At 45.9% G+C, this 71,075-nt stretch overlaps 2 protein-coding genes and 1 pseudogene across 2 annotated transcripts; all 3 read left to right on the top strand.

Annotated features, from left to right (window-relative positions):
- Positions 1 to 12,757: 12,757 nt before the first annotated feature.
- Positions 12,758 to 33,085, top strand: LOC130477550 (zinc finger protein 501-like; annotated as a pseudogene).
- A 4,853-nt stretch (positions 33,086 to 37,938) lies between these two features.
- LOC130477467 (zinc finger protein ZFP2-like) lies at positions 37,939 to 53,711 on the top strand. The gene is made up of 7 exons (XM_056849473.1): positions 37,939 to 38,196; positions 40,274 to 40,322; positions 42,852 to 42,931; positions 44,846 to 44,941; positions 46,390 to 47,329; positions 47,498 to 47,833; positions 53,686 to 53,711. Exons 1-7 carry the CDS (start codon positions 37,939 to 37,941, stop codon positions 53,709 to 53,711), a joined length of 1,785 nt encoding a protein of 594 aa, XP_056705451.1.
- Positions 53,712 to 54,568: 857 nt separating this feature from the next.
- On the top strand, positions 54,569 to 61,889 carry LOC130477379 (zinc finger protein 664-like). The gene is made up of 3 exons (XM_056849351.1): positions 54,569 to 54,641; positions 59,866 to 60,843; positions 61,600 to 61,889. Exons 1-3 carry the CDS (start codon positions 54,569 to 54,571, stop codon positions 61,887 to 61,889), a joined length of 1,341 nt encoding a protein of 446 aa, XP_056705329.1.
- Positions 61,890 to 71,075: the final 9,186 nt, after the last annotated feature.

Below are 71,075 nucleotides of genomic sequence, written 5' to 3'. Positions count from 1 at the left end.
ATTGGTCTGTAAGCTTGAGGGAGATATTGATCTGCAGCTTCTTTTGGAATCAGAGAAATATGTGCTTCCTGCCAAGACAGAGGGATCTTGCCATGTTCGATGACCTCGTTATATAGAGAGAGTAGAACCGGAGTAAGTTGTTGTTCAAACAACTTGTAGAATTGTGGTGTTATACCATCCGGGCCGGGTGCCTTGTCTGATTTCAAATTGTTAATGGCATCTACAATTTCTTGAGTTGTTATCTTCTGGTTAAGACTCTCTTGTTCTTCTAATGATAACTTGGGTAGTTGTGCATCTGCTAGATAAGTTGATAGTCCATATTCTTGCAGATCATCTTTCCGATAAAGTTGCTTATAGTACTCCACAAATATTTCTTCTATTTCCTCTTGTTTGTTATAAGTTATCCCGTTAGCTTTGGCACCTATTATCTTCCTTTTCTTCTCTTGTTGTCTAAGTTGGTTGGCTAAAAAGCGACCTGGTTTGTTTGCTCTTTCAAAAAACCTTTGCTTGGCATATCTGACTTTTATTTTAATTTCTTCTGTTTCTATCAACTCAATTTGGTGTTTGATCATCTTAATATCGTGTAAAATAGTTTTATCTGGCTTGGTTTGGACTTTCTTTTCCAATTTTCTTAGTTGATCTTGTAATTCTTTAAGTTTCTTCTGTTTATCTTTTTTCTTTTTGGAATTCAGGGCTATCATTTTCCCTCTTATAAAAGCTTTGCTGGCGTCCCATATAACAAAGTCAGACATGTCTTCAGTCTTATTTAAAATAAAAAACTCTTTCAGATCATGCTTGGATTGTTCAAGTGTTTGCTTATTTCGCAGTATTTGATCATTCAGCCGCCATCTTCTGATCCCTATTTTACCTCTTAGCAGAGTCAGTTCAATTGGGTTATGGTCTGACAGTATTCTAGGTGCGATGTGTATCTTCTCCACACTTGTTATCATTGATCTGGAGGCCCAGCACATACCAATTCTTGAGTGTGATCCATGACGATTTGAATAGAAGGTGAAATCTTTTGTTCTTGGATTTTTCATTCTCCATATATCAATCAAATTAAATTCTTTCATTAATTTAAAAACATTCTTCGGCAGCTTTCCGGATGTACTGCTGTGGGTCTTATCAATCGTGGGATTCACAACTGCGTTGAAATCTCCTAAAATTATAATTTCTCCTTGATGGCATTCTGCAAGATTCTTGAACAGTGTTTCATAAAAGGTTTCTTTGGCAGCATTCGGAGCATAGATATGTGCTATTGTGAAACAAATTCCTTCTGATCCAAAAAGGATTAAAATCTGATAGCGTCCATCTGGGTCTGCTATATGAGTTTTTACTGTCAGAACTTTCTCATTAATATAAGTAGCTAGGCCTCTCTTCTTCACTTGGGCCGATGCGAGATAGGGAGTTCCAAGATGATTTATGTGTAGGATTTTTTCGTGATTTTTTTTAATATGGGTTTCTTGAAGGCAGACAATGTCTTTCTTTTGCTTTTTTAAACTGTGGAAAACTCTCTTTCTTTTATTGGGGGAATTAAGACCATTGATATTCAGTGATATTATCTGTAGATGATTCATGATGGAATTAAGATTCAAATCTACAATGCAGCTGCTTGATCTAATTTGTCTCCTTCAGAAGTCTTCTTGTGTTTTCTGAGTTCTCGCTTCTCAAGCGGTTGTTTTTTTCCCTTCTGAGTCGGTTGAGATTTACTGGGGCCTTCTTCTGGGGTGTCTTCGGAATCTTTTAAGGCGATGTCTTCCAAAGTTTTTATTTCTTCAAGTAAATCTTTTGCTTGAAGTTGATTATGAATTGTTCTTTTCCCTTGCGGCAGTGAAATCTCTAAGGAATATGGAATAAGCCAACGAAACCTAATTTGTCGCTTAGCCAATTCTTGCTTCAAGTCGTTGTACTCTTTTCTTTTAGTTAAAATGCTTCTCGGAAGGTCAGATAGGATCTGTATTGAATTCCCTTCCCAAATCAGTGGATCGTCTCTTTGTGTCTTAAGCAGCAAGTCTCTGGTTCTTTTGTGGACAAATCTCACCAGTATAACTCTTGGTTTTTTATACTTGGTGGCGTAGAATGAGTTTATTCTGTAACAGAATTCCAAAAGAGTATCGTCGTCTTCAAAATCGTAATTGTCATGAAGTAGTGTCCTGATATCTGACTCTAGGCTCTCTTTCCCGAAATGTTCAGGAATCCCGCGAAATTTAATATTTTTATCCCTGAGCTTCACTTCATGTGCATCAGCTTTGGTTGAAAGATCTTGAATTATTTTCGATTGTTCCAGAAGCTCTGTAGTATGTTGTGTTACTGAAGTCTCTATTTCGTCTTGCTTCTGTTTAATTTTAACAATTTCTTGTGAGTTGAGTTCAAGTTTCTCTTCAACCTTAGAAATACTTTGAAGCACCTTTTGCTCTGAGTCTTGTATTGATTTCTGTAGAGAAGTTTTCATATCCAATATCATCTCCTGTGTACGCAGAAAAAAATCCTGACTTTCTTTGGCCATGACCGAACTTTTATTCTTTTCGTCCTGTGGAGTCTCTAATGTAGGCTTAAATTTTGCAACGTTAACCTCTTGTTCTTCTTCTTCGGAGACTACAAATTCTTCTAAATTTTTTTGTTGTTGTTTGCCTTTCAGCTTCTGAGATTGTCGATGTGCAAAGCTTGTAAATCTCTTCCTCATAGTAATTAAAAAGAACCTGAGAGAATGTCAGTTCAAATTGCACACACTAAAAATTATGATTATTCTTTCCACTCTCCCTCCCACAAAACATAAAAAGCAAATATATTTAAATCTGACAATTAATTACTTTACTATGCACTCAATATACTAGATCAAATCACATTATTAATTTATATGGTTTCAAAAATAAAATTGATTAAATTATATATCAACAGTGAAATTAGTCAGTATATTTTAAAAAGGAGGTTATGTGAATTGCGTATGAGAAAAGTCAATAATAATTCATTTTTTATCTCCCTTGAAGTTCAGACTATGATTGTCAGTAATATATTATTTTAAAAGTTGATGTCATTGTGTAAAAAAAACAGAGTCTCAGTCTAGTATAAGGATGGAGATAGATGAGGGAAATTAACTGCAGTTGATCCAAAAACCACAGGAGGGCAGCAAAGCGTTCATTGAGTCTTTCAGAAGGAGAAACGAAAGTTAACTTTAACAACCAGACTCCATTTTTTTCCCTTTGCACCGTTCCAAGTCCACTTCAAATCAAAAGCCTTACAGCAGAAAAGTAAAAAAAAAGAGAAAAATAATGCTGGGGGCGCGGAGCTAAATCCCATACGAACGTTGCGATTCTTGGGGGGGGGGTCGAGGAGAAGGCAGGGAGGAAGCCGAAGTCTCTAGCCGGAACCGCCGCTGTGCCGCCGCGCCGCCGCCGCCACCTCTTTGCCCGGTCTCCTACAGCCCGCCCTGCCCCTATCCGCCCGCCCGCACCCGGGTGGGCCAACAGGACCAGGGCAGCCGCACAGAGACCCGCGATAGATTCCCGGCACGGACACCCAGCAGGAAAGTCTCAGCCGCTTCCAGCTTGAAATATATAGCCACAGGAAGAATTCCCCCCCCCTCCAGAGATGTGCTGTATTATTGTAATGGTGATATTCGATAATTTTAATATGGCTGGAACTGTTTTAACTATTGCTGGTCTTTGACCGTAAATAAACTTGACTGTTACACCAGTGTAGACTTAAGTATGGCCCCAGATTCAGTAAAATGAAGTGGCAGAGCCCTGAGGTAACCAATAACTAATAAAAAAACAGGATTTCAGCAGGTGAAATTTGGCTTTATGTCCTGATGAGCTTCACTTGCTGAATTCCTGCCTCTGAGGCTTCTCTGGAATTCAGTTCAGCAGGTGCACTTTTCCCGTCCTATGTTTGAGGGAAAGGGTGGCTCTGTCTATGCTCAAGTTTGGTTTAATATCTGTATATTTCTTAGAATAGGAATATCTGGAAGTCACTGGTCTGTTTTTTTTTTTCTTGTAGAAGGGCTTCAGCTTCTCCAACCTGATTTCATGTCCCAAGTGGAAGAAGCAGGAGATTCACTTGTCCAAGATGCAGAGGAAACAGAGAGTTCAACAGGTATCTTCCTACTTGTATGGTGGAAGAGGCAACAGTCTGAGAATGGCCAGGAAAGCTTTGTCAAAAAGGAAAGCCACGTTAAAACAGGAACAAAATGCTGGCTGGTTTGTACCTAAGATTGACGGGAAATGTTTATTGGGAGCTCAGCTTGAATACACATTAATTCATTTCTATGATGCCTGTTCACCGACTTGCTCAAATTGGTACAAAACTCAGAACAATAGCATAAAATCGTAATACTGTCTAAACAATCAGTTTACAAATCCAAGGTCACAGGAGTGTAAAAAAGCTACCAACTTGCCTCAAAAATTTCCTGAGAACGCTACTCAAATTTAAAGATGATAAACCCCCAAGTTAAAGCCTGGTTGAAAAATAAAAGTTTTCACCTGGCTAGGTCAGCTCCAGATAAGTTTCAAGGGGGGGGGGACATTCCCCAGATGAGGGGCCAACACTGGAAATGCCCTGTCTCCAGTCACCCCCTTCCTCAGCTCTGCAGGCAGAGCCACAGAATACAAGGCTTAGGAGGCCGAACCTTTTGGGAGCTGGAGACTACAGTGAGCTTTATGAGTTTGGAGCTCAAATTGGGTCTCCATAGTTCAGGTGTAAAGCTCTACTCCAAACTCCCTGTCCAGTGAACGCAGTCAGTTCTGTGTTCAAATATAGAAAGAGATTTGCCAAAGGTCCCTCTTGTCCAGCCTCCTGTTTTACACAGTGGTCAGCTAGAGTCCCTGGAAGTTTCACAAATAAGAGGAGCAGTTCCAAAGCCTCCCTCTTCAGAGTGTCAGTGTCAGAGACACTGCTTCTAAACATGGAGGTTCCACTGGGCTACCTTGTCTCTGCTGAAACTACCCTCCAAGGAAGCATCAACAGCTGATTCATACAGGGCAGAATTTCACTATCCTTTAAGTGATTCCGGTTCATTAATTATGAAGAGCAGTTAATAATCTTCTTTACTTGATTTTGCTTTTGCAAAATCAAGGCATAAACAGGCATTTCTCTTTATTGCAGTGGCTGATGGTCCTCAGAAAAAGCCCGAGGATGAACCACAACACCTTCTGCTTGACGGAAAACAGCAGAAAAATGCTGGAACAAAAAGGAAGAGGGGGAATGAATGCTCTGCTTCTCAGGCTGCTGAATCCCAGGTGTTTGATACACAGTGGAGACTCCACACAAGAGAGAAACCTGATAAATGCTTGGATCGTAGAAGGAGCTTTGCTTGGAAGGGAGATGGTACTGGCCATCAAGGTATCCACACTGGGGAAAAACCGAATAAATGCTTGCAGTGTGGAAAGGGCTTTGCTCGGAGTTCATATCTTACTGTCCACCAACGTATCCACACTGGGGAGAAACCTTTTAAATGCTTGCAGTGTGAAAAGTGCTTTGCTTCAAGTTCAGAGCTTACTGTCCATCAGCGTGTCCACACGGGCGAGAAACCTTATAAATGCTTCCAGTGTGGAAAGAGCTTTGCTAAGAGTTCACACCTTACTAGACATCAGCATATCCACACTGGGGAGAAACCTTATAAATGCTTGTGGTGTGAAAAGGGCTTTGCTGAGAGTTCAGAGCTTACTAGACATCAGCGTATCCACATTTGGGAGAAACCTTGTAAATGCTTGCAGTGTGGAAAGAGCTTTTTTTGGGGTTCAGACCTTACTAGACATCAGCGTATCCACACTGGTGAGAAACCTTATAAATGCTTGCAGTGTGGAAAGGGCTTTGCTCGGAGTTCATATCTTACTGTCCACCAACGTATCCACACTGGGGAGAAACCTTTTAAATGCTTGCAGTGTGAAAAGTGCTTTGCTTCAAGTTCAGAGCTTACTGTCCATCAGCGTGTCCACACGGGCGAGAAACCTTATAAATGCTTCCAGTGTGGAAAGAGCTTTGCTAAGAGTTCACAGCTTACTGTCCATCAGCATATCCACACTGTGGAGAAACCTTACAAATGCTTGCAGTGTGGAAAGAACTTTGCTCAGAATTCATACCTTACTATCCATCAGCATATCCACACTGGGGAGAAACCTTATAAGTGTTTGCAGTGTGGAAAGAGCTTTGCTTCAAGTTCAGAGCTTACTTCCCATCAGCGTATCCACACTGGGGAGAAACCTTATAAATGCTTTCAGTGTGAAAAGGGCTTTGCTGGGAGTTCAAAGCTTACTAGACATCAGCGTATCCACATTTGGGAGAAACCTTATAAATGCTTGCAGTGTGGAAAGAGCTTTTTTTGGGGTTCAGACCTTACTAGACATCAGCGTATCCACACTGGTGAGAAACCTTATAAATGCTTGCAGTGTGGAAAGGGCTTTGCTCGGAGTTCATATCTTACTGTCCACCAACGTATCCACACTGGGGAGAAACCTTTTAAATGCTTGCAGTGTGAAAAGTGCTTTGCTTCAAGTTCAGAGCTTACTGTCCATCAGCGTGTCCACACGGGCGAGAAACCTTATAAATGCTTCCAGTGTGGAAAGAGCTTTGCTAAGAGTTCACAGCTTACTGTCCATCAGCATATCCACACTGTGGAGAAACCTTACAAATGCTTGCAGTGTGGAAAGAACTTTGCTCAGAATTCATACCTTACTATCCATCAGCATATCCACACTGGGGAGAAACCTTATAAGTGTTTGCAGTGTGGAAAGAGCTTTGCTTCAAGTTCAGAGCTTACTTCCCATCAGCGTATCCACACTGGTGAGAAACCTTATAAATGCTTGCAGTGTGGAAAGAGCTTTGCTGGGAGTTCAAAGCTTACTAGACATCAACGTATCCACACTGGGGAGTAACATTATAAATGCTTGCAGTGAGGACAGTTCTTTGCTCAGAATTAACACCCATCAATGAATTCACACTTCAGAAACTATATCAGCACTTGCATTGTAGAAACGTTACCTCGGAGTGACAGGATAATTGTTCACGAAATTAATCCACACTAGAGGAGGAGCCACATCATCGCTTGGAATGTGGAAGGAACCATATGAATTTTGCCAGTTTTACAAGATCTTCAGCCTCCAGCCCAACCTTGCCAGGCATCACTATCTAGACTTTTGGTGCTAAATTCAGCTGTCGCTTGGTAGGCTGGAAGTATTGTTAGTGTCATTTTCTTTAAAAGAAACTTTTTAAAATGGATACTGTGGGAGGAGAGAAAATATGGGGAAATATACACTGTAGGCCAGGGAGTTTTTTTGTAACTGAGCTGATAATTGAGTAAGGTTTTGAGTGCAACCACTCAGGTTTGCTCTCTTTGTTATATTGTGTTATCAGGAAACACCACAGGATCCAACATGTCTTTCAATCCTACTGAACACACTGTATGAACTTCCATGCTTTCAAATAAAATCTAGTGCCTGTAAAATTGCTTTCCATTACCACCCCAACTATGTACTGCAAAGATCAGCTTAGCCATTATTTCATTTTTGTGCACCCTTTCCGTCTAATTTCAGTCTCCCTCCAGCCCTCAATACCTCTGTATGATCTTTCTATGATCTTCACTCCTCTAATTTTTCCTTCCATTTTGTGTTCTCTGGCAGACAGCTGTAGTCAGATTCCAATTTCCCCATTTGTTAGGAAGTGCTTTAGGTCCTTTTTGTTTGGAAGTATTAGGGAAGCCAGTGTGGTGTAGTGGTTAAGAGGGGTGTACTCTAATCTGGAGAACCAGATTTGTTTCCCCACATGAAGCCTGCTGGGTGATCGTCGGCTATTCACAGTTCTCTCTGAACTCTCTCAGCCCCACCTACCTCACAAGGTGCCTGTTGTGTGGAGAGGTAGGGAAGGTGATTGTAAGCCACTTTGAGACTCCTTAAGGTAGAGTAAAGTGGGATATAATCACCCACAGCCTCTTTATTCCAAGTAAAAGGACAGTATCCCACCCCCCTTAGCAGAGGGGCCGTGGCTCAGTGGTAGATCACCTGCTGTGCACCATATGATGGTGTCACCATAAAGTCTCCTGGGTAAGATTTGATTGGTCAACTAGAATCCTGCCAATGCATCTCGTTGGGCATTAAAAAAAATTCCTTCATTCTCCTCTTAGCCTTGTATAGATTACATTTCTCTTTGGGACACATCTTGACTGTGGGGGGGGGGCATGTTGACCGGAACACCTGTTTTGGACTTTGAAACTCTGAGGGGACTCAGTCTTTGTGAGTCAGCATTGTAAAGAGACCCCTTCTGATTTATTGCCACAAGGGAAGCTCAAGAAGCCAAAGTCTACACTGAGTTAGAAATATCTTTATAAATGATTTGGATGAAGGAATAGAGGGGATGCTTATTAAATTTGCAGACAACACTAAATTGGGAGGGGTAGCAAATATGCTAGCAGACAGAGCCAGGATACAGGATGATCTCGACAGGCTGGAGAATTGGGCTAAAACCAATAAAATGCATTTCAACAGAGATAAATGTAAAGTTCTGCATTTAGGTAGAAAAAATCAAATGCATAATTATAGGATAGGGGAGACTTGTGTGTGTGACAAGAATCTTGGGGTTTTAGTAGACCAAACACTGAGCATGAGTCAGCAGTGTGATGTGGTGGCTAAAAAGGCAAATGCGATCTCGGGCTGTATCAACAGAAGTGTAGTGTCCGTATCACGCGAAGTGATGGTGTTGCTGTACTCTGCTCTGATTAGACCTCACGTAGAGTATTGTGTTCATTTTTGGGCACCACAGTTTAAGAAGGATGTGGACAAGCTGGAGGGCAACGAAGATAGTGAGAGGTCTGGAGACCAAGTCCTATGAGGAAAGGTTGAAGGAGCTGGGCATGTTTAGCCTGAAGAGGAGAAGATTGAGAGAGGATATGATAACCATCTTCAAGTACTTGAAGGCTGTCGTCCAGAGGATGGTGCAGAGTGGTTTTCCGTTGCCCCAGAAGGTCGGACCAGAACCAACGGGTTGAAATTAAAAGAGTTTCCATCTAGACATTAGGAAGAATTTTCTAACAGCGGTTCTTCAGTGGAACAGGCTTCCTCGGGAGGTGGTAAGTGCTCCTTCCCTGGAGGTTTTTAAGCAGAGGCTAGATGGCCATCTGTCAGCAACGCTGATTCTATGACCTTAGGCAGTTCATGAGAGAGGGCATCTTGGCCATCTTCCATGGAGTAGGGGTCACTGGGTGTGTGTGTGTGAGTTAGTGATGATATTCCTGCCTTGTGCAGGGGGCTGGACTAGATGACCCTGGTGGTCCCTTCCAACTCTATGATTCTATTATTCTAAACCCAGCCCACAGCCAGTTGCACCAAATTGTCCTAGAAAAGACCCCTGACCAACTGAGTTAAACTGTCTGCAAACAGCCACTTGGTTGACAGCTAATTGGCTCCATGTTTTCAGCTAGTGAAGCGAAGGGGAGCTGAACTGACCAGTATTGGAGCTTCCCTACCACTCAGGGGAAGTTGTTAGGACACAGAAATACATGGCATCACCCTATAAACATACCCCTCGCAGGCTCAGCAACAACCCTGCTTTAATTTCAGCTGAACTAAGTTTGATTACACCTCATGTATTGCTGGTCAGGCTCCTAAGCAGGAAATTCTTCAGTCCACGGCAAGGTTAGAAACAGTTGCGGGGAACCTTGAAGGTCATCTAGTCCAACCCTCAGGTCAGTGCAGGAGAAATCCGCTACAGAGCATGCTCAGGAGAGCTCCCAACCAGACTGACCAGACGTAGACGTGCTTAGCTTCCCCAGGGTTGCCACATTAGCGCTCCAGTTGTACCCCTAAAACAATATGCCCAGAAGAACCTGTGGGTAAGAGCCAGCAAAAAGAACCTGTGGGTAGGGAAGAACTGGACCCACAGACCACGAAACCTGACTTGCTCCCATGCTATCTGGGGAGTTGGAAGGAGCCGTGAAGGTCATCTAGTCCAGCCCCCCAGGTCAGTTCAGCCGTAGTCAGCTTGCAAAGCATTCTTGGGAGGGCTCCCAGCTGTAGCCGGAGCTGCTTCGCTCCCTGAGGGTGGCTTCATGAGCCTTTCAGTGGTGCCCATGGAATAACATGGCTGGGAAACAGCTGAGGGCCAGGGAACAACAGGATCCACAGACGGGGAAGCTCGACTCCCCCCATGCACATCAGGAGGAGGTCGCACACCTCACCTTGTCAGAGTATCAAGTTGGTTGTCATAATCTGACAAGTAACAGCTGTGTGAGAGCTGTCAGATCTGAGAGATCTGAGAGGCCAAAGATGATGTCAGCAGAAGCCATAGCCTTGCTGGTACCAAAGGGAACTGCAGGAATTTGGATCTGGGCAGTTTGCTGATGCAATGCTTGGGAAGGTCCACAGGTGGCCTTAATGCAGATCAGGTGCAGTGGGTGTATATAAGGCTGTGTAACTGCTTCTGTAACACACTCAAATACAAATCAATTACAGCCTGGAAGTAGCAGTGGAGAAGTGTACGTGATGGTATGTTTTATCTGTGCGCTGTAAATAAAAGACACTGTTTCTTATAAAGCAAGACTGCTGGTGGTTATGTCCTGGAGGAAATCCTAAACCACTGGCTTCCACGTCACACCTCACCTCCCCCCAACACGCAGACCAAGCTCTCCTCTGAGGTCCAGGGAGGGAGGGAGGCAGTGCGGGATCACTGAATGTGGCGCCACTCCTTTGTCTTGGATGGGAAAGAAAGGCCCTCTTGGAGGATGTGGCTCATGCAGCCTCTGGCCGGGCTCACTGGCTGGAGCCACATGTCTATATAGATAGAGCCTTTCCCAGGCGCTGGCTGGGCTGCTCCCTTCCCAGGGTCGCCCCTTGGAGGCCAGGATGGGCAGCAGCTGGGGATGGGGGTGGGGAAGGGGCTCCAGCCCCGCCTCCCCTGGGCCACCGCTTGCAAGGGAGTGATGGGGCTGGCTGGGCCCACAGAGGCCGCCTCCGGCAGGGCGGAGCTGGGCGAGAAGGTCCCTTTGGGCCCTGGGCGCAGAAGCCACCCGAGGGTTAAGGGGAAGGCGCCTCCACTCCTAGAGCGGCGTCAACAAAGAAGACCGCCTGACTTGGAGCGGTCACTTCCGGTTCCATTGCCCCCCCCATGAGTGGGGGAGTGCGGTGGGGGGGCGGCGGAAGAGGAAAGCCAGGAGGGACTTTTCCAAAGAACTGGTAAGCGATTAAAGACCATTTCCTTTGCAAAAATCCTTCCCTGGTTTTGACAGTGGAATAGCCCCCGGGGGGTGGGCGTTTTTTTGGGGGGGGAGGTTTGCAAAGACCCCTGCAAAATACTCCCCCATAGTGAAGCGATTCCAGTTCCTTGACCAGATCAACCGGGGGTGGGGTGGGGGGCTCCATTTCCCCCCCCCCAAGGGGTGGGGTTCCCCCCCTTGCTCTCTGGGGGCTCCCTCCCCTTGGCTGGAGGCCGAGCTGAGCCCTCCCTGGGATCCGGTCTCTGCCCCTCCTGGGCTTTCGGCTGAGGGTCGCCAGCTGTGGGCTGGGAAAGACCTGGGGAAGAATTGGGAGGGGGAGGGCTGGATTTGGGGAGGGGCCTCAGCAGGGCGCCCCCCTCCGCAGCACCCATTTGCTCCAGGGAAACGGATCGGGGTCCTCTGGAGATCAGCTGTCACAGTGGGAGATCTCCGGGTACCACCTGGAGGTTGGCAACCTCTATTCAACTCCTCTCTGAAAACTAGCCAAATCTCTTCGGGCGTTTTGTTCGGACCCGTTCCTTCAGAACAAAATGCTCACAAAAGGCCTGCAGGTTTTCTTCTTGTTGCTCTGTCTTTTTACACCGGCCAGGAAATCTTATTTTCTGGATGACTTCTGTGGCTGGCTTTTATAGTTTAGCAACACTTAAATCAAGCTGCAGGTGACCTTTTAGAAAGTCTTTTGCTTTGATCTCTGGAAGGCAAAAGGTCAGAAAAAAATGAGCAACTGAGGAATCCTCACTACTTCAGGCTCTTTGGGCTGCTGCTTCCTCTTCGTTTGTATTTAATGTTTTAAAATCTCATTTACAGCCTACTTTTCTCCCCAGTGGGGGCCCAAAGTGGCCTGCAATGTTCTCCCCTTCTCCACTTTCTCCTCACAAGACTCCTCTAAGATATGTCAGCCTGAGTGTGTGTGACTGGCCCAAGGTCACCGAGGTAGCTTTTATGGCAGGGGGGATTCGAACCTGCATCTCCCAGACCTTATCTGACATTCGAACCACTGCACTACTTGCTCCCTCCTGCTCTTTAGTCACTCACTTCAGTGTTTGTCTTCGTAGCAATATTAAATAAGAGTTTGGAAGACTAACACCCTTGATTCGTTGAGCTTCCGTGAATCAGAGCTCACTTCTTCAGATGTCGATGTCACATGTGTCTGTGTTTTTGTGTGTATAAAATCTCAATGCACAAATCAGTCTTGGCTTCTGAGGAGGTCACAAATGTGGGACGTGTCTTTATAGAAAAATTTGGCAGCGGAGGCAGGTGATCTGATAGTCCAGGTGGAGGTTCTTTGGAGTGGAAGGCAGGATGAGGAGCGAGCCAGATTCAGCTGTTCCTGAATCAAGAAAAGGCCTTGATGCCACCGAGGCTGAGAGCAGAGCGGAGATGTGGGAAGGAGCCGTGCAGAAGAGCCTGGGAGACAACGACCTCCTCACTCGAGATGTGTGTCGCCAGCAGTTCAGGCACTTCTGCTATCAGGATGCTGAGGGGCCCCGAGAGATCTGCAGCCGACTCCACCATCTTTGTCACCGGTGGCTGAAGCCAGAGAGGAACACCAAGAAGGAGATGCTGGACCTGGTGATCCTGGAGCCGTTCCTGTCCATCCTGCCCCCGCCCATGGAGAGGTGGGTCAAGGAATGTGGGCCGGAGACCAGTTCCCAGGCGGTGGCCCTAGCAGAAGGCTTCCTCCTGAGCCAGGCAGAGGACAAGAATTGGGACCAGCAGGTGAGAAGTTTTCATCTAGCTAGTGTGCGGGAGCATAGGATTAGATCAAAGATCCTCTCGAAATCGACAAGGATTGCCACAACTCTTTACACAACCCTTTGCATGTATGCCTCTTTCTTTTCGCACCAGCCTCCCCTTTCACTGATCCCTACTTCTGTTTCAGGGGCAGGAGAGGATGGCGGAGGAGTGTTACCACAGAGCAGCTTTGCCAGGTAAGGTGAAAATGGGTCTCATTCCCACTGGATGGCCTCCTTGACTGCAGGGGGGCTGCTCTGATGCCCACCCCCCAGTCCCGGGTGGGAAAGATGCTCCACTCCACCCTCTCAGTTTAGAAATTTTGTTTGGGAAAGTAGAAACCAAGAATTGATTTAAAATCACTGGAGGAGAATTGGAGAAACACAGTAAGGGAGTAGAAGACAGAAATGTCTCCAAACTCAAATGATGCTGAATAATGTCAAAAATGGGGAAAATAGTGCATTGGGCCAATAGAAAGAGCTACAAAGTCATAAGCTTTCAGGAGCTCTTATGCCGTAGTAACTTCCAATACTTTCAAGTCAAGAGCTTTTTGCTACCCAGTTATCGACAAACCTGAGAAGGATGGTGGTGGAAGGGGGAAGTCGGTGGTATTAAAACTATGTTGGATCTAAGTGGGTGTTAAATGCCGGAGTGGGTGAAGTTCTATCAAGAAATTATCTTGGATCATTCTGTAAATACCCATGTTTGTCAGTTTGACATCCCTGGTCTCCTCATTCTTAGTAAATATGATATTCTGTTGTTATTATTATCACTAATTATCAATTGAGAGCCAGCGTGATGTAGTGGTAAAGAGCAGTGGACTCTAATCTAGAGATCCGGGTTTGATTCCCTACTCCTCCACATGAGTGGCGGGCTCTAATCTGGTGAACCGGGTTGGTTTCCCCACTGCTACACATGAGCCGGCTCGGTGACCTTGGGATAGTCACAGTTCTCTTAGAGCTCTCTCAGCCTCACCTACCTCACAAGGTGTCTGTTGTGGGGAGAGGAAGGGAACGTAAGAAAAGCCATGCTGGATCAGACCAAGGCTCATCAGGTCCAGCAGTCTGTTTACACTGTGGCCAACCGGGTGCTTCTAGGAAGCCCACAAGCAAGACGACTGCAGCATCATTATCCTGCCTGTGTTCCTCAGCTCCTACTATATTAGGCATGCTCCTCTGATCCTAGAGAGAATAGGTATGCCTCGTGACTAGTATCCATTTTTACTAGTAGCCATGAATACCCCTCTCCTCCAGGAACATGTCCACTCTCCTTTTAAAGCCTTCCAAGTGGGCAGCCATCACCACATCCTGGGGCAGGAGTTCCACAGTTTAACTATGCATTGTGTGGAGAAATACTTCCTTTTAGCAGTCTTGAATCTCTCACCCTCCAGCTTCTGCAGATGACCCCGTGGTCTAGTATTATAGGAGAGGGAGAAAAGCTTCTCCCTGTCCACTCTCTCCATACCATGCATAATTTCATAGACCTCTGTCATGTGTCCCCTTAACTGCCTTCTTTCCAAGCTTAACAGCCCTAAGTGTTTTAACCACTCCTCATAGGGCAGTTGCTCGAGTCCCCTGACCATTTTGGTTGCTCTTTTCTGCACCTTCTCAAGGTGTGCAATATCGTTTTTGAGGTGTGGCTACCAGAACTACACACACTATTCCAAGTGTCGTCTCACCATAGATCTGTACAAGGGTAGTATGAAACCAGCTGTTTTGTTCTATTCCTCGTCTAATTATGGCCAGCATGGAATTTGCCTTTTTTACAGCAGTCGCACTCTGGGTTGACATCTTCATTGAGCAATCCACTGCCACCCCAAGATCCCTTTCTTGGTCTGAGATCCAGTTTGGTAGAGTTCTTTACAATCTGATTTTGTTTTAACCACTGTCGCGTCCCTGCTGGGGCCGCTGCGCCATCGGGCGGGACTGCCCCGGTCGATGCTCCACCTGTCTGAACCCAACCCTTTGCAGCTAGGTTTTCTTCGGCCTCAGACCACTCAAAGGAGGAGGACGACCCTGTTGGCGTATGTTAGAAAGCGTTGCAGCTCTACAGGCGAGTAAGCACAGAAGACTCAGCACTTAGTACAAAAGTGCTCTTTTATTCACAGTGACAGAATGCTCCGCTTGGTCATCAACTCCCCACAACCCAATACATATATAACACACCTATATACATATCTGGCATAGTCTCTCAGCCAATCACCTGTTGGCTGCCTTGTCTCCAGGACTATCTAGCTCAGTCCAGTACAAGCCAGTTTTTCTGCTCAGTCATCGAGCTGTCATGTGACACCACCAATCACCTGGCTGTCACATAGATCTTTTACATCTGCTTGCCATGTGCAGTCTCATGTTCCAACACTCCTCCTAGACTGACATTGCAAGCCCCAATTTGCTTCTAAACAGTTCAAACTTTTCAGTAGGCAAACATTTGGTGAAAACGTCAGCAATATTTTCATTTGAAGCACAATGTTTCAGACCCATTAAACCATTGTTTACCGCTTCCCTGACATTTTGGTATCTTATTGTGATGTGTTTACTTCTTGTTCTAATACCTTGATACCCAGTCAATTGCTGTGCTGCAGTATTATCACAGTAAACACAGGCATTTCACATTCAAGATTTAGGTCTTTAGCCAGTTGACACAGCCATTCCAGCTGAATCTCACTGTCGCTTAATGCAGAATATTCTGCCTCACATGTGCTGGTAGCTACATGAGTCTGTTTTAAAGACTTCCACATAACCAGTGCCCCATGTAAAAATAACACATACCCAGTGGTAGACTTTCCTTCTTCCCTTTCTCCCCAACTGGAGTCACTATACACTGTGATTGTTTCCTCTGCATCAGCCTTTAAACACAACCTGGCTGAAGCTGAGCTTTTTAAGTATCACAACACCCTTTTTGCTGCATTCCAGTCTTTCATGTATGGGCATGCACATTTCTGGCAAAGCAAATGTACTGCCATACAAATGTCTGGTCTTGTCCAACATGACAGATATAACAATGAACCCACCAACGATTGGTATTGATTTTTGTCATGGAATACCTTATCATCCACCTCTTTCACATACCCTGTTGTCATGGGAGTCTCAGTGCTTTTTGCCTCTGTCATTTTAAATTTTTCTAGGAGCTGTTCAATCTTTTTCTCCTGGCACAATTCAAAATATCCTTCTGGGTTCCTGGTAATTTCTACCCCCAGATAATTTTGAATGTCACCAAGATGTTTCATTTTAAACAGTTTTCCAGTTGCCTCCTTAAACCAGTTTAGTTGTTCCTTTGTATGACACAACAAACAAAGATCATCAACATATAAAAATAAAACACAGTCAGAGCCCTTTACACATTTGGTAAACATACAAGGATCAGCAACACCTTGCTTAAACCCAAGATTTGCCAATGCTTCACTAATGCATTGGGACCATGCACGTGCACTCTGCTTTAATCCATACAGAGCCTTATGCAATTTTAGTACTCCTTGTTTACCTTTGCATTCAAACTCAGGGATCTGCTCCATATATATTTCTTCACTTATTGTTGCATTCAAATATGCAGTGGTGAAGTCAAAATGGTGCACTAACATATTATCTCTGACAGCTTTACACAATGCAGCTCTTATAGTATCAGCCTTCACAGTGGGAGCAAATAATTCATCAAAGTCTTGCCCTTCAACTTGGGAATAACCCTTAGCCAGAAGCCTGGCCTTACGGAGTATCTTCCCTTCTGGGCACTGTTTGACTTTGTAAAGCCATCTGCACCCTATGGCTTTTCTCTGAGCTGGCAGTTTTGTTACAGAGAATACCTTATTCTCTTTCAGGGAATCAAACTCAGTTTGCATGGCTTCTAGCCAGGCCTCTTTTTCCCTGCTTTCCAAAGCCATTACCTCCTGAAAACTCTTTGGTTCTTTGACCTGTACATGATTGACATCAGTAGTCTCAAAACCATACCTCTCTGGGGGAATTCCTTTAGTGCTCCTGCTTGACACCCTAGGAATCTGCCTCCCCTCTTCAGCCCTTGGTGATGAAGCCCTCTGAGGAGATCCCTCCTGCTTCACCCCATCTGCATCCTGTGAGAGATCTGTCAATGGTAGCCCAATTTCTTTTGGCTCCTCCTGTCCATGAATTCTGGCCCAGTTATTTCCCTCACAAAAATTCGCAGCTCTGCTGTAGCTGAGAGAATTATGTTCATCAGCAAACCTGTATGATTTCATGCCAGACTGATACCCAAGGAAGGTTAGTTTTTTAGCTCTCGCTCCTCCTTTCCTTCTCTTGGATATTGGCACATCAACCCAGGCTTTTGTACCAAACACTCTGAGGTAACCTAAGCTAGGATCCCTCTGGTACAAAACTCTATAAGGTATGTCTTGTATGGACCTGGTCCAGATCCTGTTGGAAACATAGGAGGCGGCCTTTATTGCTTCTGCCCAGTATGTCATTGGCAACCCTGCATCCTGCAACATGGAATACATTTTTGTCTGTAGCATTCCCCCATGTCGCTCAGCAACACCATTTTCTGCTGGCACCGCCACGTTGGCAACCCTGTGCCTCACACCTTGCACCTTAAACTCATTTGACATGAATTCTCCCCCAAAATCTGTTTGGAGAGAATCCAAGGTACATTTAAGCTGTTTCTGCACTCTTTTGGCCCAATACTTAAATGTTTCAAACACCTGTGACTTCTTTTTCAAAGGATACACCCAGGTAAATCTGGTGCAATCATCCACCAGAATCAATGCGTAATGGTTACCTGAGTGACTCTCCCTGTAGGGGCCTATGACATCTGCATGCACTACCTTTAGTGCAGTGTCTGAGAGTCTCTCACTATGCTTAGCCACTGGGTAAGCCTTAGATTTGGAACTTTTGCATACCTCACAATCCAGGTAGTTCCCACACTCTTTAACTTTTTCCTTCCCCAGTAAGGCTAGCGTTTTCTTTATGGTCTCATAATTTGCATGAGCCAACCTTCTATGTAGCAGATGTATGCAATTGTCATGGGGGCTCTTATTAGTTATCATTTTTGCCTCCACATGCCTATTTTCTACCACATACACATTATTACACATTTTCCCTGTAAGAAGCACTTTCCCACCTTTGGATATCTTACAAGCCTTCTGTAAATGTTACAGTATATCCAGCCCTGTCAAGGGCACTTACACTTAACAAATTGTTCTCTAGTTCAGGGACACATAGCACCTTTTTAAATGTATAGTTCAAAGCTGGGAACCACACACTCCCCTCACGTGTCACCTCAGAATTCCTTCCATCAGCGAGGCTTACGTGCGGCAAACTTGAGTCCCGTGTGTCTTTTAAAAGTTCCTGATGCCGGCAAATGGTCTGTGACGCACCAGAGTCTAAAATCCAGACACCGGCTGTGTCACTGTGCTCAGTCAGCACCAATGATGCCTTCTGACCGCTCACAAACTCACGTGACGACTGGTCCCTTCGGCTTTTCTTCCTTGCTTCTGGGCAGTCGCGCTTTAAGTGATTTGTTGCCTTGCAGATGTAGCAACGTCTGACCTTCAGAGCCACGTGCTGCTGTAAATCACCCGGCTTTCTCTGCTCCGCATTCCTCTCTCCGCCGGCAAACCTCCGCATCTCCCGGCTTGGCAGGTTTCCCTCCGGCTTGGCAGGCTTCTCAGGATTTGTTGCAAGCAATCTCTTCTCATGGTCCAAAATTCTTCCAACAACATATTGTAGAGTCAGCTTATCAATTTCAACCGACTCCAGAGCAGTAATTAACATATTATACTGCTAAGACAGAGAGCTCAGGAGTATATAAACTTTATCATCCTCCTGTAGAGACTTCCCCCTCTGCTCCAGCATTTGGAAACATTCAGTCAGTTCATTTATATGGTTTCTCACAGGAACTGACGGCAAAAGAAAAGTTCTGTACAAACGCCTCGATATGGCTATCAAAGAGCCAGCTGTTTTTTGTACATAGACCTGAGATAATGAGTTCCAGGCTGCTTTCGCTTTCAAAGCTCCCGTCACATGGACAAGCTGGTCGTCAGCCACGCTCAGCACTATGCTTGCCAGTGCCTTCTCATCTTTCACCACGTCCTGCGGCGTCTCAGGATCCGGGGGGTTGGAGACATAAATCCACAGTGCCTCTCTTTTAAGGTAGTGTTGCATTCGTAACGCCCACACATTGTAGTTGGTAGAAGTGAGCTTCTCCACAAGCAAGGACATTGCAGCTTGAGCCATAATTTCTCCCGCTCCCTGCTGCTCCTGCTCCGTGTCGCTCTCCTCCTCCGCCTCAGACGCACTGCTGCTGGCAGACCTGCTGGGCACCTCCTCTGCTCCGTCTGACTCAACCTCAGACATCCACTCGCCTTCTGCTCACTACAGCCCTTGTTCCACAGATAGTACCTCTGCTCAGAACCTCCAGGATGTAGCGCAGTTGAGCTGTTCTGGGCCCATAGCCCTGTTGGCGTATGTTAGAAAGCGTTGCAGCTCTACAGGCGAGTAAGCACAGAAGACTCAGCACTTAGTACAAAAGTGCTCTTTTATTCACAGTGACAGAATGCTCCGCTTGGTCATCAACTCTCCACAACCCACAACCCAATACATATATAACACACCTATATACATATCTGGCATAGTCTCTCAGCCAATCACCTGTTGGCTGCCTTGTCTCCAGGACTATCTAGCTCAGTCCAGTACAAGCCAGTTTTTCTGCTCAGTCATCGAGCTGTCATGTGACACCACCAATCACCTGGCTGTCACATAGATCTTTTACATCTGCTTGCCATGTGCAGTCTCATGTTCCAACAGACCCTTCCTCCCCTGAGTTGGCCAGCTTGCTAGCTCTCTGGAAGCAGGGAGCGTGCTTTACCAGCCATCCTCATTGGCCTCCACCCCTACTGCTTTTATACCCCGCCACCACCTGTGCTTCCCCATTCGCCTCTATCCGAGGCTATAAGTGACCCCTCCCTCTTTCCTGTGTCCTCTTCCCCGTCCCGGGGAATCCCGCCAGCGGGTATACTCACAATACAGGAACAAGGTCATAGACAGACACAAGCGCCTCGCCTTTAAGGTCTTGGCTGCAGGCCACGGCTTTCTTCCAAGTTCAACACCACGGCAAACCGGACTCCAAATGAAGCTTCTCAAGATAAGAGACAGGCGGCATGCAATAACATTTGCTCCCATGAGGCACTTAACGGTCAGTCTTGCTTATATTGCCTTCGTGACTCTCCAGGTGTTTCAGCTCAACTGTTGGCTTCAGACTCTGATTCCTCCTGCGCCAACTTACGTCTTTTGTCCAAAAGCCGGGCCAACTTTCTCCTTTGCTGCAATGCCATTCTACCTTTTACTCTTCTTCTCTCCACTGGTGGAGGAGACCCTGAAGGTGAAAGGCTTTCTCTTCCCTGGTCTCTTGTTTCAGCCGGCCGGTCTTCTGGCTCAGAGGCCCCGTCTTGCTGTTCCGGTGTTATCTCTTCAGAGGGAGTGAGGGCTTGTTCTGCCGCCTCTTCTTCTGAAGAGTAATTCTCAGGCTGACTCACGACACAGCCCTCCATTGGGAGAACTGACCATTGATTCCCACTCTCTGCTTCCTATTATTCCATCCTGCACTCAATTCATAAGAGGACTTGTCGTCTGATCCCACGACTATGAAGTTTGCTTAGCAGTCTTTGGTGGGGGACTTTGTCAAAAGCCTTTTGGAAATCCAAATACACAGTGTCCACAAGCTCATTCCTGTGGAAGGAGATTGTAAACTGGTATGATTCTCCTTTAAAAAGGTAGAGAAAATCTGCATATAAAAACCAACTCTTTTTCTTCTAACAATACAATGCAGCTATGCGGGTCTTTACAGGGACCCTGATGAAAGCACATATACGACCGGTGCTCTGTCAGCTGCATTGACTCCAGATTAAATACTGGACCAAGTTCATGGTGCTGGTGCTTACTTTCAAAACCCTAAGTGGCCGGGAACCCTTGTATTTATGGGACCACCTTTCACAGTATATGCCTCGGAGAGCATTACACTCGTCAGGAGATAATCTGCTAGTGGTCCCTGGCCCGAAGGTCTTCCAGCTGTGCTCAGCCAGGCCCCTACATGGTGGAACTCTCTGTCTAGGGAGATCCGAAATCTGAGAGACCTAACTCAGTTTCTCAGGGCTTGCAAGACACCAGGTTTCACCAGGCTTGCAGTTAAGCCCAGCGACAGTTCTATACCAAGGCAGGCCATTCATTGGGGCCACTTCCTGAACCCACCCTGGCTTTCTTCTGTTGGCCTCCTCATCAGTCACTATATGACATCATTCTTATCCAGACTTTGTTATCCTGTTTGTGTGGTTTATTTCGACCCCTGTTTTGTTGTAAAAAACAAAATAAATGTATTTTAGTCCATTTTTACAAGTTGGAATCTGAGATATTAAATAATTAATTAAAAATTAAACATTTTTTACGGGGTGGAATCTGAGATAAGGCGCTGTCATTAAACAGGTTTTATAAATTTGGGGATTTGACATTGTATTATATTTTTATTTGTATTATTTAATTTTATATTGGCATTAGTGTGCAGGTTTATATATTGATGTTTTTGCTTACATGTTGGTAAGCCACCCTGAGCCTTATTTTCGCAGGGAAAGAGCGGGATAGAAATCTAATAATAAACTGTAATAAATGAAATTATTAATAATACTAACACTATTTTCATTTCTACTCTGCCTTTCTAACTGGGACTCAAGGCACAGTATATGTCCGATGAAAATAAACACAGTCAGTGAACAGATTAGATGAGAATGTCAAGCAACCAGTGGACTACAAGATATTACAACAGTATTAGATTCAATAGGAATATTTGAATTTAACAACACAGAAACTTTGGAAGATAGAATAAAGTACTGGAAGAAGGAATAAAGTATTTGGCCTTGGATTGTAGACTGGGGGTGAAATCTCAAAGAAGGCACGCAGATAGAATAAAGACGATGTGTCAGTGGCATCTCCCACTGTGTCATCTCAGTACCATGTCAAGAGGATAACTGCTGGTCCTTCGCCCAAAGCTGGGCTGCCTTTTTCCATATGAGCCAATAGTCTTGCCACATGGAAGGAGATTCTGGGATTTGGTGGCTTTTTTGTGTCATAGAATCATAGAGTTGGAAGGGACCACCAGGGCCATCAAGTCCAACCCCCTGGGCAATGCAGAAAATTCACAACTACATCCCCCCCACACCAGAAGATGGCCAAGATGCCCTCCCTCTCATCATCTGCCTATGTCATAGAATCAGCATTGCTGACAGATGGCCAACTAACCTCTTCTTAAAAACATCCAGGGAAGGAGAGCTTACCACCTCCCGAGGAAGCCTGTTCCACTGAGGAACCGCTCCGTTAGAAAAGTCTTCCTCATGTCTAGACGGAAACTCTTTTGATTTAATTTCAACCCGTTAGTTCAGGTCTGACCTTCTTGGGCAACAGAAAACAACTCGGCACCATCCTCCATATGACAGCCCCTCAAGTACTTGAACATGGTTATCATATCCCCTCTCAATCTTCTCCTCTTCAGGCTAAACATACCCAGCTCCTTCAACCTTTCCTCATAGGACTTGGTCTCCAGACCCCTCACCATCTTTGTTGCCCTCCTCTGGACACGTTCCAGCTTTTTTAAATTGTGAACACAGTACTCTACTTAAGGTCTGACCAGATCAGAGTAAAGCGATACCATCACTTTGCGTGATCTGGACACTATACTTCTGTTGATGCAGCCCAAGACTGCATTTGCCTTTTTAGCTACGGCATCACATTGCTGACTCATGTTCAGTGTTTGGTCTACTAAGACCCCAAGATCCTTTTCACACACACTACTGCTCAGACAAGTCTCCCCCATCCTATAATTATGCATTTCATTTTTCCTACCTAAATGCAGAACTTTACATTTGTCTTTGTTGAAGTGCATTTTATTAGTTCTAGCCCACTTCTCCATCCTGTCAAGATCATCCTGCATCTTGGCTCTGTCTTCTACTGTATTTGCTACCCCTCCCAATTTAGTATCATTTGCAAATTTAACAAGCATCCCCTGTATTCCTTCATCCAAATCATTTATAAAGATGTTGAACAGCACAGGGCCCAGCACAGATCCCTGAGGAACTCTACTAGTCACTTCTCTCCAAGTGGATGAGGAACCATTAACTAGCACTCTTGGGGTACAATCTGTCAACCAGTTGCAGATCCACCTAACAATAATAGGATCTAACCCACATTTTCCCAATTTGTCAACTAGAATACAATGGGAACCTTATCAAAAGCCTTACTGAAATCGAGATAAACGATGTCTACAGTATTCCCCTGATCCAGCAAGGTAGTAACTTTCTCAAAAAAGGAGATAAGATTAGTCTGACATGACTTATTCTTGAGAAACCCGTGCTGGCTCTTAGTGATCAGATCCATCCTTTCTAAATGCTCAAGGACTGACTGTTTGATGATTTGTTCAAACACTTTTCCTGGTATAGAAGTCAAGCTGATGGGTCGGTAGTTACCCAGATCCTCCTTTTTCCCCTACTTGAAGATGGGGACAACATTTGCCCGCCTCCAATCTTCTGGCACCTCACCTGTTTGCCAAGACTTTTCAAAAATAATGGACAGAGGTTCTGAAATTACATCTGCAAGGTCTTTGAGTACCCTTGGGTGCAATTCATGTGGCCCAGAGGATTTTGTTTCATTTAAAGAAACCAGGTGTTTGTTCACTACCCCAATGCCAACTCTAGGCTGCAATTCCCTTCCCTCATCACATGTTCTGTTTATGCTATGTTGAGCACCACTTCCCTCCCGAGAAAAGACTGAGGAAAAGTAGGAATTGCGGAGTTCTGCCCTCTCTTCATCTCCTGTTACAATTTCACTTTCCGGTCCACACAATGGGCTTATCTTCTCCTTGTTCTTACTCTTACTCTGTACATAGGAAAAGAACCCTTTTTTGTTGTGTTTAACATCTCTCGCTAGCCTAAATTCATACTGAGCGTTAGCTTTCCTAACACTCTCCCTACAAGCACTAGTTATTTGTTTATATTCCTCTTTGGTTATAAGGCCCTCCTTCCACTTCCTAAATGAGTCTTTTTTATTTCTCAACTCTTTAAAAAGCTGTTTATGGAGCCACCCTGACCTCTTTAGTCTCCTCCCATTTTTCTTTCTCATAGGAATGGTTTGGGAATGCGCCTTCAGTATTTCATTTTTAAGAAACGCCCACCCTTCTTGAACTCCCTTCTCCTTAAGTATTTCCGACCCTGGAATTCTACCTAGCATAAGGTTAAGGTTGTTAAAATTTGCTCTTTTAAAGTCCAACCTATATGTCTGACTACGTACAGGTTTTCCTTTCCCTAAGATTGTAAATTCCAAGAGTACGTGGTCACTACTACCCACGGTGCCTACTACTTTAACCTCATCAACCAGTTCTTCCCTGTTGGTGAGAATCAAGTCTAAGATAGCAGATCCCCTTGTTTCCCTGTCCACTTTCTGGAATAGGAAGTTGTCAGCAAGACAAGTCAGGAATTTATTGGATCTTGCATTTTTAGCAGCGTTGGACTTCCAACAGATATCCTGGTAATTAAAATCTCCCATGACCACCATGACCCCATCTCTTTGAGAACTTTGTGATCTGGTCTAGGAGCGTCCCATCCAAGTCCTCTGCCTGGTTTGGCTGTCGATAGCAGACCCCCACCAGAATATCATGATTATTTCCTTTTATGTTTACCCATAGAGTCTCGACTGCTCTACCATGCTCAGATTCATGTACTTTATCACAAGTGTACACATCTTTGACATACAGTGCTACTCCTCCCCCTTCCTTATCTGTCTATCCCTTTTAAACAAGTTCTATCCCTCAATCTTAATATTCCAATCATGAGTGACATCCCACCAAGTTTCAGAAATGCCTATTAGGTCAAAATCCCCTTCCTGTATTAGGGCTTCGAGTTCTTCCTGCTTGTTTCCTGCTTGTGTCCTTCTTTACCATTGCTAGTTCCTTGCATTACAGAGTTTTTCCTTCTTATATCTGTGAATTCTGACCCATCAGATAAACAGACAAATAGTTTTGTATATGATATCAAGACCAAGATTATCTTCTCAGGACCTTTTGTCTTCGGGATCGCCTCTCCTGGTATACCCCCGAAGGACATCCTCAGATTATCCTCAGATGATAATTTGCTGGTGTTCCTGGCCCTAAGAATGTGCGGCGGTCATTTACGAGAGGCAGGGCTTTTTCTGGTCTGGTGGAATGCTCTGCCTAGTACTATCAGGACCCTGCAGGAGCTTACAAAGTTCTGCAGGGCCTGCAAGACAGAGCTTTTCTGCCAGGCATACAGTTGAGGACAGCCACGGGTACCATCTTTACTGGCCTCCCTACTGTCCGCCTCCCATATGTATATTGTATGGTTTTGGAGAGGTGACTGCCTGCTCTACGAGCAGTACAAGGGGCACTGCAGGCCATCTTTTAGTTCTGATTTTTAATTTCAGTGATTTGATGGCTTAGGTTACGATGGGTAGCCGTGTTAGTTTGTCACTAGCAGTAGAAAAGAGCAGGAGTCCAGTAGCACCTTAAAGACTAACAAAATTTCTGGCAGGGTATGAGCTTTCGAGAGCCACAGCTCAATTCTTCAGATATAGCTAGAATGTGAGTCCATCTATCCTTAAATATAGACGAGTGAATTAGACACACAATGACAATGTAAATGTAAAAAGCAAGTAAATGACATTAGTAGGCGTGATTGGATCAGGTGTGATATGCAGAGGGGTAGTAGGCATGGAGAAATCAACATTGGTAATGAGACAGGAATCCAAAAAATAAAAAGATGGTGTGTTAAGTGCCGGCAGGATTAGATTTGGCAAAAGTGTGGAGGCAAAAATGTATGCGAAATAAGGATGCAGTTGTGATCATGAGCCAAGAGAGGGAAATTCTAATCCCTACACCAAGGAAGTATAATGCAACGTACTTAGAAAGTATAGAGCGCCTTCCATTTACTTTTTTATCCTTCCAGATGATGGCATAAAGCCACTGATATCTTCTTTGCCATCTCTTTGTGATGGAGAAAAAACGACTTCCATGCTGCCCGATCAGGTAAGTGTGAACCTCTGGATCATGCCCTCAGGTGTCTCCCCACACCCTCCCTAGGCCGGGGAGAATTTCTTTCTATCTCTTTCCCTTGGCTGCTCTCTGTGCTGCTCACTGGGTAGAAAATGAAAATGTCTGATGAAGGTTTAAACCCTGAAATCAAACATCTAAGTATAGTCCTTTTGGAATACCCCTAAGAAGGGGAAGGGTTGTTACATTATCTGTGATGGCAGAGGAGTTTACATAAGAACATAAGAAAGGCCCTGTTGGATCAGACCAAGGCCCATCAGGTCCAGCAGTCTGTTCACACAGTGGCCAACCTGGTGCCTCTAGGAAGCCACAAACAAGACGAGTGCAGCAGCACCATCCTGCCTGTGTTCCACCGCACCCAAAATAATAGGCATGCTCCTCTGATACTAGAGAGAATAGGAATCACCATGACTGGTATCCGTTCTAACTAATAGCCCTGAATACCCCTCTACTCCATGAATATGTCCACTCCCCTCTTAAAGCTCTCCAAGCTGGCAGCCATCACCACATCCTCGGGCAGGAAGTTCCACAATTTAACTATGCGTTGTGTGAAAAAATACTTCCTTTTATCTGTTTTGAATCTCTCACCCTCCAGCTTTAGCAGATGACCCCGTGTTATAGTATTATGGGAGAGGGAGAAAAGCATCTCCCTGTCCATTCTCTCCAAACCATGCATAATTTTATAGACCTCTATCATGTCTCCCCTCAGCCGCCTTCTTTCCAAGCTAAACAGCCCTAAGCGTCTTAACCGCTCCCCATAGGACAGTTGCTCTAGTCCCCTAATCATTTTGGTTGCTCTTTTCTGCACTTTCTCAAGCTCTGTAATATTCTTTTTTAGGTGCGGTGACCAGAACTGTACACAGTATTCCAAGTGTGGTCTCGCCATAGATTTGTACAAGGCAGTTTGATATCAGCAGTTTTATTCTCAATTCCTTGTCTAATTATGGCCAGCATGGAATTTGCCTTTTTTACAGCAGCCGCACTTTGAGTTGACATCTTCATTGAGCTATCCACTACTACCCCAAGATCCCTTTCTTGGTCTGTCGCTGCCAGCACAGATCCCATCAGTGTTTATGTGAAGTTGGGATTTTTTGCCCCAATATGCATCTCTTTACACTTATGTTGAATCTCATATGCCATTTTAATGCCAATTCTTCTTGTATGCAGAGATCCTTCTGGAGCTCTTCACAGTCCGATTTTGTTTTAACCACCCTAAATAATTTGGTGTCATCTGCAAACTTGGCTACTTCACTGTTTAACCCCAACTCCAGGTCATTGATGAACAGGTTGAAAAGCACCGATCCCAACACTGAGGCACCCCACTGCTCACATCCCGCCATTGTGAGAACTGACCATTGATTCCTACTCTCTGCTTCCTATTTTTCAGCCAGCTCTCAATCCGTAAGAGGACTTGTCCTCTTATCCCATGACTATGAAGTTTGCTTAGCAGTCTTTGGTGGGGGACTTTGTCAAAAGCTTTTTGGAAATCCAAATACACAATATCCACAGGTTCATTCCTGTCCACATGCTTATTGACGCTTTCAAAAAACTCTTAATAGGTTAGTGAGACAGGACCTGCCCTTACAGAAGCCATGTTGGGTTTTGCCCAGGAGACCTTGACAATTCTATCTTTATATGCTTGACAATTCTATCTTTAATAATGCTTTCCACTAATTTACCCAGAACAGACGTTAAGCTAACTGGCCTGTAATTTCCTGGATCCCCCCTGGAACCTTTTTTTTAATAAATGGGTGTTATATTGGCCATTTTCTAGTCTCTGGTACAGAGGCTGATCGAAGGGACATATTACGTATCTTTGTTAGAAGTTCAGCAATTTCCCATTTGAGTTCTTGAAGAACTCTAGGATGAATACCGTCTGGTTCCTGTGACTTGTTAGTTTGCCGTTTGTCTAGACGTTCTAGGACTTCCTGCCTTGTTACCACTATTTGCCTCAGTTCTTCATTTTCCCCTCTCCAAAATCTCTGTTCAGGAGAAGGAATCTGCCCTGTATCTTCAATAGTGAAAACAGATGAGAAGAATTCATTTAGTTTTTCAGCAATCGGTCCAACCACTTCCCTAGCTGGTTTCCTACTCCTTATATACTTTAAGAATTTCTTATTGCTTGTTTTGATGTGTTTAGCAATATGCCCCTCAAAATCTTTTTTTGCATCTCTAATTATCTGCTTGCATTTCCTTTGTGCGAGTTTGTGTTTGCTTCTGTTCGCCTCGTTTGGACAAACCTTCCAGTCTCTGAAGGAAGACTTTTTTATCTAATTGCTTCCTTCACCTTACCCGTTAGCCATGGTGGTGACCTCTGGGACTTATTACTACCTTTCCTGACCTGTGGTATACAAGCTAGCTAAGCCTCTAGTAATGTGGACTTGAGTAACCCCTAAGCCTTTTCAAGAGATTTAACCCTCCTAACTGTTCCTTTCAACTTCCTCTTTACCAGTTTTCTCATTTTAGAAAAGTTCCCTCTTTTAAAGTCAAAGGTAATTGTGTGAGATTTCCCAGTCACTTTCCCACTTTCATATAAATTAAATTTGATGCCATTGTGATCACTATTGCCAACTGGCTCAACTACATCCACATCCTGTGGTCACTGGTAGGACCACAGAGTATTAAATCCAGGATTGCCTCCCCTCTGGTTAGGTCTATGACCAACTGTTCGAGCTCTCAGTCATTTAGGATGTCTAAAAATTTTATCTCTTTGGTTTGACTGGAGCATACATTTATCCAATCAATATGAGGGAAGTTGAAGTCTCCCATTATTACTACTTCATTACCTTTACATGCTTCCCTAATTTCATTCTCCATCTCAAGATCACCCTAAACCATTTGGCCAGGGGGCCGATAGAACGTCCCCAGCACTAAATCTCCTTTGGGGCCTGGAATTGTCACCCATAAGGATTCTGTGGACGAGTCTGCCCTTTTTATGGTCTCTAGCTTATTAGATACTATGCCTTCCTTGATATACAGAGCAACACCCCTTCCAATACGCCCTTCCCTGTCATTTCTATACAGTTTATAACTAGGGACGGCTATCCCACTGGTTCTCCCCCCTACACCAGGTTTCTGTAATGCTCACTATATCTATGTTTTCTCTTAAAACCATACACTCTAATTCCCCATTTTTGCTTGGAGGCTTCTAGCATTAGCAGAGAAACACCTCCACACTATTTCTCTCTTTTGACTTGCCTGGCATGTGCCTTTGGGCCTCTTTAAGTGGCTATCCATCCTTTTTTCTTGTTCTCTTTCCAGGATCTGAGGACATTTGAGGAGGTGTCTGTTCATTTCACCGAGGAGGAGTGGGCCCTGCTGGATCCAGACCAAAGAAGGCTTCACAAGGAAGTCATGGAGGACAATTATCAGAATGTGGCCTCTCTGGGTAAGGCTCTCATTTCCCTGGATTCAGACATGCTGAAGGTGGAAACCATTCCTTCTAAGAAGGATCCCAGCTCTGACCTGAATGGCCCAGGCTAGCCCGATCTCAACAGCTAAGGAGGGTCATTCCAGTTGGGTACTTGGATGGGAGACCACCAAGAAATTCCAGGGTCTCTATGCAGGGGAAGGCTATGGCAAACCACCTCTGTGTATCTCTTGCCTTGAAAACCCTACAGGATTGCCATTAGTCGGCTGTGACTTGACAGCACTTTCCTCCACCACCACCAATAAGGACCCTGGTAGGGCTCTTCAAAAGGATTAGTGGAATGTAGAAAGTCCAAAGACAGGCAAGGGAGGGGGTTCTGCATACTTACTGGACTCTGTTAATATTTGTGCGGAAGCAAAAATGTTGGTTTGTAAAGGAAAACAAACATGACAGAGGAGGAAAGCTCTCCCCCCACCCGACTACCCATTGAGGACTGAGCGACCTCATTGTTCTTCAGGGGTGAAAATCCATTGAAAGGAGGGCAGGAGGGGGATTGGCCTCCATAACGGTTTGTGGGATGTCAACGAGGCCTCCTCTTGGGCCTTTCAGTGCAGCCATGGAAAGGAGCATTTGAAATAATAACAGCAATAATAATATTTGTAGTTAGCCCTCAATATGCATTATCCAAAGTTCAAAAAAACCTTTGCTTGCTCTGAGAACATTACACCCTCCCCTGGGACTTGAGGAGGATAAGTGTGGGGTGGAGGGGGAAGATAGGATAAATTGGGGCCCTTCTGCTGTGTTCATTCCTGTTACACCAGTGTAGGCTTAGGCATGGCTCCAGATTCAGTAAAATGAGGTGACAGACCCCTAAGATAACAAAGAAATAATAAAAAAAACAAAGAAATAATAATAAAACAGGATTTCAGCAGGTGAAGTTTGGTTTGATGTCCTGATGAGCTTCACTTGCTGAATTCCTGCCTCTGAGGCTTCTCTGGAATTCAGTTCAGCAGGTGCACTTTTCCCGTTCTAAATTGGAGGGTAAGGGTGACTGCTACGCTCAAGTCTGGTTTAATATCTGTATATTTCTTAGAGTTGGAATATCTGGAAGTCCCTGGTCTGTTTCTTTCCCTTGTAGAAGGGCTTCATCTTCTCCAACCTGATTCCATGTCCCAAGTGGAAGAAGCAGGAGATCCACTTGTCCAAGACGCAGAGGAAACAGAGAGATCAGCAGGTATCTGCCTACTTCTATGGTGGAAGTGGGTAGGACTTCTCTTGGGCTAAATTTCACCAGTTAGGAAACGGAGGGATTTCTCAAGAGGCAAGCGTTCTCAAGAAGGAAAGTTAAAACAGGAACAAAATGCTGGCTGGTTTGTACCTAAGATTGACAGGAAATGTTTATTGGGAGCTCAGCTTGAATACACATTAATTTATTTCTATGCTGCCTCTTCACAGACTTGCTCAAGTTGGTGCAAATAGCATAAAATGGTAAATACTGTCTAAAAAATCAGTTTTAAAATCCAAGGTAACAGGAGTGTAGACAAGCAACCAACGTGCCTCAAAACTTTCCTGAGAACGCTCCTCAAATTTAAAGAAGATCCTAAAACAGCTAAAATGATAAACCCCCAAGTTAAAGCCTGGTTGGAAAAGAAAAGTTTTCACCTGGCTAGGTCATCTCCAGATAAGTTTCAATGGGGGGACATTCCCCAGATGAAGGGCCAACACTGGAAATGCTCAATCTCCCTGCAGGCAGGGCCAGAGAATACAAGGCTTAGGAGACTGAACTTTTCGGAAGATGGAGACTACGGTGAGCTTTATGAGTTTGGAGCTCAAATTGGTTCTCCATAGTTCAGGTGTAAAGCTTTGCTCCAAACTCTCTGTCCAGTGAACGCAGTCAGTTCTGTGTTCGAATATAGAGATTTACTAGTGTGCCTCTAGTCTTGCTTGTTGTTTCACACAGTGGTCAACTAGAGTCCCTGGAAGTTTCACAAATAAGAGGAGCAGCTCCAAAGCCTCCCTCTTCAGAGAGACACTGCTTCTAAACATGCAGGTTCCATTGGGCTCCCGTGTCTCTGATGGAACTACCCTCCAAGGAAGCATCAACAGCTGATTCATACAGGGCAGAATTTGTCTCTCCTTTAAGTGATTCCAGTTCATTTATTATGAAGAGCAGTTAATGGCCTTCTTTACTTGAGTTTGATTTTGCTTGAAGGTCTTACCAGGCATTTCTCTTTATTGCAGTGGCTGATGGTCCTCAGAAAAAGCCCAAGGGTGAACCACAACACCTTCTGCTTGACGGAAAACAGCAGAAAAGAAATGCTGGAACAAAAAGGAAGAGGGGGAATGAATGCTCTGCTTCTCAGGCTGCTGAATCCCAGGTGTTTGATACACACTGGAGAATCCACAGAGGGGAGAAACCTGATAAATGCTTGGATCGTAGAAGGAGCTTTGCTTGGAAGGGAGATGGTACTGGCCATCAAGGTATCCACACTGGGGAAAAACCGAATAAATGCTTGCAGTGCGGAAAGGGCTTTGCTCAGAGTTCAGAGCTTACTAGACATCAGCGTATCCACAAGGGGGAGAAACTGTATAACTGCTTGCATTGTGGAAAGAGCTTTGCTAAGAGTTGGTATCTTACTGTCCATCAACGAATCCACACTGGGGAGAAACCTTATAAATGCATGCAGTGTGGAAAGAGCTTCGCTGGGAGTTCAGAGCTTACTAAACATCAGCGTATCCACACTGGGGAGAAACCTTTTAAATGCTTGCAGTGTAAAAAGGGCTTTGCTCAGAATGCACATCTTATTGTCCATCAACGTATCCACACTGGTGAGAAACCTTACAAATGCTTGCAGTGTGGAAAGAGCTTTGCTCAGAGTTCATACCTTACTATCCATCAGCGTATCCACACTGGGGAGAAACCTTATAAATGCTTGCAGTGTGGAAAGAGCTTTGTGTGGTGTTCACAGCTTACTATCCATCAGCGTATCCATACTGGGGAGAAACCTTATAAATGCTTGCAGTGTGGAAAGAGCTTTGCTGGGAGTTCAAAGCTTTCTATCCATCAGCGTATCCACACGGGGGAGAAACCTTATAAATGCATGACGTGTAAAAAGAGATTTGCTCAGTGTTCAGCGCTTACTAGACATAAGCATATTCACACTGGGGAGAAACCTTACAAATGCTTGCAGTGTGGAAAGAGCTTTGCTCAGATTGCACACCTTAGTGTCCATCAGCGTATCCACACTGGGGAGAAACCTTTTAAATGCTTGCAGTGTAAAAAGGGCTTTGCTCGGAATGCACATCTTATTGTCCATCAACTTATCCACACTGGTGAGAAACCTTACAAATGCTTGCAATGTGGAAAAAGCTTTGCTAAGAGTGCAAACCTTACTGTCCATGAGCGTATCCACACTGGGGAGAAACCTTATAAATGCATGCAGTGTGGAAAGTGCTTTGCTCAGAGTGCACACCTTACTAACCATCAGCGTATCCACACTTGGGAGAAATCTTATAAATGCATGCAGTGTGGAAAGAGCTTTGCTCTGAGTTCAGAGCTTACTAGACATCAGCGTATCCACACAGGAGAGAAACCTTACAAATGCTTGCAGTGTGGAAAGAGCTTTGCTTCAAGTTCAGCGCTTACTAGACATCAGCGTATCCACGCTGGGGAGAAACCTTATAAATGCTTGCAGTGAGGAAAGTTCGTTGCTCAGAATTAACACCCATCGATGAATTCACACTTCAGAAACTATATCAGCGCTTGCATTGTGGAAAGAGTTACCTTGGAGTGACAGGCTAATTGTGAATTAACCACACTAGAGGAGGAGCCACATCATCACTTGGAAAGTGGAAGGAACCATATGAATCATAAGGAACCATATGAATTTTGCCAGTTTTACAAGATCTTCAGCCTCCAGCCCAACCTTGCCAGGCATCATAACCTAGAAAGTCTTGAAGATAATTCACAGTGGGTAGCCGTGTTAGTCTGTTTGCAGTAGTCAAAAAGGGCAAGAGTCCAGTAGCACCTTAAAGACTAACAAAAATATTTTCTGGTAGGGTATGAGCTTTCGTGAGCCACAGCTCACTTCTTCAGATGAGAAAGCTCATACCCTACCAGAAAATATTTTTGTTAGTCTTTAAGGTGCTACTGGACTCTTGCCCTTTTAGAAAGTCTTGGTAAGATTTGATTGGTCAACTAGACTCCTGCCAATGCATCTTGTTGGGCATAAAGAAAGAACCTTCATTCTTCTCTTAGCCTTGTGTAGACTACACTTCTCTTTGGGCCACCTCTTGATTGTGGGGGACCAGATTGGCTGGAACACCTGTTTCCTTGTGACTCAGCATTGTCAAGAGATCCCTTCTGATTTATTGCAGCAATGGAAGCTCTAGAAGCCAAAGTCTATATTGAGTTAGAAATAATCTCTAGCCTCCAATTAAAACAGCTTCCAATTACAGACTTAAACCCATTTAAAAGATCAAAAAAAATTGAATTTGAAGAGAGTTGTAGCCGGCACATCTTATCTCAATGTCATCTTCGAGGGGACTCAGTCATGTCAGCTTAACATCTGGATTTAGAAAACCTATGCTTGTAAATGTGCTTAGGTTAGTGATTTAGCTTGTTATTAGTTGATCCTTGCAATTCACTGCTCTTATATTGTCTATTTCTGCACATCCCTTTAATAAATGCTATTCACTGTCGAAGGCTTTCACGGTCAGAGTTCATTGGTTCTTGTAGGTTATCTGGGCTGTGTGACCGTGGTCTTGGTATTTTCTTTCCTGACATTTCGCCAGCAGTTGTGGCTGGCATCTTCAGAGGAGTAACACTAAAGACATTGTCCTTCAGTGTTATTCCTCTGAAGATGCCGGCCACAGCTGCTGGCAAAACATCAGGAAAGAAAATACCAAGACCACAGTCACACAGCCCGGATAACCTACAAGAACCTATTAACTCTGACCGTGAACGCCTTCGACAATATTACTCTCAACTGTTTCTAACCTTCCGTTGACTGAAGAAATTCCTGCTTAGGAGCCTGACCAGCAATACAGGAGGTGTAATCAAACTTAGTTCAGCTGACATGAAAGCAGGGTTTTGCTGAGCCGCCGAAGGGTATGTTTATAGGGTGACTCCATGTACTTCTGTGTCCGAACAACTTCTCCTGAGTGGTAGGGAAGCTCCAATACTGGCCAGTTCAGCTTCTGTTCACTAGCTGAGAACATGGAGCTGATTGGCTGGCAACCAAGTGGTTGTTTGCGGACAGTTTAACCCTGTTGGTCAGGGGTCTTTTCTAGTACAGTCTGGTGCAACTGGCTGTGGCCTGGGATTGCCATCACTCATCCGGTGGCATATAGCAGAGAGCAGGTTGGGCGTCCTCCATTCCTGCGCTCCCACTGTCGCTGGTCAGTGCATTTCAGTGCCCATGCTCTTAGAATCGACCCCTTCCTGAAAAGGAGTATGTTATCTTAAGGGCTCAACGCACCAACAATTTACAGCATATTATCACCGTGCTCAGTGTGTGTGTTTTGGATGCGTATTCTTCATTATTCAGATAGACACCTACTAAGCAGGACTCAACTGCTTCTTACTGGAGTAGGTTTTCTCTTGAAGTGCGCCAATAAATTATGAAAAGGGACATAACTGTATGTACAATTTATTTTACATAATGTAGTATACGCATGTAGATGGTTACAAAGTCTTAAAATGTTATACAAGTTCAGACATGAGTCTTGAACATGTTCATGTTGCAAGCAATCTCTATGCCTCTATATGAGAGTATCAAACCTTAAAACAGTAATAATATTTCATTCAGAATAAAAGTTACAGAAGTCTTTTAAAAATGGTTAGTTCAGTACATAAATTCTGATTTAGTTAAAAGTATCTTAATTCATTATATCTAGAATATCATAAGAACAAAGAGGCATACATTACACAATCACGTCAGCTGTGAACTTCCCCAGTACATCAGGACTAGAGAGATCTGAAAAGTTTAAGAATGAAGGGACCTTGTAGGTCTTCTATGTGTTTGCATTGTTAGGTGTATGCACAGGCTAGAGAAATAAAAGTATTCTCAGCCTATGAAAGGCCTCTGATCTTACGTTGAAATCAGAGAGAATTGTGTGTGTGTGTGCAAAGCTAGTATAGAAGCTGTGCAAAGCTGAAACTATGTGTAGTTATGTAAAAGCTTAAAGCTGTGTAAATGTTAAAGAGTTCTGTGTAAGACTCTGTTCTGAAGTCTCTCTGATTGTGCCAATATTAGAGAGATCTGTGTGTGAACCTTTAGTTCCATGCAAGAGCCAAAAAGTTCTGCCTTTGGCCAGAAGAGCTTCTTTTATATGTTTTTGGGACCCAGTTTTTCCGGATTTGTTCGTATTTTGTCTACAACTACAGCCTCCCTTCCGAGTTCTGCAGTTATACTCTGTGCGGATTCCGCACGGACACCATTAGGAAATCCTCTTCCAGGTCCATATAAGGAAGATCCTATTCTACATAAGGAAATCTTATGCCCATATATGGAAGATCCTCTTGCTGTTGATCATAGCCTCACAGCCTGCTCATGGCCTTGTGTCATATCCTGCAGTATACTGTGTAATCAGGCTGTCCCATAGAATCACTGATCACTCTTGCCTGTATTTTGAACAAGGTCAAATGGTCTTAGGCTTGCCAGGTTCCTACTGTAAGGCTTGTAACAGAGAAAATCTTACACACAGCCTAGTATAGGGGTCTGCAAACTGCGACTCCTGAGCCGCATGCTGCTCTTTGGCCCGTTGAGTGCGGTTCTCCGAACTTGGTTCAGAGCCCCTGCTCTTGCACCCGCTCACGCCGGCAGACGGGCTGCAGAGCTGGCATGCCTGAGAGAGAGAGAGAGTGCGAGAGAGCAGGCGAGCGGGCACGCTGTCTCTCTCCCCCCCCCCCCGCCATGGAGAATGGCCAGGTCCCCCTTTCTCTTGCCCTCAATGGTTGGGAGGCTAAAGCCTCCCCTCTAGCCGCGCGATTGCTGGGTGGGTGGCTCGGTGGTTCCTGCCCCCCCCGCCTATCAGCTGTTGGGCGGGGCGGGATTCCTTTGGTAGACCTGGCCTCCGGCTGAGTCCCATTGGGAGGCCATGTCTACCCACTGGCTTTCTTAGCGGGAGACCTGGACTCCGAGGAGGGGGAAAAGTCCCCCTTCAGAGGCCAGGTCTACCAATTGGCTTCTATGGGCCTCCGGAGGCCAGGTCTACTGCCAAGAAAGCCAATGGGTAGACCTGGCCTCCCAATGGGACTCAGCCGGAGGCCAGGTCTACCAATAGGCTTTTATGGCGGTAGACCAGGCCTCCAGACGAGGACTCTAGGTGGGGAGGGGGAAATGGCAGGGACTTACAATTTAATTTTTATCAATAAATAAGATCACTATTAAGTATGATATCAAGTTTTATTCAGTGTACCTAAAGTTTAATTAAGACTTAAAACTTTAATTAAAGTTTATTAAGTTAATAAACAGTGTACCTACCTATATAGTTTAAGTTTAAGAAATTTGGCTCTCAAAAGAAATCTCAATCGTTGTACTGTTGATATTTGGCTCTTTTGGCTAATGAGTTTGCCGACCCCTGGCCTAGTATTTCAAGGACAAAATCATTTCTGTTGCTATTATATACAACGTCCATACTAAATGGTTTAGGGCTAACTTTCTTAATTTTCTACTATTGCATTTCAACTTTAAACAGTGAAAGTCTTCAAGATATATGTGCTTCCATTAGCCCAATTGTCTCATAAATGGCAGAGCCCATAACACCACACACCTGGGTCTGTGGCATCTCCTTGGCATACAGAAGGTGTCAAAGACTCTAAAGGTGTCTCCTGAGGGGTGACCGGCTGATCAGAAGCAGAACCGCAAAGTGCTGAGGTGTGAATCCTCACAACCCCAAGGTAAGGCTACCACCAGCCCCTTTACTAACCCACCAGACAGAGACCAAAGGACAAAGTCTGCAACCGTCCCCTGTCTAAGATCAAGATGTCAACCCTGCAAGGCAGGACACTTGCAAGTTGAGGTCAAAAAAAAAATTACTCTGGAAGGTGTCATCCAATAGAAGGCTAAAGTACTGGATTCAGACTGAAGCCCCCAAGCCCAGGAACACCACAAAATACAGTGAATAGTAACACTGAAGGACAGTGTCTCTCTGTCCTTCAGTGTTACTCCTCTGAAGATGCTGGCGAAACGTCAGGAAAGAAAATACCAAGACTGCGGTCACGCAGCCCGGATAACCTACAAGAAGTTGAGAGGAACCCTGAAGGTCATCTAGTCCAGCCCCCCGGTCAGTTGAGCCTGAGGGTGGCTTCATCCGCCTTTCAGTGGGGCCCAGGGAACAACAGGGCTGGGGAACAGCTGAGGGCAGCAGGGAATAACAGGATCCACAGACGGTGAAGCTCTAATCCCCCCAGGCACATCAGGGGGAGGTCGCACCCCTCACCTCACCCACCACACCACTCAGACCAGACTCTCCTCTGAGGTCCAGGGAGGGAGGGAGGGAGGGAGGCAGTGCGGGATCACTGGATGTGGCGCCACTCCTTTGTCTCGGATGGGAAAGGCCTTCTTGGACTATGTGGCTCCTTCCGCCTCTGGCCGGGCTCACTGGCTGGAGCCACATGTCTATACAGATAGAGCCTTTCCCAGGCGCTGGCTGGGCTGCTCCCTTCCCAGGGTCGCCCCTTGGAGGCCAGGATGGGCAGCAGCAGCAGCAGTTGGGGGTGGGCAAGGGGCTCCAGCCCCGCCTCCCCTGGGCCACCGCTTGCAAAGGCGTGATGGGGCTGGCTGGGCCCGCAGATGCCGCCTCCGGCAGGGCGGAGCTGGGCGAGAAGGTCCCTTTGGGCCCTGGGCGCAGAAGCCACCCAAGGGTTAAGGGGAAGGCGCCTCCGCTCCTAGAGCGGCGTCAACAAAGAAGACCGCCTGACCTGGAGCAGTCACTTCCGGTTCCATTGTGGGGGGGGGACAGGAGTGGGGGAGGGGGGGGCGGTTGGGGGGGCGGAAGAGGAACGCCAGGAGGGACTTTGCAAAAGAACTGGTAAGCGATTAAAGACCATTTCCTTTGCAAAATCCTTCCCTGGTTTTGACGGTGCAATAGCCCCCGGGGGGGTGGGCGTTTGGGGGGGGTGTCTGTGTTGCAAAGACCCCTGCAAAATACCCCGCCCCACAGTGAAGCGATTCCAGTTCCTTGACCAGATCAACGGGGGGTGGGGGGGGCTCCATTTCCCCCCCCAGGGGTGGGGTTTTCCCCCCTTGCTCTCTGGGCGCTCCCTCCCCTTGGCTGGAGGCAGAGCTGAGCCTCCCTGGGATCCGGTCTCTGCACCTCCTGGGCTTTCGGCTGAGGGTCGCCAGCTGTGGGCTGGGGAAGAATTGGGAGGGTGAAGACTGAGGAGGGCTGGATTTGGGGGGGGGGGCTCAGCAGGGCGCCCCCCTCCGCAGCACCCATTTGCTCCAGGGAAACGGATCTGGGTCCTCTGGAGATCAGCTGTCACAGTGGGAGCTCTCCAGGTACCACCTGGAGGTTGGCAACCCCTATTCAACTCCTGTCTGAAAACTAGCAAAATCTCTTCTCTTTGGGCATTTGCTCACCAAAGGCCAGCAGGTTTTCCTCCTCTTGTTGCTCTGTCTTTTTACACCGGCCAGGAAATCTTATTTTCTGGGTGACTTCTGTGGCTGGCCTTTATAGTTTAGCAACACTTTTATCAAGCTGCGGGTGACCTTTTAGAAAGTCTTTTGCTTTGATCTCTGGAAGGCGGAAGGTCAGAAAAAATGGGAACCTGAGGAGTCCTCACTAATTCAGCCTCTGTGGGCTGCTGCTGCTTTCTTGCGCTTCCTCTTCGTCTGTGTTTAATGTTTTAAAATCTCATTTACAGCCTGCTTTTCTCCCCAGTAGGGGCCCAAAGTGGCCTGCCATGTTCTCCCCTTCTCCACTTTCTCCTCACAAGACTCCTGTAAGATATGGCAGCCTGAGTGTGTGTGACTGTCCCAAGGTCACCCAGGTAGCTTTATGGCGGGGGGATTCGAACCTGCATCTCCCAAACCTAATCTGACATTCTAACCACTGCACTACTTTCTCCCTCCTGCTTTTTAGTCACTTCGGTGTTTGTCTATTGTAGCAATATCAAACATTTGTCTGGAAGACTTCTTTCAGCTTTCGTGAATCAGAGCTCACTTCTTCAGATGTAGATGTCACACGTGTGTGTGTTTTTGTGTGTATAAAATCTCAATGCAAAAATCAGTCTTGGCTTCTAAGGAGGTCACAAATGTGGGACGTGTCTTTATAGAAGAATCTGGCTAGTCCAGGTGGAGGTTCTTTGGAGTGGAAGGGAGGATGAGGAGCGAGCCAGACTCAGCTGTTCCTGAATCAAGAAAAGGCCTTGATGCCACCGAGGCTGAGAGCAGAGCGGAGATGTGCAATGGACCCGTGCAGAAGAGCCTGGGAGACAACAGCCTCCTGCCTCGAGATGTGTGTCGCCAGCAGTTCAGGCACTTCTGCTATCAGGATGCTGAGGGCCCCCGAGAGATCTGCAGCCGACTCCACCATCTTTGTCGCTGGTGGCTGAAGCCAGAAAGGCACAGCAAGAAAGAGATGCTGGACCTGGTGATCCTGGAGCAATTCCTGTCCATCCTGCCCCCGCCCCTGGAGAGCTGGGTCAAGGAATGTGGGCCAGAGACCAGTTCCCAGGCGGTGGCCCTAGCAGAAGGCTTCCTCCTGAGCCAGGCAGAGGACAAGAATTGGGACCAGCAGGTGAGAATTTTCCATCTAGCTAGTGTACGGAAGCATAGGATTAGATCAAAGATCCCCTCGAAATCGACAGGGATTGCCACAACTCTTTGGAAAACCCCTTTGCATGTTTTCCTCTTGCCTTTCTCACCAGCCTTTCCTTTCACCGATCCCCACTTCTGTTTCAGGGGCAGGAGAGGATGGCGGAGGAGTGTTACCACAGAGCAGCTTTGCCAGGTAAGGTGAAAATGGGTCTCATTCCCACTAGATGGCCTGCTTGACCGTAGGGGGGCTGCTCTGATGCCCACCCCCCATTCCTGGGTGGGAAAGATGCTCCACTCCACCCTCTCAGTTTAGAAATTTTGATTCGGAAAGTAGAAACCAAGAATTGATTTAAAATCACTGCAGGAGAATTGGACAAACACAGTAAGGGAGTTGAAGACAGAAATGTCTCCAAACTCAAATGATGCTGAATAATGTCAAAAATGGGGAAAATAGCGCATTGGGCCAATAGAAAGAGCTACGAAGTCACAGGCTTTCAGGAGCTCTTATGCCGTAGTAACTTCCAATACTTTCAAGTCAAGAGCTTTTTGCTACCCACTTATAGATAGGGCAAGGAGTGTCCAGAGCTGACGAACTGAGAAGGATGGTGGTGAAAGGGGGTAGTCGGTGGTATTAAAACTATGTTGGATCTAAGTGGGTGTTAAATTCTGGAGTGGGTGAAGTTCTATCAAGAAATTATCTTGGATCGTTCTGTAAATACCCATGTTTGGCACTTTCACATCCCTGGTCTCCTCATTCTTAGTAAATATGATATTCTGTTATTATTATCAATAATTATCAATTGAGAGCCACCGTGATGTAGTGGTAAAGAGCAGTGGACTCTAATCAGGAGATCCAGGTTTGATTTCCTACTCCTCCACATGAGTGGCGGGCTCTAATCTGGTGAACCGGGTTGGTTTCCCCACTGCTACACATGAAGCCGGCTCGGTGACCTTGGGGTAATCACAGTTCTCTTAGAGCTCTCTCAGCCTCAAGGTGTCTGTTGTGGGGAGAGGAAGGGAACATAAGAAAATCCATGCTGGATCAGACCAAGGCCCATCAAGTCCAGCAGTCTGTTTTCACAGTGGCCAACCTGGTGCCTCTAGGAAGCCCACAAACAAGACAACTGCAGCAGCATTATCCTCCCTGTGTTTCACAGCTCCTAATATATTAGGCATGCTCGTCTGATCCTAGAGAGAACAGGTATGCCCCATGACTAGTATCCATTTTTACTAGTAGCCATGAATACCCCTCTCCTCCAGGAACATGTCCACTCTCCTTTTAAAGTCTTCCAAGTGGGCAGCCATCACCACATCCTGGGGCAGGAGTGCCACAGTTTAACTATGCATTGTGTGGAGAAATACTTCCTTTTAGCAGTCTCGAATCTCTCACCCTCCAGCTTCAGCTGATGACCCCGCATTCTAATATCATGAGAGAGAAAAGCTTCTCCCTGTCCACTCTCTCCATACCATGCATAATTTCATAGGCCTCTGTCATGTCTCCCCTTAACTGCCTTCTTTCCAAGCTAAACAGCCCTAAGCACAGATCTCATCCGTGTATACGTGAAGTTGGGATTTTTTGCCACAATATGCATCACTTCACACTTGCTCACATTGAATCTCATTTGCCATTTTAATGCCCATTCTTCCAGTTAGTAGAGATCCAGTTTTGTAGAGGTCTTTACAATCTGATTTTGTTTTAACCACCCTAAATAATTTGGGGTCCTCTGCAAACGGCCACCTCGCCGTTCACCCCCAATCCCAGGTCATTGATGAACAGGTTGAAAAGCACCGGTCCCAACACAGATGGCTCACATCCCTCCATTGGGAGAACTGACCATTGATTCCCACTCTCTGCTTCCTATTATTCCATCCAGCTTTCAATCCATAAAAGGACTTGTCCTCTTATCCCATGACTATGAAGTATGCTTAGCAGTCTTTGGTGGGGGACTTTGTCAAAAGCCTTTTGGAAATCCAAATACACAGGCTCATTCCTGTGGAAGGAGATTGTAAACTGTTATGATTCTCCTTTAAAAAGGTAGAGAAAATCTGCATATAAAAAACAACTCTTCTTCTAACAATACAGTGCAGCAATGCGGGTCCTTACAGGGACCCTGATGAGAGCACACATATACGACCGCTGCATTGACTCCAGATTAAATACTGGATCAAGTTCATGGTGATGGTGCTTACTTTCAAAACCCTAAGTGGCCGGGAACCCTCGTATTTATGGGACCACCTTTCACAGTATATGCCTCGGAGAGCATTACACTCATCAGGAGATAATCTGCTAGTGGTCCCTGGCCCAAAGATCTTCCAGCTGTGCTCAGCCAGCCCCTACGTGGCAGAACTCTCTGTCTAGGGAGATCCAAAATCTGAGAGACCTAACTCAGTTTCTCAGGGTTTGCAAGACACCAGGTTTCACCAGGCTTGCGGTTAAGCACAGCGACGGTTCTATACCAAGGTTCTATATATTCATTGGGGCCACTTCCTGAACCCACCCTGGCTTTCTACTGCTGGCCTCCTCATCAGTCACTATATGACATCATTCTTATCCAGACTTTGTTATTCGGTTTGTGTGGTTTATTTCGACCCCTGTTTTGTTGTAAAAACAAAATAAATGTATTTTAATCCAATTTTACAAGTTGGAATCTGAGATATTAATTAATTAAAAATTAAACGTTTTTAATGGGGAGCGCCTTCCATTGACTTTTTTATCTTTCAGGTGATAGCATAAAGCCAATGATACCTTCTTTGCCATCTCTTTGTGATGGAGAAAAAACGGCTTCCATGCTGCCCGATCAGGTAAGTGTGAACCTCTGGATCATGCCCTCGGGTGTCTCCCCACACCCTCCCTAGGCCGGGGAGAATTTCTATCTCTTTTCCCTTAGCTGCTCTCTGTGCTGCTCACTGGGTAGAAAATGAAAACATCTGATGAAGGTTTAAACCCTGAAATCAAATATCTAAGTATAGTCCTTTTGGAATGCCCCTAAGAAGGAGAAGGGTTGTTACATTATCTGTGATGGCAGAGGAGTTTCTTCTTTCTCTTTCCAGGGTCTGAGGACATTTGAGGAGGTGTCTGTTCATTTCACCGTGGAGGAGTGGGCCCTGCTGAATCCAGACCAAAGAAGGCTTCACAAGGAAGTCATGGAGGACAATTATCAGAATGTGGCCTCTCTGGGTAAGGCTCTCATTTCCCTGGATTCAGACATGCTGAAGGTGGAAAACATTCCTTCTAAGAAGGATCCCAGCTCTGACCTGAATGGCCCAGGCTAGCCCGATCTCAACAGCTAAGGAGGGTCGTTCCAGTTGGGTACTTGGATGGGAGACCACCAAGAAATTCCAAGGTCTCTATGCAGGGGAAGGCTATGGCAAACCACCTCTGTCCGTCTCTTGCCTTGAAAACCGTACAGGATTGCCATTAGTCGGCTGTGACTTGACAGCACTTTCCTCCACCACCACTAGTAAGGACCCTAGTAGGGCTCTTCCAATGGAATAGTGGAATGTAGAAGGTCCAAAGGCAGGCAAGGGAGGGGGTTCTGCATACTTACTGGACTCCGTTAATATTAGTGCGGAAGCAAAAATGTTTGTAAAGGAAAACAAACACGACAGAGAAGGAGAGCTCTGCCCACCCCCCCACCCCCGAGTACCCATTGAGGACTGAGTGACTTCATTGTTCTTCAGGGGTGAAAATCCATTGAAAGGAGGGCAGGAGGGGGATTGGCCTCCACAACAGTTTGTGGGATGTCAACGAGGCCTCCTCTTGGGCCTTTCAGCGCAGCCATGGAAAGGAACATTTGAAGTAATAACAGCAATAATAATATTTGTATTTAGCCCTCAATATGCATTATCCAAAGTTCAAAAAGACCTTTGCTTGCACTGAGGACATTACACTTTCCCCTGGGACTTGAGGAGGATAAGTGTGGGGCGGAGGGGGAAGAGAGGATAAATTGGGGCCCTTCTGCTGTGTTTATTCCTGTTACACCAGTCCTGCTTTTATCAGGAGATTAGATCTAGGTTTATCAGGCCAATATTGTGCAAATATCCAGGAAGACTAAATTCCTTTTATACTGACCTCCTCCTTGCTGACTGTTCCAATGAAACCACCCTTAAGGTGGCAAACGTTTGTACACTCGCATGCTCAATAAGACAGAAGAGGGTAGCTTAAATTTTAAACACTCTTATTAATTATAATTAATGTATAGATATTTAAATGTTTTAAATATACTTTTTGCTAATGCAATATATTAACAAATTGTGTGTAGGTGTGTATGATGTTTTTAGACTAGGGATTTATCACCTTGGATCAGAGATGTGCTGTATTATTGTAATGGTGATATTCGATAATTTTAATATGGCTGGAATTGTCTTAACTGTTGCTAGTCTTTGACCGTAAATAAACTTGACTGTTACACCAGTGTAGGCTTAAGCATGGCCCCAGATTCAGTAAAATGAGGTGGCAGAGCCCTGAGGTAACAAATAAAAAATAAAAAAACAGGATTTCAGCTGGTGAAATTTGGCTTTATGTCCTGATGAACTTCACTTGCTGAATTCCTGCCTCTGAAGCTTCTCTGGAATTCAGTTCAGCAGGTGCACTTTTCCCATTCTAAGTTGGAGGGAAAGAGTGGCTCTGTCTATGCTCAAGTTTGGTTTAATAGCTGTATATTTCTCAGAATTGGAATATCTGGAAGTCACTGGTCTGTTTTTTTTTCCTCGTAGAAGGGCTTCAGCTTCTCCAACCTGATTCCATGTCCCAAGTGGAAGAAGCAGGAGATTCACTTGTCCAAGACGCAGAGGAAACAGAGAGTTCAACAGGTATCTTCCTACTTGTATGGTGGAAGTGGGTAGGACTTCTCTTGGGCTAAATTTCACCAGTTAGGGAACAGAGGGATTTCTCAAGAGGCAACAGTCTGAGAATGGCCAGGAAAGCTTTCTCAAAAAAGAAAGCCAAGTTAAAACAGGAACAAAATGCTGGCTGGTTTGTACCTAAGATTGATGGGAAATGTTCATTGGGAGCTCAGCTTGAATACACATTAATTCATTTCTATGATGCCTATTCACCGACTTGCTCAAATTGGTACAAAACTCAAAACAATAGCATAAAATCGTAAATACTGCCTAAACAATCAGTTTACACTCACAGGAGTGTAAAAAAGCTACCAACTGGCCTCAAAAATTTCCTGAGAATGCTCCTCAAATTTAAAGACGATCCTAAAACAGCTAAAATGATAAACCCCCAAGTTAAAGCCTGGTTGGAAAAGAAAAGTTTTCACCTGGTTAGGTCAGCTCCAGATAAGTTTCAAGGGGGGGACATTCCCCCCGTCTCCAGTCACCACCTGCCTCAGCTCTGCAGGCAAAGCCACAGAATACAAGGCTTAGGAGGCCGAACCTTTTGGGAGCTGGAGACCGGTGAGCTTTATGAGTTTGGAGCTCAAATTGGGTCTCCATAGTTCAGGTGTAAAGCTCTGCTCCAAACTCCCTGTCCAGTGAACGCAGTCAGTTCTGTGTTCAAATATAGAAAGAGATTTGCCAAAGGTCCCTCTTGTCCAGCCTCCTGTTTTACACAGTGGTCAACTAGAGTCCCTGGAAGTTTCACAAATAAGAGGATCAGCTCCAAAGCCTCCCTCTTCAGAGAGACACTGGTTCTAAACATGGAGGCTCAACTGGGCTACCCTCCAAGGAAGCATCAACAGCTGAAACTACCCTCCAAGGAAGCATCAACAGCTGATTCATACAGGGCAGAATTGCACTATCCTTTAAGTGATTCCGGTTTATTCATTATGAAGAGCAGTTAATGGTCTTCTTTACTTGATTTTGCTTTTCCTTGGAAGTCTTACCAGGCATTTCTGTTTATTGCAGTGGCTGATGGTCCCCAGAAAAAGCCCGAGGGTGAACCACAATACCTTCTGCTTGACGGAAAACAGCAAAAAAGAAATGCTGGAACAAAAAGGAAGAGGGGGAATGAATGCTCTGCTTCTCAGGCTGCTGAATCCCAGGTGCTTGATACACAGTGGAGACTCCACACAAGAGAGAAACCTGATAAATGCTTGGATCGTAGAAGGAGCTTTGCTTGGAAGGGAGATGGTACTGGCCATCAAGGTATCCACACTGGGGGAAAACCGAATAAATGCTTGCACTGTGGGAAGAGCTTTGCGCATAGTTCATATCTTACTGTCCACCAACGTATCCACACTGGGGAGAAACCTTTTAAATGCTTGCAGTGTGAAAAGTGCTTTGCTTCAAGTTCAGAGCTTACTATCCATCAGCGTGTCCACACGGGCGAGAAACCTTATAAATGCTTGCAGTGTGGAAAGAGCTTTGCTAAGAGTTCACACCTTATTAGACATCAGCATATCCACACTGGGGAGAAACCTTATAAATGCTTGTGGTGTGAAAAGGGTTTTGTTGAGAGTTCAGAGCTTACTAGACATCAGTATATACACACTGGGGAGAAACCTTATAAATGCTTGTGGTGTGAAAAGAGCTTTGTTCGGAGTTCACAGCTTACTGTCCATCAGCGTATCCACACTGGGGAGAAACCTTATAAATGCTCACACTGTGCAAAGAGCTTTGCTGGGAGTTCACAACTTATTGTCCATCAGCGTATCCACACTGGGGAGGAACCTTATAAATGCTCGCAATGTGGAAAGAGCTTTGCTGGGAGTTCACAGCTTACTGTCCATCAGTGTATCCACACTGGGGAGAAACCGTATAAATGCTTGCAGTGTGGAAAGAGTTTTCGTAGGAGTTCACATCTTACTATCCATCAGCGTATCCACAGTGGGGAGAAACCTTATAAATGCTTGCAGTGTGGAAAGAGCTTTGTTTGGTGTTCAGAACTTACTAGACATCAGCGTATCCACACTGGGGAGAAACCTTATAAATGCTTGGAGTGTGGGAAGAGCCTTGTTTGGCGTTCAGAGCTTACTAAACATCAGTGTATCCACAGTGGGGAGAAACCTTATAAGTGCTTGGAGTGTGGAAAGAGCTTTTTTTGGTGTTCAGAGCTTACTAGACATCAGCGTATCCACACTGGTGAGAAACCTTATAAATGCTTGCAGTGTGGAAAGGGCTTTGCTCGGAGTTCACACCTTACTATCCATCAGCTTATCCACACTGGTGAGAAACCTTATAAATGCTTGCAGTGTGGAAAGGGCTTTGCTCGGAGTTCACAGCTTACTGAACATCAGCATATCCACACTGGTGGGAAACCTTATAAATGCTTGCAGTGTGGAAAGAGCTTTGCTTGGCATTCAGAGCTTACTGTCCATCAGCGTATGCACACGGGGGAGAAACCTTATAAATGCATGAAGTGTAAAAAGAGATTTGTTCGGAGTTCAGAGCTTACTAAACATCAGCGTATCCACACAGGGGAGAAACCTTATAAATGCTTGCAGTGTGGAAAGGGCTTTGCTCAGAGTTCAAAGCTTACTGTCCATCAACGTACCCACACTGGGGAGAAACCTTTTAAATGCTTGCAGTGTGGAAAGGGCTTTGCTCAGAATGCACATCTTATTGTCCATCAACGTAGCCACACTGGGGAGAAACCTTACAAATGCTTGCAATGTGGAAAGAACTTTGCTCAGAGTGCACACCTTACTATCCATCAGCGTATCCACACTGGGGAGAAACCTTATAAGTGTTTGCAGTGTGGAAAGAGCTTTGCTTCAAGTTCAGAGCTTACTTCCCATCAGCGTATCCACACTGGTGAGAAACCTTATAAATGCTTGCAATGTGGAAAGAGCTTTGCTGGGAGTTCAAAGCTTACTAGACATCAACATATCCACACTGGGGAGTAACGTTATAAATGCTTGCAGTGAGGACAGTTCTTTGCTCAGAATTAACACCCATCAATGAATTCACACTTCAGAAACTATATCTGTGCTTGCATTGTGGAAATGTTACCTTGGAGTGACAGGATAATTGTTCACGAATTAATCCACAGTAGAGGAGGAGCCACATCATCGCTTGGAATGTGGAAGGAACCATATGAATCATAAGGAACCATATGAATTTTGCCAGTTTTACAAGGTCTTCAGCCTCCAACCCAACCTTGCCAGGCATCACTATCTAGACTTCTGGTGCTAAATTCAGCTGTCGCTTGGTAGGCTGGAAGTAAGAATAATTGTTAGTGTCATTTTCTGTAAAAGAAACTTTTTAAAATGGATACTGTGGGAGGAGAGAAAATATGGGAAAATATACACTGTAGGCCAGGGAGCTTTATGTCACTGAGCTGATAATTGAGTAAGGTTTTGAGTGCAACCACTCAGGTTTGCTCTCTTTGTTATATTGTGTTATCAGGAAACACCACAGGATCCAAGATGTGTTTCAGTCCTACTGAACACACTGTATGAACTTCCATGCTTTCAAATAAAATCTGTAAAATTGCTTTCAATTACCACCACAACTATGTACTGCAAAGATCAGCTTGACCATTATTTCATTTTTGTGCACCCTTTTCCTCTAATTTCAGTCTCCCTCCAGCCCCCAATACCTCTTTATGATCTTTCTATGATCTCCACTTCTCTAATTTTTCTTTCAATTTGGTGTTCTCTGGCAGACAGCTGTAGTCAGATTCCAATTTTCCCATTTGTTAGGAAGTGCTCTAGGTGCTTTTTGTTTGGAAGTGTTAGGGAAGCCAATGTGGTGTAGTGGTTAAGAGCGGTGGAGAACCAGATATGTTTTCCCACATGAAGCCTGCTGGGTGACCTCGGGCTATTCACAGTTCTCTCCGAACTCTCTCAGCCGCACCTACCTCACAAGGTGCCTGTTGTGCGGAGAGGTAGGGAAGGTGATTGTAAGCCACTTTGAGACTCCTTAAGGTAGAGTAAAGTGGGATATAAAAACCAACTCTTCTTCTACTGCTTCCCTTAAAGAATTCATATGCTACCTCTCCAGAGACCTGCTCAAGGTAGCTTACCACTACCAATAAAACCAAACAACTGCAATTGTCAACAAGCCAGGAGATAAAGCAAGCATTGAGCAGCCTAAAACATATCTAGAAACAGTCCTGAGGCCAAGAGCAGACTGTAAATGTAACCCCTTAGTGAAAAGCCAGGGTCAACAGAAGCCTCTTTTCTTAAGGGCACCAGGAGGCCAGGAGAGAAAGAGGGAGAGGGTGGCCCTTTAGTCTGGAGTCCTCAGTCTGCAAAGGGACTTTGACTGCAAACACCTAAAGCTGGAGAGAGACTCTTTTAAAGGGGATGGGAAGTAGTTTGAGAGAGATTTTCCCCTTCCCACAGTGGACACACAGATTTCTTTCCCCTCCATCCAGTCAAATGGGAGTTTGCAGGTTTTCGATAATCACCCACAGCCTCTTTATTCCAAGTAAAAGCAGGACAGTATCTCCACACACCCCTTAGCAGAGGGACCATGGCTTAGCAGAGGGACCAGATCACCTGCTGTGCACCATATGATGGGGTCACCATAAAGTCTCCTGGGTAAGATTTGATTGGTCAACTAGAATCCTGCCAATGCATCTCGTTGGGCATTTAAAAAATCCTTCATTCTCCTCTTAGCCTTGTGTAGATTACATCTCTCTTTGGAACACCTCTTGATTGTTGGGGGCCAGGTTGACCGGAATACCTTTTTTGGACTTTGAAACTCTGAGGGGACTCAGTCTTTGTGAGTCAGCATTGTAAAGAGAGCCCTTCTGATTTATTGCCGCAAGGAAAGCTCAAGAAGCCAAAGTCTACATTGAGTTAGAAATAATCTCTAGCCTCCAATTAAGAGAAAACAGTTTCAAATTATGGACTGAAACCCATTTAAAGGATTAAAATAAGTTTAACTTGCGGAGAGTTGTAGCCGGCACATCTTATCTCGATGCCATCTTCGAGGGGACTCAGTAATGTCAGCTTAACATCTGTATTTAGAAAACCAATGCTTGTATATGTGCTGAGGTAGTGATTTAGCTCTTTATTAGTTTATCCTTGCTGTTCACTGCTCTTATATTGTCTATTTCTGCACATCCCTTCAATAAATGCTATTCACTGTATTTTGTGGTGTTCTTGGATTTGGGGGCTTCAGTCTGAATCCAAACTTCTTTTGGCGACACTTTCCAGAGTAATTTTTTTGGACCTCAACTTGCTAGTGTCCTGCCTTGCAGGGTTGACTTATTGATTTCTGTCTGGTGGGTTAGTAAAGAGCTGGTGGTAGCGTTACCTTGGGGTTGTAATGATTCACACCTCAGCACTTTGTGGTTTTGTTTCTGATCAGCCGGTCACCCCTCATAAACACCTTGAAAGTCTTTGACACCTTCTGTATGCCAAGGAGATGCCATGAACCCAGGTGTGTGGGAGAGCAGGAATGGAGAACTAACCGGCTCTCTGCTAGACACCCACCAGATGCGTTATGGCAATATTCTTGTTGAGAAATTGGGGAAATGTGATTTAGATCCTGTTACTGTTAGGTGGATCTGTAATTGGTCGACAGATCTCACCCAAAGAGTTCTTGTTAATGGTTCCTTAACCACTTGAAGAGGAATGACTAGAGTGCCTCAGGGATCTGTCCTGGGCCCTGTGTTGTTCAATATCTTTATAAATGAATTTGCAGACAATATTAAATTGGGAGGGGTAGCAAATATGATAGAAGACAGAGCCAGGATACAGGATGATCTTGACAGGCTGGAGAATTGGGCTAAAACCAATAAAATGCATTTCAACAGAGATAAATGTAAAGTTCTGCATTTAGGTAGAAAAAATAAAATGCATAATTATAGGATGGGGGAGACTTGTCTTAGCAGTAGTGTGTGTGACAAGAATCTTGGGGTTTTAGTAGACCAAACAGTGAACATGAGTCAGCAGTGTGATGTGGTAGCTAAAAAGGCAAAGTATTGTGTTCATTTTTGGGCACCACAGTTTAAAGCTGGAGCGCATCCAGAGGAGGGCAACGAAGATGGTGAGAGGTCTGGAAACCAAGTCCTATGAGGAAAGGTTGAAGGAGCTGGGCATGTTTAGCCTGAAGAGAAGACTGAGAGGGGATATGCTAACCATCTTCAAGTACTGGAAGGGCTGTCGTATAAAGGATGGTGCCGAGTAGTTTTCTTTTGCCCCAGAAGGTCAGACCAGAACCAATGGGTTGAAATTAAAAGAGTTTCCATCTAGACATTAGGAAGAATTTTCTAACGGTTAGAGCGGTTCCTCAGTGGAACAGGCTTCCTGGGGAGGTGGTAAGTGCTCCTTCCCTGGAGGTTTTTAAGCAGAGGCTAGATGGCCATCTGTCAGCAATGCTGATTCTATGACCTTAGGCAGTTCATGAGAGGGAGGGCATCTTGGCCATCTTCCATGGAGTAGGGGTCACTGGGTGTGTGAGTGGGATTTAGTTATGATATTCCTGCCTTGTGCAGGGGGTTGGACTAGATGACCCTGGTGGTCCCTTCCAACTCTATGATTCTATTATTCTAATCCCAGTCCACAGCCAGTTGCACCAAATTGTACTAGAAAAGACCCCTGACCAACTGGGTTAAACTGTCTGCAAACAGCCACTTGGTTGACAGCCAATTGGCTCCATGTTCTCAGCTAGCGAAGAGAAGGGGAGCTGAACTGGCCAGTATTCGAGCTTCCCTACCACTCAGGGGAAGTTGTTAGGACACAGAAGTACATGGCGTCACCCTATAAACATACCCCTCGCAGGCTCCTGCTTTAATTTCAGCGGAACTAAGTTTGATTACCCCACATGTATTGCTGGTCAGGCTCCTAAGCAGGAAATTCTTCAGTCCACAGCAGGGTTAGAAACAGTTGCGGGAACCTTGAAGGTCACCTAGTCCAACCCTCAGGTCAGTGCAGGAGTAGTCAGCTACAGAGCATGCTCAGGAGGGCTCTGAACCAGACTCTGACCAGACGTAGATGTGCTTAGCTTCCCCGGGGTTGCCACATTAGCGCTCCAGTTGTACCCCTAAAACAATATGCCAAGTAGAACCTGTGGATAAGAGCCAGCGTGGTGTAGTGGTGAAGAGCGGTGGTTTGGAGCGGTGGAGTCTGATCTGGAGAACCGGGTTTCATTCCCCACTCCTCCACATGAGCGGCGGAGGCTAATCTGGTGAACTGGATTTGTTTCCCCGCTCCTCCACACGAAGCCAGCTGGGTGACCTGGGGCTAGTCACACTCTCTCAGCCTCACCTACCTCACAGGGTGTCTGTTGTGGGGAAGGGAAGGTGATTGTAAGCCAGCTGGATTCTCTCTTAAGTGGCAGAGGAAGTCGACGTATAAAAACCAACTCTTCTTCTTCTTCTTCTTCGTAAGGAAGAACTGGACCCACAGACCATGAAGCCTGACTCGCTCCCGTGCTATCTGGGGAGTTGGAGGGAGCCGTGAAGGTCATCTAGTCCAGCCCCCCAGGTCAGTTCAGCCGTAGTCCGCTTGCCAAGCATTCTCGGGAGGGCTCCCAGCCGTAGTCTGAAGCTGCTTCGCTCCCTGAGGGTGGCTTCATCAGCCTTTCCGTGGGGCCCAGGGAACAACAGGGCTGGGAAACAGCTGAGGGCAGCAGGGAATAACAGACGGGGAAGCTCGACTCCCCCCAGGCACATCAGGGGGAGGTCGCACCCCTCACCTCACCCCCCTACTCAGACCAAACTCTCCTCTGAGGTTCAGGGAAGGAGGGAGCCAGTGCGGGATCGCTGAATGTGGCGCCACTCCTTCGTCTCGCAGAAGCCACCCAGGGGTTAAGGGGAAGGCGCCTCCATTCCTAGAGCGGCGTCAACAAAGAAGCCCGCCTGACTTGGAGCGGCCACTTCCGGTTCCATTGTGGGGGGGGGCCGTGAGTGGGGGAGTGCGGTTGGGCGGGGGGCGGAAGAGGAAAGCCAGGAGGGACTTTGCAACAGAACTGGTAAGCGATTAAAGACCATTTCCTTTGCAAAAATCCTTCCCTGGTTTTGACAGTGGAATAGCCCGGGGGGGGTGCATTTGGGGCTGGGGGTCTGTGTTGCAAAGACCCCTGCAAAATACTCCCCCACAGTGAAGCGATTCCAGTTCCTTGACCAGATCAACCGGTGTGTGGGGGGGGCTCCATTTCCTCCCCCCCAGGGGTGGGGGTTTCCCCCCTTGCTCTCTGGGAGCTCCCTCCCCTTGGCTGGAGGCAGAGCTGAGCCCTCCCTGGGATCCGCTCTCTGCACCTCCTGGGCTTTCGGCTGAGGGTCGCCAGCTGTGGGCTGGGAAAGACCCGGGGAAGAATTGGGAGGGGGAGGGCTGGATTTGGGGAGGGGCCTCAGCAGGGCGCCCCCCGCCGCAGCACCCATTTGCTCCAGGGAAACGGATCTGGGTCCTCTGGAGATCAGCTGTCACGGTGGGAGCTCTCCAGGTACCACCTGGAGGTTGGCAACCCCTATTCAACTCCTCTCTGAAAACTAATAAAATCTTTGGGCATTTTGTTCACACCCTTTCCTTCAGAACAAAATGCTCACAAAAGGCCTGCAGCTTTTCCTTCTCTTGTTGCTCTGTCTTTTTACACCTGCCAGGAAACCTTATTTTCTGGGTGACTTCTGTGGCTGGCCTTTATAGTTTAGCAACACTTTAATCAAGCTGCACGCGACCTTATAGAAAGTCTTTTGCTTTGATTTCTGGAAGACGAAAAGTCAGAAAAAAACGAGTAACTGAGGAATCCTCACTAATTCAGGCTCTGTGGGCTGCTGCTTCCTCTTTCTTTGTATTTAATGTTTTAAAATCTCATTTACAGCCTACTTTTCTCCCCAGTGGGGGCCCAAAGTGGCCTCTGCCATGTTCTCCCCTTCTCTACGTTCTCCTCACGAGACTCCTATAAGATATGTCAGCCTGAGAGTGTGTGACTGGCCCAAGGTCACCCAGGTAGCTTTTATGGCAGCGGGGGGATTCGCAGCGGGGGGGATTCGAACCTACATCTTCCAGACCTAATCTGACATTCTAACCATGGCATTACTTGCTCCCTCCTGCTCTTTAGTCACTCATTTTGGTGTTTGTCTATCGTAGCAATATTAAACAAGAGTTTGGAAGACTAACACCCTCGATTCGTTGAGCTTTCGTGAATCAGAGCTCACTTCTTCAGATGCAGATGTCACATGTGTCTGTGTTTTTGTGTGTATAAAATCTCAATGCACAAATCAGTCTTGGCTTCTAAGGAGGTCACAAATGCGGCACGTGTCTTTATAGAAGAATCTGGCAGCGGAGGCAGGTGATCTGCTAATCCAGGTGGAGGTTCTTTGGAGTGGAAGGAAGGATGAGGAGCGAGCCAGACTCAGCTATTCCTGCATCAAGAAAAGGCCTTGATGCCACCGAGGCTGAGAGCAGAGCGGAGATGTGCGAAGGAGCCATGCAGAAGAGCCTGGGAGACAACAGCCTCCTCCCTCGAGATGTGTGTCGCCAGCAGTTCAGGCACTTCTGCTATCAGGATGCTGAGGGGCCCCGAGAGATCTGCAGCCGACTCCATCATCTTTGTCACCAGTGGCTGAAGCCAGAGAGGAACACCAAGAAGGAGATGCTGGACCTGGTGATCCTGGACCAGTTCCTGTCCATCCTGCCCCCACCCATGGAGAGCTGGGTCAAGGAATGTGGGCCAGAGACCAGTTCCCAGGCGGTGGCCCTAGCAGAAGGCTTCCTCCTAAGCCAGGCAGAGGACAAGAATTGGGACCAGCAGGTGAGAAGTTTTCATCTAGGTAGTGTGCGGGAGCATAGGATTAGATCAAAGATCCCCTCGAAATCAACAAGGATTGCCACAGCTCTTTACACAACCCTTTGCATGTTTTTCTCTTTTCGCACCATCCTCCCGTTTCACCGATCCCCACTTCTGTTTCAGGGGCAGGAGAGGATGGCAGAGGAATGTTACCACAGAGCAGCTTTGCCAGGTAAGGTGAAAATTGATCTCATTCCCACTGGATGGCCTCCTTGACCATAGGGGGGCTGCTCTGATGCCCACCCCCCAGTCCTGGGTGGGAAAGATGCTCCACTCCATCCTCTCAGTTTAGAAATTTTGTTTGGGAAAGTAGAAACCAAGAATTGATTTAAAATCACTGCAGGAGAATTGGACAAACACAGTAAGGGAGTAGAAGACAGAAATGCCTCTAAACTCAAATGATGCTGAATAATGTCAAAAATTGGGAAAATAGTGCATTGGGCCAATAGAAAGAGCTACGAAGTCATAGGCTTTCAGGCGCTCTTATGCCGTAGTAACTTCCAATACTTTCAAGTCAAGAGCTTTTTGCTACCCACTTATTGACAGGGCAAGGAGTGTCCAGAGCTGACAAACCTGAAAAGGATGGTGGTGGAAGGGGGTAGTCGGTGGTATTAAAACTATGTTGGATCTAAGTGGGTTTTAAATGCTGGAGTAGGTGAAGTTCTATCAAGAAATTATCTTGGCTCATTGTTGAAAATACCCATGTTTGGCAGTTTGACATCCCTGGTCTCCTCATTCTTAATAAATATGATATTCTGTTGTTATTATTATCAATAATTATCAATTGAGAGCCAACGTGATGTAGTGGTAAAGAGCAGTGGACTCTAATCTGGAGATCTGGGTTTGATTCCCTACTCCTCCACATGAGTGGTGGTCTCTAATCTGGTTAATCGGGTTGGTTTCCCCACTGCTACACATGAAGCCGGCTCAGTGGCCTTGGGATAGTCACAGTTCTCTTAGCGCTCTCTCAGCCTCACCTACCTCACAAGGTGTCTGTTGTGGGGAGAGGAAGGGAACATAAGAAAAGCCATGCTGGATCAGACCAAGGCCCATCAAGTCCAGCAGTCTGTTTAAACAGCAGCCAACCTGGTGCCTCTAGGAAGCCCACAAACAAGACGACGCAGCAGCACCATCCTGCCTGTGTTCCACAGCTCCTACTATATTAGGCATGCTCCTCTGATCCTAGAGAGAATAGGTATGCCTCATGACTAGTATCCATTTTTACTAGTAGCCATGAATACCCCTCTCCTCCAGGAACATGTCCACTCTCCTTTTAAAGCCTTCCAAGTGGGCAGCCATCACCACATCCTGGGGCAGGAGTTCCACAGTTTAACTATGCATTGTGCGAAGAAATACTTCCTTTTAGCAGTCTTGAATCTCTCACCCTCCAGATTCAGCTGATGACCCCGCATTCTAGTATCATGAGAAAGGGAGAAAAGCGTCTCCCTGTCCACTCTCTCCATATCATGCATAATTTCATAGACCTCTGTCATGTGTCCCCTTAAGTGCCTTCTTTCCAAGCTAAACAGCCCTAAGCGTTTTAACCGCTCCTCATAGGGCAGTTTCTCCAGTCCCCTGACCATTTTGGTTACTCTTTTCTGCACCTTCTCAAGCTCTGCAATATCCTTTTTGAGGTGTGGCGACCAGAACTGTACACAGTATTCCAAGTGTGGTCTCACCATAGATTTGTACAAGGGTAGTGTGATACCAGCTGTTTTATTCTATATTCCTCGTCTAATTAGGGCCAGCATGGAATTTGCCTTTTTTAACAGCAGTTGCACACTGGGTTGACATCTTCATCGAGCAATCCACTACCACCCCAAGATCCCTTTCTTGGTCTGTTGCTGCCAGCACAGATCTCATCCGTGTATATGTGAAGTTGGGGTTTTTTTGCCCCAATATGCATCACTTCACACTTGCTCACATTTGCCATTTTACACTTCACACTTGCTCACACTTGCTCTCCTTTGCTATTTTAATGCCCATTCTTCCAGTTTGTAGAGATCCAGTTTTGTAGAGGTCTTTACAATCTGATTTTGTTTTAACCACCCTAAATAATTTGGGGTCCTCTGCGAACTTGGCCACCTCGCCATTCACCCCCAATTCCAGGTCATTGATGAACAGGTTGAAAAGCACTGGTCCCAACACAGATGGCTCACATCCCTCCATTGGGAGAACTGACCATTGATTCCCACTCTCTGCTTCCTATTATTCCATCCAGCTCTCAATCCATAAGAGGACTTGTCCTCTTATCCCATGACTATGAAGTTTGCTTAGCAGTCTTTGGTGGGGGACATTGTGTATTTGGATTTCCAAAAGGCTTTTGACAGTGTCCACACGAAGGAGATTGTAAACTGGTATGATTCTCCTTTAAAAAGGTAGAGAAAATCGGCATATAGAAACCAACTCTTCTTCTAACAATACAATGCGGCTATTCGGGTCGTTACAGGGACCCTGATGAGAGCACACATACATGACCGGTGCTCTGTCAGCTGCATTGGCTCCAGATTAAATACTGGACCAAGTTCATGGTGCTGGTGCTTACTTTCAAAACCCTCAGCGGCCCGGAACCCTCGTATATATGGGACCACCTTTCACAGTATATGCCTCGGAGAGCATTACACTCGTCAGGAGATAATCTGCTAGTGGTCCCTGGCCCAAAGATCTTCCAGCTGTGCTCAGCCAGGCCCCTACGTGGTGGAACTCTCTGTCTAGGGAGATCCGAAATCTGAGAGACCTAACTCAGTTTCTCAGGGTTTGCAAGACACCAGGTTTCACCAGGCTTGCAGTTAAGCACAGCGACGGTTCTATACCAAGGCGGGCCATTCATTGGGGCCACTTCCTGAACCCACCCTGGCTTTCTACTGCTGGCCTCCTCATCAGTCACTATATGACATCATTCTTATCCAGACTTTGTTATTCAGTTTGTGTGGTTTATTTCGACCCGTTTTGTTGTAAAAAACAAAATAAATGTATTTTAGTCCATTTTTACAAGTTGGAATCTGAGATATTAAATAATTAATTAAAAATTAAACGTTTTTAATGGGGATCGCCTTCCATTGACTTTTTTATCTTTCAGGTGATGGCATAAAGCCAATGATATCTTCTTTGCCATCTCTTTGTGATGGAGAAAAAACGGCTTCCGTGCTGTCAGATCAGGTAAGTGTGGACCTCTGGATCATGCCCTCGGGTGTCTCCACACACCCTTCTTAGGCCGGAGAGAATTTCTCTCTATCGTTTTGCTTGGCTGCTCTCTGTGCTGTTCACTGGGTAGAAAATGAAAACATCTGATGAAGGTTTAAACCCTAAAATCAAAAATCTAAGTATAGTCCTTTTGGAATGCCCCTAAGGAAGGGAAGGGTTTTTACATTATCTGTGATGGCAGAGGAGTTTCTTCTTTCTCTTTCCAGGGTCTGAGGACATTTGATGAAGTGTCTGTTCATTTCACTGAGGAGGAGTGGGCCCTGCTGGATCCAGACCAAAGAAGGCTTCACAAGGAAGTCATGGAGGACAATTATCAGAATGTGGCCTCTCTGGGTAAGGCTCTCATTTCCCTGGATTCAGACATGCTGAAGGTGGAAACTATAACTTCTAAGAAGGATCCCAGCTCTAACCTGAATGGCCCAGGCTAGCCCGATCTCAACAGCTAAGGAGGGTCATTCCAGTTGGGTACTGTCAGACTTCAGTACCTCGTTGCATCTCAGTAATAAACTTCGCTCCAGACGTTGCAGAGAGTTTAAAGTTTTATTAAGAAAGTAACGGGTTCAGTAGATCTATACAAACTTAAGGTCAGAATAAAGATGGGGAAAATACAGGCTACCTTTATAGGGGACACACACTAGAATTGATTACACGTAATCTTTAAAATGCAAAACATCAGGGTTCTTTGAAGCTTCTAGAGGTGCCAGGTTTCTGGCAGAATTGAAGCTTCTCCAACCTGATTCCATGTCCCAAGTGGAAGAAGCAGGAGATTCACTTGTCCAAGACTCAGAGGAAACAGAGAGTTCAACAGGTATCTTCCTACTTGTATGTTGGAAGCGGGTAGGACTTCTCTTGGGCTAAATTTCACCAGTTAGGGAATGGAGGGATGTCTCAAGAGGCAACAGTCTGAGAATGGCCAGGAAAGCTTTCTCAAAAAGGAAAGCCAAGTTAAAACAGGAACAAAATGCTGGCTGGTTTGTACCTAAGATTGACGGGAAATGTTTATTGGGAGCTCAGCTTGAATACACATTAATTCATTTCTATGATGCCTGTTCACTGACTTGCTCAAGTTGGTACAAAACTCAGAACAATAGCATAAAATCGTAAATACTGACTAAACAATCAGTTTACAAATCCAAGGTCATAGGAGTGTAAAAAAGCTACCAACTTGCCTCAAAAATTTCCTGAGAACGCTCCTCAAATTTAAAGAAGATCCTAAAACAGCTAAAATGATAAACCCCCAAGTTAAAGCCTGGTTGGAAAAAGTTTTCACCTGGCTAGGTCAGCTCCAGATAAGTTTCAAGGGGGGGACATACCCCAGATGAGGGGCCAACACTGGAAATGCCCCATCTCCAGTCACCACCTGCCTCAGCTCTGCAGTCAGAGCCACAGAATACAAGGCTTAGGAGGCCGAACATTTTGGGAGCTGGAGACTACGGTGAGCTTTATGAATTTGACTACGGTGAGCTTTATGAGTTTGGAGCTGAAATTGGGTCTCCATAGTTCAGGTGTAAAGTTCTGCTCCAAACTCCCTGTCCAGTGAACGCAGTCAGTTCTGTGTTCGAATATAGAAAGAGATTTGCCAAAGGTCCCTCTTCTCCAGCCTCCTGTTTTACACAGTGGTCAACTAGAGTCCCTGGAAGTTTCACAGATAAGAGGATCAGCTCCAAAGCCTCCCTCTTCAGAGAGACACTGCTTCTAAACATGGAGGTTCAACTGGGCTACCTTGTGTCTGCTGAAACTACCCTCCAAGGAAGCATCAACAGCTGATTCATACAGGGCAGAATTTCACTATCCTTTAAGTGATTCCGGTTCATTTGTTATGAAGAGCAGTTAATGGTCTTCTTTACTTGATTTTGCTTTTGCTTGAAGGTCTTACCAGGCATTTCTGTTTATTGCAGTGGCTGATGGTCCCCAGAAAAAGCCCAAGGGTGAACCACAACACCTTCTGCTTGACGGGAAACAGCAGAAAAGAAATTCTGGAACAAAAAGGAAGAGGGAAAATGAATGCTCTGCTTCTCAGGCTGCTGAATCCCAGGTGTTTGATACACAGCGGAGACTCCACACAAGAGAGAAACCTGATAAATGCTTGGATCATAGAAGGAGCTTTGCTTGGAAGGGAGATGGTACTGGCCATCAAGGTATCCACACTGGGGGGAAACCGAATACATGCTTGCATTGTGGAAAGAGCTTTGCGCAGAGTTCATATCTTACTGTCCACCAACGTATCCACACTGGGGAGAAACCTTTTAAATGCTTGCAGTGTGGAAAGAGCTTTGCTTCAAGTTCAGAGCTTACTATCCATCAGCGTGTCCACACGGGCGAGAAACCTTATAAATGCTTGCAGTGTGGAAAGAGCTTTGCTAAGAGTTCACACCTTATTAGACATCAGCATATCCACACTGGGGAGAAACCTTATAAATGCTTGCAGTGTGGAAAGAGCTTTGCTAAGAGTTCACACCTTATTAGACATCAGCATATCCACACTGGGGAGAAACCTTATAAATGCTTGTGGTGTGAAAAGGGCTTTGTTGAGAGAGCAGAGCTTAGTAGACATCAGTATATCCACACTGGGGAGAAACCTTATAAATGCGTGCAGTGTGGAAAGAGCTTTGTTCGGAGTTCACAGCTTACTGTCCATGAGCGTATCCACACTGGGGAGAAACCTTATAAATGCTCGCACTGTGCAAAGAGCTTTGCTAGGAGTTCACAACTTATTGTCCATCAGCGTATCCACACTGGGGAGGAACCTTATAAATGCTCGCACTGTGGAAAGAGCTTTGCTGGGAGTTCACAGCTTACTGTCCATCAGTATATCCACACGGGGGAGAAACCGTATAAATGCTTGCAGTGTGGAAAGAGTTTTCGTGGGAGTTCACATCTTACTATCCATCAGCGTATCCACAGTGGGGAGAAACCTTATAAATGCGTGCAGTGTGGAAAGAGCTTTGTTTGGTGTTCAGAGCTTACTAGACATCAGCGTATCCACACTGGTGAGAAACCTTATAAATGCTTGGAGTGTGGAAAGAGCCTTGTTTGGCGTTCAGAGCTTACTAAACATCAGCGTATCCACAGTGGGGAGAAACCTTATAAATGCTTGGAGTGTGGAAAGAGCTTTTTTTGGTGTTCAGAGCTTACCAGACATCAGCGTATCCACACTGGTGAGAAACCTTATAAATGCTTGCAGTGTGGAAAGGGCTTTGCTCGGAGTTCAGAGCTTACTAGACATCAGCATATCCACACTGGTGAGAAACCTTATAAATGCTTGCAGTGTGGAAAGGGCTTTGCTCGGAGTTCACAGCTTACTGAACATCAGCATATCCACACTGGTGGGAAACCTTATAAATGCTTGCAGTGTGGAAAGAGCTTTGCTTGGTGTTCAGAGCTTACTGTCCATCAGCGTATGCACACGGGGGAGAAACGTTATAAATGCATGAAGTGTAAAAAGAGATTTGTTCAGGGTTCAGAGCTTACTAAACATCAGCGTATCCACACAGGGGAGAAACCTTATAAATGCTTGCAGTGTGGAAAGGGCTTTGCTCAGAGTTCAAAGCTTACTGTCCATCAACGTACCCACACTGGGGAGAAACCTTTTAAATGCTTGCAATGTGGAAAGGGCTTTTCTCAGAATGCACATCTTATTGTCCATCAACGTAGCCACACTGGTGAGAAACCTTACAAATGCTTGCAATGTGGAAAGAACTTTGCTCAGAATGCACACCTTACTATCCATCAGCGTATCCACACTGGGGAGAAACCTTATAAGTGTTTGCAGTGTGGAAAGAGCTTTGCTTCAAGGTCAGAGCTTACTTCCCATCAGCGTATCCACACTGGTGAGAAACCTTATAAATGCTTGCAGTGTGGAAAGAGCTTTGCTGGGAGTTCAAAGCTTACTAGACATCAACGTATCCACACTGGGGAGTAACGTTATAAATGTCAACATATGTCTAAGTTTTGGCTAGTCAGCAGTTTGCTAAACAGATCATACTGATCAGAGTGACAGCTAAGTCATGTGATTATGCTGGTCTGAGCCAGTTTGTACAGCGAGCAACGGGGATTTCTAGAATGACTCATCTCAGGTGAAATGTGATTGGTCATGAATGTGTATATAAGTCTGTGTATTGAATGTAAGTTTGTCTTGCTAGGAATATTCATGCTGGCGAAGCACTTTGATGGTCAGAGCAGTGAATGTTAACTGCTGAAGGACCCTGTGTATATATTGTAAATAAACTGTACATAGCAGAACTGCGTGGTGTAAAGTTGCTACCAGGTAAACTCCTGAAGTCCGGACACGCTGTGCGCGACAATAAATGCTTGCAGTGAGGACAGTTCTTTGCTCAGAATTAACACCCATTAATGAATTCACACTTCAGAAACTATATCAGTGCTTGCATTGTGGAAACGTTACCTCGGAGTGACAGGATAATTGTTCACGAATTAATCCACACTAGAGGAGGAGCCACATCATCGCTTGGAATGTGGAAGGAACCATATGAATCATAAGGAACCATATGAATTTTGCCAGTTTTACAAGATCTTCAGCCTCCAGCCCAACCTTGCCAGGCATCACTATCTAGAATTTTGGTGCTAAATTCAGCTGTCGCTTGGTAGGCTGGAAGTAAGAATAATTGTTAGTGTCATTTTCTTTAAAAGAAACTTTTTAAAATGGATACTGTGGGAGGAGAGAAAACATGGGAAAATATACACTGTAGGCCAGGGAGCTTTATGTCACTGAGCTGATAATTGAGTAAGGTTTTGAGTGCAACCACTCAGGTTTTCTCTCTTTGTTATATTGGGTTATCAGGAAACACCACAGGATCCAACATGTCTTTCAATCCTACTGAACACACTGTATGAACTTTCATGCTTTCAAATAAAATCTAGTGCCTGTAAAATTGCTTTCCATTACCACCACAACGATGTACTGCAAAGATCACCTTGGCCATTATTTCATTTTTGTGCACCCTTTTCCTCTAATTTCAGTCTCCCTCCACCCTCCAATACCTCTGTATGATCTTTCTATGATCTTCACTCCTCTAATTTTTCTTTCAATTTGGTGTTCTCTGGCAGACAGCTGTAGTCAGATTCCAATTTCTCCATTTGTTAGGAAGTGCTTTAGGTCCTTTTTGTTTGGAAGTGTTAGGGAAGCCAGTGTGGTGTAGTGGTTAAGAGCGGTGGAGAACCAGATATGTTTCCCCACATGAAGCATGCTGGGTGACCTCGGGCTATTCACAGTTCTCTCTGAACTCTCTCAGCCGCACCTACCTCACAAGGTGCCTGTTGTGCGGAGAGGTAGGGAAGGTGATTGTAAGCCACTTTGAGACTTCTTAAGATAGAGAAAAGTGGGATATAAAAACCAACTCTTCTTCTACTGTTTCCCTTAAAGAATTCATACGCCACCTCTCCAGAGACCTGCTCAAGGTAGCTTACCACTAGTAATTGTCAACAAGCCAGGAGATAAAGCAAGCATTGAGCAGCCTAAAGCATATCTAGAAACAGTCCTGAGGCCAAGAGGAGACTGTAAATGTAGCCCCTTACTGAAAAGCCAGGGTCAAGAGAAGCCTCTTTTCTTAAAGGCACCAAGAGGCCAGGAGAGAAAGAGGGAGAGGGTGGCCCTTTAGTCTGGAGTCTTCAATCTGCAGAGGGCTTTGACTGCAAAGACCTAAAGCTGGAGAGAGACTAACTCCTTAAAAGGGGATGGGAAGTGGTTTGAGAGAGATTTTCCCCTTCCCAGAGTGGACACACATTTTTCTTTCTCCTTCCAGTCAAATGGAGTTTGCAGGTTTTCGATAATCACCCACAGCCTCTTTATTCCAAGTAAAAGCAGGACAGTATTCCCCCCCCCCCCCTTAGCAGAGGGGCCATGGCTCAGTGGTAGATCACCCGCTGTGCATCATATGATGGGGTCACCATAAAGTCTCCTGGGTAAGATTTGATTGGTCAACTAGAATCCTGCCGATGCATCTCCTTGGGCATTTTAAAAAATCCTTCATTCTCCTCTTAGCCTTGTGTAGATTACATCTCTCTTTGGGACACCTCTTGATTGTTGGGGGCCAGGTTGACCAGAATACCTGTTTTGGACTTTGAATCTCTGAGGGGACTCAATCTTCGTGAATCAGCATTGTAAAGAGAGCATTTCTGATTAACTGCCGCAAGGGAAGCTCAAGAAGCCAAAGTCTATATTGAGTTAGAATTAATCTCAAGCCTCCAATTAAGAGAAAGCTTCAAATTATGGACTGAAACCCATTTAAAGGATTAAAATAAATTTAACTTGCGGACAGTTGTAGCCGGCACATCTTATCTCGATGCCATCTTCGAGGGGACTCAGTCATGTCAGCTTAACATCTGGATTTTGAAAACCAATGCTTGTATATGTGCTGAGGTTAGTGATTTAGCTTTTTATTAGTTTATCCTTGCTCTTATATTGTCTATTTCTGCACATCCCTTCAATAAATGCTATTCACTGTATTTTGTGGTGTTCTTGGGTTTGGGGGCTTCAGTCTGAATCCAAACTTCTTTTGGCGACACTTTCCAGAGTAATATTTTTGGAGCTCAACTTGCTAGTGTCCTGCCTTGATCTCATTCTGGTGGGTTAGTAAAGGGACTGGTGGTAGCGTTACCTTTGGGTTGTGAGGATTCACACCTCAGCACTTTGTGGTTTTGTTTCTGATCAGCTGGTCACCCCTCATGAACACCTTGAAAGTCTTTGACACCTCCTGTATGCCAAGGAGATGCCACGAACCCAGGTGTGTGGGAGAGCAGGAATGGAGGACTCCTAACCGGCTCTCTGCTAGACACCCACCAGATGCGTTATGGCAATATTCTTGTTGAGAAATTGGGAAAATGTGATTTAGATCCTGGTACTGTTAGGTGGATCTGTAATTGGTTGACAGATCTCACCCAAAGAGTTCTTGTTAATGGTTCCTTAACCACTTGAAGAGGAGTGACTAGAGTGTCTCAGGGATCTGTCCTGGGCCCTGTGTTGTTCAATATCTTTATAAATGAATTTGCAGACAATATTAAATTGGGAGGGGTAGCAAATATGATAGAAGACAGAGCCAGGATACAGGATGATCTTGACAGGCTGGAGAACTGGGCTAAAACCAATAAAATGCATTTCAACATAGATAAATGTAAAGTTCTGCATTTAGGTAGAAAAAAATCAAATGCATAATTATAGGATGGGGGAGACTTGTCTTAGCAGTAGTGTGTGTGACAAGAATCTTGGGGTTTTAGTAGACCAAACAGTGAACATGAGTCAGCAGTGTGATGTGGTAGCTAAAAAGGCAAATGCGATCTTGGGCTGTATCAACAGAAGTATAGTGTCCGTATCATGCGAAGTGATGGTGTTGCTTTACTCTGTTCTGATTAGACCTCACCTAGAGTATTGTGTTCATTTTTGGGCACCACAGTTTAAAGCTGGAGCGCATCCAGAGGAGGGCAACGAAGATGGTGAGAGGTCTGGAGACCAAGTCCTATGAGGAAAGGTTGAAGGAGCTGGGCATGTTTAGCCTGAAGAGGAGAAGACTGAGAGGGGATATGCTAACCATCTTCAAGTACTTGAAGGGCTGTCATATAAAGGATGGTGCCGAGTAGTTTTCTTTTGCCTCAGAAGGTCGGACCAGAACCAATGGGTTGAAATTAAAAGAGTTTCCATCTAGACATTAGGAAGAATTTTCTAACGGTTAGAGCGGTTCCTCAGTGGAACAGGCTTCCTCAGGAGGTGGTAAGTGCTCCTTCCCTGGAGGTTTTTAAGCAGAGGCTAGATGGCCATCTGTCAGCAATGCTGATTCTATGACCTTAGGCAGTTCATGAGAGGGAGGGCATCTTGGCCATCTTCCATGGAGTAGGGGTCACTGGGTGTGTGTGTGGGATTTAGTTATGATATTCCTGCCTTGTGCAGGGGGTTGGACTAGATGACCCTGGTGGTCCCTTCCAGCTCTATGATTCTATTATTCTAATCCCAGTCCACAGCCAGTTGCACCAAATTGTCCTAGAAAAGACCCCTGACCAACTGGGTCAAACTGTCTGCAGTCACTTGGTTGACAGCCAATTGACTCCCTGTTCTCAGTGAAGAGAAGGGGAGCTGAACTGGCCAGTATTCGAGCTTCCCTACCACTCAAGGGAAGTTGTTCTGACACAGAAGTACGTCACCCTATAAACATACCTCTCACAGACTCAGCAACAACCCTGCTTTCATTTCAGCTGAACTAAGTTTGATTATTGTCGAAGGCTTTCAGTCTGCAGTATCTGGGCCAACCTGAGAAATCAGCAGTGGCTGAACATGGACTGATACAAACAGGACACAGGGTCTTATTCCAAGACACTGAAAGACTGGACAATTCTACCAATTATTTTCTCAGATTGCACAGAGAAGCCATTGAAATTCATAAACATCAGCACAACTTTAACAGAAAAGAAGAGAGTTTAAGAATGAATAAGGCTTGGCTTCCTGTCTTGAAAACCTCCAGACTAACAAAGACTACACTCAACAATAGCCATGCAGATTAGCTTTGGATTTCACACATTAACAGATCACTTCACGATACAATGGTTCCATATCAACATACCACACCCTCATTAGCACATTAGCTTGATACTTACAGGACAATGGTTAGCACATTACCTTTGTTACTTTTTGCAGGACAATGATTCAGCTCAAACCCAACCCCTTTCTGACTATATATGACTCTTCCTACACACTTGACACTGAGAGACGCTGTCCTTCAGTGTTACTCCTCTGAAGATGCCTGCCACAGCTGCTGGCGAAACGTCAGGAAAGAAAATACCAAGACCACAGTTATGCAGCCCGGATAACCTACAAGAACCAATAAGTTTGATTACCCCACATGTATTGCTGGTCAGGCTCCTAAGCAGGAAATTCTTCAGTCAATGGCAGGGTTAGAAACAGTTGCGGGAACCTTGAAGGTCACCTAGTCCAACCCTCAGGTCAGTGCAGGAGTAGTCAGCTACAGAGCATGCTCAGGAGGGCTCCCAACCAGACTGACCAGACGTAGACGTGCTTAGCTTCCCCGGGGTTGCCACATTAGCGCTCCAGTTGTACCCCTAAAACAATATGCCCAAAAGAACCTGTGGGTAAGGGCCAGCGTGGTGTAGTTGTTAAGAGCGGTGGTTTGGAGCGGTGGAGTCTGATCTGGAGAACCGGGTTTCATTCCCCACTCCTCCACATGAGCCGCGGAGGCTAATCTGGTGAACTGGATTTGTTTCCCCGCTCCTCCACACAAAGCCAGCTGGGTGACCTGGGGCTAGTCACACTCTCTCAGCCTCACCTACCTCACAGGGTGTCTGTTGTGGGGAAGGGAAGGTGATTGTAAGCCAGCTGGATTCTCCCTTAAGTGGCAGAGGAAGTCGGCGTATAAAAAACAACTCTTCTTCTTCTTCTTCTTCTTCGTAAGGAAGACCTGGACCCACAGACCAGGAACCCTGAGTCGCTCCCGTGCTATCTGGGGAGTTGGAAGGAGCCGTGAAGGTCATCTAGTCCAGCCCCCAGGTCAGTTCAGCCCTAGTCCGCTTGCAAAGCGTTCTTGGGAGGGCTCCCGGCCGTAGTCTGAAGCTGCTTCGCTCCCTGAGGGTGGCTTCATCCGCCTTTCAGTGGTGCCCAGGGAACAACAGGGCTGGGAAACAGCTGAGGGCAGCAGGGAACAACAGCAGCCACAGACGGGGAAGCTCGACTCCCCCCAGGCACATCAGGGGAGGTCGCACCCCTCACCTCACCCCACCCCACCCCACCACTCAGACCAAACTCTCCTCTGAGGTTCAGGGAGGGAGGGAGGGAGGGAGCCAATGTGGGATCACTGAATGTGGCGCCACTCCTTCGTCTCGGATGGGAAAGAAAGGCCCTCTTGGAGGATGGGGCTCATGCAGCCTCTGGCCGGGCTCACTGGCTGGAGCCACGTGTCTATACAGATAGAGCCTTTCCCAGGCGCTGGCTGGGCTGCTCCCTTCCCAGGGTCGCCCCTTGGAGGCCAGGATGGGCAGCAGCTGGGGATGGGGGTGGGGAAGGGGCTCCAGCCCCGCCTTCCCTGGGCCACCGCTTGCAAGGGAGTGATGGGGCTGGCTGGGCCCACAGAGGCCGCCTCCGGCAGGGCGGAGCTGGGCGAGAAGGTCCCTTTGGGCCCTGGGCGCAGAAGCCACCCAAGGGTTAAGGGGAAGGCGCCTCCACTCCTAGAGCGGCGTCAACCAAGAAGGCCGCCTGACTTGGGGCAGTCACTTCCGGTTCCACTGGGGGGGGCATGAGTGGGGGAGTGGGGAGTGCGGTGGGGGGGCGGAAGAGGAAAGCCGGGAGGGACTTTGCAAAAGAACTGGTAAGCAATAAGAGACTATTTCCTTTGCAAAAACCCTTCGTCTCGCAGAAGCCACCCAAGGGTTAAGGGGGAGGCGCCTCCACTCCTAGAGCGGCGTCAACAAAGACCAACGCCTGACTTGGAGCAGTCACTTCCGGTTCCATTGTGGGGGGGGGGCATGAGTGGGGGAGGGGGGAGCGCGGTTGGGGGGCGGAAGAGGAAAGCCAGGAGGGACTTTGCAAAAGAACTGGTAAGAGATTAAAGACTTATTTCCTTTGCAAAAACCCTCCCTGGTTTTGACAGTGCAATAGCCCCGGGGGGGGGTGCGTTTAGGGGTGTGTGTGAATGTGTTGCAAAGACCCTTCCCACTCCCTGGACTCCATAGTGAAGCAATAGTTCCTTGACATGGTTAACAAAGGAATTTTCCATTTCCCCCCTGGCAGCTCCTCTTCCCTGGAGGCAGAGCTGAGCCCTCCCTGGGATCCGGTCTCTGCACCTCCTGGGCTTTCGGCTGAGGGTCGCCAGCTGTGGGCTGGGAAATGTGTGGGTGGGTGTCAAGTGCCGTCAAGTCGCAGCCGACTTATGGCAACCCCTTTGGGGGTTTTCATGGCAAGAGACTAACAGAGATGGTTTGCCAGTGCCTTCCTCTGCACAGCAACCCTGGTATTCCTTTGGTGGTCTCCCATCCAAATACCAACCAGGGCTGACCCTGCTTAGCTTCTGAGATCTGACAAGATCAGACTAGCCTGGGCTACCCAGGGCAGGGCAGGGTGGGAAATACCTGGAGATTTTGGGGGTGACACCTGAGGAGGGTGGGATTTGGGGAGGGACCTCTGCAGGACACCACCCTCCAAAGCAGCCGTTTTCTCCATGGTAACTAATCCTAGACATGTGGACATCAGTTGTACTAGTGGAAGCTCTCCAGGTACCACCTGGAGGTTGGCAGCTCTAGCTCGGCTGCTGTCACTAAACTAGCAACATTGAGTTCTCTTATGGCATTTTGTTGTAATTCTTCCCATCAGCCTGGCGTTGTTGTGGGTCAGGCGTGGTCCCAAAAGGCCTGCAGGTTTTTTCCCTTGCTGTTCTTGAAGAGCTTTTTTGACAGGTTCCCCTCTCCACTCCGCTAAAGCTTCCTGAAGATGCTAGTCTGTCTTTTTACTCCTGCCAACAAATCATTGCTGGGTGACTTGTGTGCCTTGCATGCTTTGGGTGGCCTTTGTAGTTTAGCAATACTTTTATTAAGCCGTGGTCAATCTTTTTAGAAAGCTTTCAGTTTGATCTCTGGAAGGCGGAAGGTCTGAAGAAATGTGAACCTGATGAGTCATTACTAATTCAGGCTCTGTGGGCTGCTGCTGCTTTCTTGTGCTTCCTCTTCGTCTGTATTTAATGTTTTAAAATCTCATTTACAGCCTACTTTTCTCCCCAGTGGGGGCCCAAAGTGGCCTGCCATGTTCTCCCCTTCTCCACTTTCTCCTCACAAGACTCCTGTAAGATGTGTCAGCCTGAGAGTGTGTGACTGGCCCAAGGTCACCTGGGCAGCTTTTATGGCGGGGGGTGGGATTCAAACCTGCATCTCCCAGACCTAACCTGACATTCTAACCACTGCACTACTTGCTCCCTCCGGCTCTTTATTCACTCATTTCTGTGTTTGTCTATTGTAGCAAAATAAAACAGGAGTTCCGAAAACTAACTCCCTTGGTTCTAGTATGAGCTTTCATGAACCACAGCTCACTTCTTCATATGCAGATGTCACATGTGTGTGTGTTTCTGTGTGTATAAAATCTCAATGCAAACATCACTCTTGACTTTGCAGTAGGTCGCAGATCCGGCACTTGTCTTTATAGACAAATCTGGCAGCAGAGGAAGGTGATCCGCTAGTCCAGGTGAAGGATGTTTGGACAGGAAGGGAGGATGAGGAGAGAGTCGGACTCAGCTGTCCCTGAATCAAGCAAAGGCCTTGATGCCACCGTTGCTGTTAGCAGGGTGGAGATGTGGGAAGGAGCCATGCAGAAGAGCCTGGGAGACAATTATGTCCTCTCTCCAGATGTGCATCGCCAGCAATTCAGGCACTTCTGCTACCAGGAGTCCAAGGGGCCCCGAGAGATCTGCAGCCAACTCCACCATCTTTGCCACCAGTGGCTGAAGCCAGAAAAACACAGCAAGAAGGAGATGCTGGACCTGGTGATTCTGGAGCAGTTCCTGGCTGTCCTGCCCCTGGAGATGGAGAGCTGGGTCAGGGAATGTGGGCCGGAGACCAGTTCCCAGGCGGTGGCCCTGGCAGAAGGATTCCTCCTGAGCCAGGCAGAGGACAAGAATCGGGACCAGCAGGTGAGAAGTTTTCATCTAGGTTGTGTGCTGGAGCATAGGATAAGATCAAAGATCCTCTTGAAATCGACAGGGATTGCCCCAACTTTTTGGAAACCCTTCCTTGCCTGTTTTCCTCCTTCTCACCAGCCTCCACTTTCATGGATCCCCACTTCTGTTTCAGGTGCAGGAGAGGATGGTGCAGGAGCATTACCACAGAGCACCTTTTCCAGGTAAGCTCGAAATGGTGTTGTTCCCACTGGATGTCCTCCTTGAGCGTAGGGGGGCTGCTCTGATCCCCCCACCCAGTCCTATGTGAGAAAGAGGCTCCACTCCAGCTTCTTCAAACTCAAATGAAGATGAATAATGTCAAAAATTGGGAAAAAATGGTTCATTGTAACTTTTTCTATTGGCCCAAAGTCATACGCTTTCAGGACCTCTTTTTGTAGCTTTTTGATACCCAGTTGTCATCAAAGAAGGAGAGTTCATAAACCTGAGGAGGT

This window comes from Euleptes europaea, chromosome 1, assembly GCF_029931775.1.
Source record: "Euleptes europaea isolate rEulEur1 chromosome 1, rEulEur1.hap1, whole genome shotgun sequence".
In the NCBI taxonomy this organism is placed as follows: domain Eukaryota; kingdom Metazoa; phylum Chordata; class Lepidosauria; order Squamata; family Sphaerodactylidae; genus Euleptes; species Euleptes europaea.
Note: the sequence above shows the minus strand (reverse complement) of the source record. Positions and strands in the feature narration are given on the sequence as shown.

Bases quoted from the DNA above. Each gene is read 5' to 3' on its own strand.
- LOC130477467 (XM_056849473.1), top strand. From the start codon at position 37,939: ATGTGGCTCCTTCCGCCTCTGGCCGGGCTCACTGGCTGGAGCCACATG. The intron at 38,197-40,273 runs GTCCCTTTGGGC...CTTCTGTTTCAG, and splicing joins GGGCGGAGCTGGGCGAGAAG to GGGCAGGAGAGGATGGCGGA. The intron at 47,834-53,685 runs GTGAGAAACCTT...GATTTCTGGAAG, and splicing joins CCATCAGCGTATCCACACTG to ACGAAAAGTCAGAAAAAAAC.
- LOC130477379 (XM_056849351.1), top strand. From the start codon at position 54,569: ATGCTGGACCTGGTGATCCTGGACCAGTTCCTGTCCATCCTGCCCCCA. The intron at 54,642-59,865 runs GTGGGCCAGAGA...TGTTTATTGCAG, and splicing joins GGAGAGCTGGGTCAAGGAAT to TGGCTGATGGTCCCCAGAAA. The intron at 60,844-61,599 runs ATCTTACTATCC...CTCAGAATGCAC, and splicing joins GAGTTTTCGTGGGAGTTCAC to ATCTTATTGTCCATCAACGT.